The sequence below is a fragment of the Tamandua tetradactyla genome, chromosome 5 (assembly GCF_023851605.1).
Source record: "Tamandua tetradactyla isolate mTamTet1 chromosome 5, mTamTet1.pri, whole genome shotgun sequence".
NCBI lineage: Eukaryota > Metazoa > Chordata > Mammalia > Pilosa > Myrmecophagidae > Tamandua > Tamandua tetradactyla.
In genome coordinates, this window is record NC_135331.1 from 45,545,586 (window position 1) to 45,617,674 (window position 72,089).

The following is a 72,089-nucleotide window of genomic DNA, read 5'->3' on the forward strand; positions in this document are numbered from 1 at the left end:
CATGTACCTTACTAAGACGCCATCTTGGATCGCCACGATCTGCCTTTTAATGGGGTAATTGGAGGGTGAACAAGGAGAGCCTCTGAGTTCAAATATCCATTGGGAGCCATTGTTTTCCCCATGTTTAGTTCAAAGACTGCAACAAGCGTAATCAGAGGTAGCCAAAGCCTATACTCTAAAATATGCTCCTGATGGGATGAGGGGCATGGCTTGGAAAATGGTTGTACTGTGTATGGTGGGGAGTTCCCCAGTGAAATCATGAGACCTATGTGTGATTTTGTATCTGGCCTGTGCATTAATCAGAGTTTTTCAGAGAAACAGAACAAGACACATAAATATTAAAGTTTTTTAATTTATTTATTTGTTTTTATAGGAATTGGCTTACACAATAGTGGGGAGTGGCAAATCCAAATTCTGTAGGGCAGGCTGCAAGTTGGACATTCAATGAAGGTGATTTTGAATTCCTCAGGAGGAACTGGCTAGTTGAAGAAAAGATAGAAATTCTTTTTCTGGCTGCTGATATTCTCAATTCTCCCTTTAAGGTTTCTAACTGATTGGATGGGGAGAATCCTCTCTTTGCTGAAAGCCATTTCCTTTGTTGATTTTAGACGTAATCAGCAATAGGCAGTAATCAATTTAATTGATTTAAATTCATGAAATAACCTTACAATAACAGTCAGGCCTGTGATTGCTTAAGAAAACCAAAGACACCATAATCTAGCCAAATTGGCATGTGAGATTATCCATCACAGCTGTAATGAGAGTGAGAGATATGGGATGCGCTTATGCCCAGAACATGAATAATCTAAATAGGTGGTATGGATGAACTGGTGCGTGAGGTGAACTTGTGTTTGACAGTGGTGGTGCCATTAGAAGATTACATGATGCCTAGGATTCTATAGTGTTCATAAACTCTTAAATTTTAAAGGGTATTACCACTCAGCTCTATTCCTATATGTAATACATGAGTATTTCTAGATCCTCTAATCTAATCTTGAAGGCCCCTGTGTTAGTTAGATTCAGTTGTCAACTTGGCCAGGTGAGCATACCTAGTCTTGTTGCTGCGGACATAAGCCAATGGTACGTGAACCTCATCTGTTGCCAATTACATCTGCAGTGAGCTAGGAGGCGTGTTTGACTTAATTGGCTGGTGCTTAAATGAGAGATTGCAACGTAGCACTGCTAAGCAGCTCGGCATTCCTCATCTCAGCACTTGCAGCTCAGCTCAGGCCTTTGGAGATGGAGAAAGAAATCACCCCGTGAAAGTTGTTGGAACCCAAGGGCCTGGAGAGAAGACCAGCAGAGACCATCCTGTGCCTTCCACGTAAGAAAGAGCCTCAGTGGAAAGTTAGCTGCCTTTCTTCTGAAGAACCAACAAAAATAAATCCCCTTTTATTAAAAGCCAATTAGTCTCTGGTGTGTTGCGTTCTGGCAGCTAGCAAGCTAGAACAGCCCCCTTTAGAATTGCCCCTTAGTAGGATGTCATTTATATAATGCTTATATTTAAAAGACTTTAAGGATAATTTGTCAAGGTCTTGGCAGCAGAGGTTAGGACTTTTTTTTATAGTGGCACTGAGTAAGACATGTCGACCAAGTCTTTCATATCAAAGAAATCTCCCATGCTCCTTTAGATATCTTTAATTCAGTGTTCTTAGGAATAGGAACTTGGATTGGTAGGACTTGTGCATTATGGTTGAGATAATCAATAGTTAATCAACCTTTATGAGAGAAGCTTCAAGAACTGGGTGAACGTGACTATTGTATGGGGTGATGGAAGGTATACTGTTCCCTCTGTTAGGAGATCTTGGATGACAGGCAGTCCCACAGTACGTTGTTTCAGGTGCTTTTGCATTGTGTTTACTACTGTGATTGGCAAAGCCAATTCCACAGACTCCCTTTTGGCATGGCCGCCAAAAGAACCAAATATCTGATCTTATTTTAGGCAATGCATTAAAGCATCACTACCTATAGTGAGAAAAGTAAGAGCAAAAGGATGCCACAACTAAGGGTAAATATTTAATACCAATTGTTCATAACAGATTCCGACCAGAACAGAGCCTATGAGTATTAATTGGGTCAGAAAAGAGAAAATTTCTCAAAGACTAATGGCGTGTACTTCTATTAAGATATATCTATGTATTTGTGTATATAAAGATATGGCAGGAAATATACCATCGTATAAACAGTGGTGATCTCTGCAATTTGAGATGATGATTTATTACTATTATTCCCATTTTATTTTCTGCATTTCCCAATATTCTGGAATGTACATATTCTATGTCATGGAAAAAAAGAAAACATTGTTAAAAAAAGTTTCTTTGTACTTCTTTTTTCTGGCTCCAATACATAGAGTTATATAATGTTGGCCAGATTATTTAACCTTTTTCAAACTCATTTCACTCATTTACCAAAAAGTAATCATAGTGGTTTCATAGAATTCTTGTTTGGACTTATTTAGATTACATATGTAAATCATTTAGTGTAGTACTTGGGTCAGAATTTAAATGATTAATACATGTTTAGTATGATAGCTATCATTATCATCTTTGTTTTTATATCAAAAACTATCAGGCTTAATTGTTAACCTTTCTGTGCCCTGCAAGATAATGTTAACTCTGTAAGGGCAGAGACCATGGCTATCTTGTTTCCTATGCTCTCAACACTTTTCAAAAAATGACCCTGTGTTTTCCCCTACTCTAAGAAAAGTAATTTTAGAACAAAGATTCCATATCCTAAAGATATCTTTGAATATCCATGTTAGAATTAAAGTATTCTTTATTCTGTTATTGCTCAATACATGCTTTTTTCACTGGAATAAAAGTAAGATGTGGTAGTTGACTGAACTTGACAAAGTTTCAGGTTACTCCTCAAACTTTGAGCTTTTATTAAACAGCATTATCTAGGATAGCCAATGAAATGTTAACCTGATTATGTCAATACTAAAACTAAGACAGCAAGAAGTAAGATAATATATCTGGGTGGAGCTTAACACCCAGCTATTACACAGCATTCTCACAAACCAAGCACATTCACTTTCTGTGTCTCTGAAGAAGGAACAGAGGTATTGCAGCATGGGAAGGAAATCTTTCTACCTTCTGATTTTGGGGGTCCTTGTAGCATATTATATTTACACTCCGCTTCCAGATAATATCGAGGAGCCATGGAAAATCATGTGGTTGAACACATATATGAAAACTTTTTCACATTTGGTAAGTTTGGAACTGTATGGATTCAGATGTGCATATGTAACCATTTGAACTGGAGGAGGAAGTGCTCTGTTCTGCTTTGTTTTAACAATTGACTGATTAATCTATTTAAATAAGTGTTGCCGACTTTGTCTATATACTGGTAAAATTTTGTCTTTGGCCGTTGTTGTTGTTCTTCTAAATATCAGATTCATGCTTCATGAAAAAGCAAGAGAAAGTGAGGAGGCATTTGAGTAAGTTTTCCTAAAGATGCTTTCTTCAGGTAGCAGTAATGACATCCTGTCGTGGTTTGAAATCCTGGTTTCAATTGGTTTGGTATTTAAATTTTACAAGCAAATCAGCCATCACCTAAGTGTGCGCACTGTGTTAATCACAGACCTTCATGCAGTCGTGTAGGGTTCAGGGTAAAGTCTCAGGGCATGTAGATAGTTCTGAAGGAGGCTGGTTGGCAGGAGTCCAGGGTGGACCCTGGAAGGCATCTTAGGCAGGAATGGAAGTGGGGAGCCCTGGGGTGTCACGGTGACTGCTGACCTGAAAGAACAGCCTCTGCTGCTGTTCTGCAAAGCAGGCTTGGCTCAGAATTTGGTGTGGCTACACGCCAAAGGAGCCTGGTGAATACTATTTATTACTTCTTTTGAGGATTTGACTCCTTCCTCTTTTTTTTTTCTATAACCTCTTTCTAGAATTTCCATCAGATAGACGTTGTAATTCCTAGGTTGATCTTTCATTTCTAGTAGTTAAACAATTCCAAATTTTGTGGAATTCTAGTAGGAAAAGAAGGACTAGGCCCCAACAGAGAAAACATTCTAGAGGTGGAGAAAAATGATAACTCAGAATTAAATGAATGATTGATCTCAGATTGTGAGGAGGGCCTTGAAGGAGCTAAATAGAATGAAAAGAGAATTGTGCGGCCAATGGCATGGGCAAGGCTACTGTATCTGTAGTCAGAGAAAACCTCCCTGAAGAGGAAATATCTGCTTGAAGACCTGAAGAATGAAAAGGAACCAGCCACCTTCAGTGTTGAAATAGTTCCCAGGCAGAGACAGCAGCAAGAGCAAAAGTCCCAGCTGCAAAATTTCAAGTTCAAGAAATTGAGGATGTTTGTCAGTGATGAGGAGAGTGCTGGAATTTGGTTTGGAGCAATAAGGTATACATTTGGGCAATGGTAGTGAATTTTGATGCAAAATATGTGCAATGTAAAACTATTGAGCATTCTAAAAAGGAAATAATTTTTCTCCTATTTACGTTCTCTGCTCTGTGATTTGGATGAGGGCCTTGACTATTTTTTTTCCTTGGTTGTTGCTATTGATGAATTACTTAATTTATCAAAAGGAGAGTATTTGTAAATTAGAGAATACTCCATGTCAAGACAAAAATGCTCCATTTTTCCCTGAGAAAGAGTCAACTTAAATAATAAATCCAATGAGGTTCCACAGAAAAAAATGAGCTAAACCAGAAAAGTAAGAAACAGAAAGTTTATAAGGGGGTGGAATACTAATGGACTACTGAGGAAACTAATTTTGTTCCTCCCAACATCAGCCCCAGCCTCAGTTCCTGAGAAAATCCTGGTTTTTGGGAAATCAAGGCTCAAGTTCAAAGAATAGGTAGAACCTCCAAGCAGCTGTGCCAGGTGGGAGAGGCACAGGTAACTTGGCTCACAGGTAACCTGTGGTGGGTTGAACATGTACACCCTAATTCATCTCTGTGAGTTTGGGCCCATTGTAAAAAGGACCTTTTGATGAAATTACCCCATTGAAGTCATGGCAAAGTTGAGTCAGGTTAGGTCTTAATCCTATTGCTGGAGGTTTTATCAGCAGAATGAAATGCAGACACTAGAGAGAAAACCCTGGAGAGAAGCAGGAAATCAATGGAGTCCAGAAGAGGAGCCAAGAGAGATCACCATGTGCACTGCCAGGTGAGAGAAAGGCCAAGGCCAAGGACAATGGACACCATAGGTTTTGGGAAAGCATCACCTTGCTGACACCTCAGTTTTGGACTTCTATCCTCAAATCTGTGAGCCAATAACTTCCTGTTGTTTAAGCCAATCCATTGCACAATATCTGTTTTAACAGCAAAGAAATGAAGACACTTACTTAGGCATGTGTGAGCAATTTCAACATGCACAGATGACTTAGCTCTTATTTTAGTCATGTAATGCTGTAAGGTTGCCTTTCCTTTAGACACATGTAATTTATTCAATGCATTTGTATCATTTTTTGAGATATTCCTTTTCTCTGGTAGCCTTTTATTTCATTTATGAATGTAATATATTTTCAGAGCTCTTAAATGGTACAAATTAAAAATAAAATTAAAAAAAAATTTTCTCATTTATGAATTGTTGAGGTTTTAAATCTCTATCTGTTCACATATTTTATTGAAGTAATATGGTATGAATTAAACCAAGAATCAAACTGCTAGTGTTAGAATGCAGGTAACTATCATTAGCTATGTTTTTTCTAGCTGATTTATTTTCATCAGCTCTAGAATGAATATGACAATAGTACTTAGCTCAAATGTTAAACAACTAGTTAATATTCAGATAAATATTTGTAAAATGCACAGAATTTTGACTTTAAAAGGGTGAAAGAACAGAAAACTGGCAGGTAAGCTGATCCTTTTTTACCCTTTTAAGCACTCCTTAGCCCTCCTTAAAGCCCACAGACACATATAGCCAGACCCTGCAGTTCCCAGGTTTCAAGAACCTCTCCATCTCTAAGCTAAACCACTTCCTCCACCTAGAAGTTTTTCTTCCTTTCATTATTTGAATGACCAAATCCGAAGAAAAGTTCTACTTTTAAGCATTAGAGAAAATTGTACGTCCCGTTTGAAAACTCTTTTCTAGTTTGTTACTCCCAGGTACCTACCTTTTGTAATCACCTACCATCTGCCCCTAAAGTACCTTGTGCAAAGACCTAGAATAGCCTTTATTTTGCTTTGTAAATATCCTATCGGTCCTTCCTATTTAACTTTGAGACTCTTGAGAAGAGCATTTTTCTTGTTCGTCTGTGTAACCCTAATGCTTAGAGGGAAACTTAGAAATTTTGTGGAATAAGGATTACATGAATCTTCCTCTTAGTAATCTCTGTCGACATAGCCTCTGAGCTCTCATTCTTCCAAAAGACCAAAAAGGATTCAGTTGGAATTATTCTCATTCATTTCATTTGAGCATATTAAAAGTTAATGTGTACTTATGTGTTTACAGGTCTCCTTGACATTTGGAACTTGAATTCTAGAACTGTGTGAATTTTGTTTTTAGGCTACAGTTGTGGAGCTGCTGGGATTTAACAATTTTATGGATTCCTTTTCATTCTTCATGAGCTTGGATGAAGTCCCCCCAACCTCAGATGAAACTCTCACTGTGACTGAGACAACGTTCAACAACATTCCTGTCCGTGTATATGTGCCAAAGCGGAAATCAGAAGCACTAAGAAGGGCTATATTTTACATCCATGGCGGTGGCTGGTGTCTAGGAAGTGCTGGTAAGGGAATGCTTTAAAAAATCATGGTCATTGAGTTGACAAAGTATCTATCACAAAGGAAAATACTGCCTTTGATAGGTATATAATGGCTTCTACTCAGTGATTACTATCTGCTTTGTTCGTCTGAAAAATTTTACCCTTCCTTGGAGGTCCCAATCACTCTATTCCATATGTGTTTTTCTCATCAACCCTGGTAGAGTTGAGAAGACTAAATTTCTCTGATTTTCTGCAACTATTCTAAGAGAGCATAACTTGGTATTTTCTCTTTCTCTTCAGTTGATGTTGCAGGATGATGTATAATGTTCATTCATTTCTTCACGTAATAATTTTGTGTCAGCCAACAGTGTAGGAAATTTGGATATATCTTCAAACAGACAAAATCCTGCTTTCTATTTTTCTTAAAACCATTTTATTAGTATGCATTCCCATTCCATAAATCCATCCAAAGTGTACAATTAGTAGCCTAGTATAATAAATAGTTGTGCATTCATCACCACAATGAATTTTAGCTTTTTTATTGCATAATTATAACATGTTTATTAACCAGAGAAATAAAAATCAGTAGTTTTCAAATCATTCTTCAACAAGTGGTTACAGGACAGATATCATAGTTTGTCATGGGTTACCATATGATCCTTCATATTTTTCCTTTTTGCTGCTTCAGAATACAGGAGGCCAAAGGACTTAAGTACTTTTTTATCATCACAATCAACTTTTTTTCCTTCTTTTTTTGGTGAACAATAAGATATATACAAAAGTTATAAATTTCAACGCACAGCACCACAAATAGTTATAGAACATATTTCAGAGTTTGACATGGGTTACATTTCCACAATTTTAGGTTTTACTTCTAGCTGCTCTAAAACACTGGAGACTAAAAGAGATGTCAATTTAATGATTCAGCATTCACATTCATTTGTTAAGTCCTATCTTCTACATATAATTCACTATCAACTTTGTTCTTTCCACACCTCTCTTTGGGCTTGTTTGAGCTATGACCACTCTAAATTCTTGATATTGGAAGTCTGTCTATCATATGGGGTAGGAAGTTGGAACTATGTGATGTTCTGGTGAGACTGGGCTAGGTTTCAGGACTTATCTTGACCGGGGACCCATCTGGAGGTTGTAAGCTTCTGGAAAGTTACTCTAATGCATGGAACCCTTGTGGAATCTTACATATTGCCCTAGGTTTTTTTTAGGATTGGCTGGAATGGTCCTGACTGAGGGTTGGCAGGTTATGATAGGTAGCAAGGTTTACCGAAACCTTGCATTACAGCAACATCCAGAGTAGCCTCTCGACTCCATTTGAACTCTCTCTGCCACTAATACTTTATTATTTACACTTTTTTCCCCCTTTTGGTGAGGATGGAATTGTTGATCCCATGGTGTCAGGTCTGAATACATCTCTGGGAGTCATCTCTCACATCACTAGGGAAACGTTCACCCCTGCATGTCATGTCCCATGTAGTGCAGAGAGCAACGAGTTCATTTGCAGAGTTGGACTTAGAGACACTGAGGCCACATCTGAGCAACACACCACCATCAATTTTAGAACATTTAAGAAGTACTCCATATACCTTAGCAGTCACCCCTCAATTCCTCTCTCCTTCCCCAGCCCTACATAACCACTAATCTTATTCTAGTTCTATAAATTTAGGTATATTTGCATTTTATACAATGTATTCATACCATATGCATTATTTTGGGTCTGGTTTCCTTCACTTAGCATGTGTTGTTTTGTTTTTTAAATTATTGTTCTTTTATCTTTTAATTTGAGTGGTCATACCTTTACATAAAAGTCAATACAAACAATAGTGTTCCCATATACTCACCTATTGCTGATGCTTTTCAGTGGTGTAGTACCTTTGTTATAAGTGAGGAAAGAATATTAAAAGATTACTGTTAAGCATCATCCAGTTTGCACTAATGCATTTTCCCACCTGCCACCCTATCATTAGCACCTTGCAATAGTGATGCAGGTTTATTTTAATTCATGAAAGAACATTCTCATATTTGTACTGTACCCACAGTCATCATCCACAATACGGGTCCGCTGTATTACACAGTCCCATGTTTTATCCTCTAACTTTCCTTCTAGCAGCAAACAGGACACCAAACTTCCCTTTTCAACCACATGCATAAATCCAGCAGCATTAGGTACACCGACAACAATGTACTACCGTCAGCACTATCCATTTCCAAACCTTTACAACCATGTAAATAGAAATCTGCACAAATAAAGCATCAGCTCCCTATTATCTAGCCCCTTTCTATCTCTAGCTAACTTGTATTCTATATTCTAACTCTATGAGTTTGCTTATTGTAATTAGTTCACATCAGTGAGGCCACACAACACTGGTCCTTCTGAGTCTGGCTTATTTCACACAACATAATGACCTCTAGGTTCCTCACTGTTGTCACACACATTGAGATTTCTTTCCTTTCTACAGCTGGCTAAATATTCCATCTTGTACATACACTACCTTTTGATCAACACTTGGGTTGTTGTTGGACTTTTGGGTTGTTTCCATCTTTTGGCAATTGTAAATAATGCAGTTATGAACATCAATGAGAAAAGGTCTGTTTCAGACTCTGTTTTAGTTCTTCTGCATACGTAGCTAGTATCAGGATTGCTGGATCATATGGCAATTTTATAGTCAGCTGCCTGAGGAACTGCCAAACTGTTTTCCACAGAGGATGCACCTTTTTACATTCCCACCAGCAGTGAAGGAGTGTTACTATTTCTCCATATATTCTCCAATACCTGCAGTTTTCTGATTTTTTTAATAGTGGCCATTCTAGTAGGTATGAAATGATACATCAGTTTGGTTTCAATTTTCATTTTCCTAATAGGTGGTGATGTTTTGATCACCTTTTTCATATGTTTCTGGCCATTTGAATTTTCTCTTTGGATAAATGTCTATTCAAGTCTTTTGCCCATTTTTAAATTGTTTTTCTTTTGTCTTTTTATTGTTAAGTTGTAGATTCTTTTATATATTCTGGATATTGGATATGTGGCTTCCAAATATTTTGTCCCATTAGTAGGCTACATTTTTACTTTTTTGACAAAGTACTTTGAAGCTCCAAAATATCCAATTTTGAGGAAGTCCCATTTACCCATTTTTTTCTTTTGTTGCTTGTGCTTTAGGTTTAAAGGCTAAGAAACCATTGCCTATCACAAGATCTTGAAACTGGTTCCCTACTTCTTCTTCTAGGATTTTATGTTCCTTTCTCTTATGTTTAGATCTTTGATCCATTTTGAGTAAATTTTTGTATATGGTGTGAGATAGGTGTCCTCTTCCATTCTTTTGCATATGGTTATCCAGTTCTCCCAGCACCATTTGTTGAAGAAACTTTTCAGTCCCAGTTAAGTGGACTTGGCAATCTTGTCATATATCAATGGCCATAGATGTGAGGGACTCTTTCAGAACTCTCAATTCAATGTCATTGTTTAACATATCTATCTTTATGGCCATACAATGCTCTTTTGACCACTGTAATTTTGCCAGATGCTTAAAAGTCAGGAACTGTGATATCTCCAACTTCATTCTTCTTTTTCAAGATGTTATTAATTATTTGGGGTCCCCTTAGTTTTCCAAATAATGTTGATAATTAGCATTTCCATTTCTGCAATAAGGCTTTTGGAATTTTTATTGAGATTGTGTGGAATATGTAAATCAGTTTTGGTAGAATTGACATCTTAGTGATATTTAGTCTTCCAATCCATGAACACAGAATGTCTTTCCTTTTATTTAGGTCTTTTTTAAAATTTCTTTTAGCAATGTTTTCTATCTTTCTGTGTTCAACCCCTTTACATCTGTGGTTAAATTTATTTCTAAATATTTGGTTGTTTTAATCACTATTGTAAATAGAAGTTTTTTCCTTGATTTTCAACTCAGATTGCTCATTACTAGCATACAAGAACACTACTGATTTTTGCATTTTGAAGTTGTATCCCACCACTACTCTGGACTCATTTATTATCTAGTCCATTATGTTGATTGTTTGATACTATATGTATACAATCATGTTATCTGCAATAGTGAAATTATACTTCTTCCTTTCTCATTTGAATTTCTTTTATTTTTTTTCTTAACTAACTGGTCTAGCTAGAAGTTCTAGCACAATGTTGTGTAACCATACAGTGGGCATCCTTGTCTGGTCCCACATCGTAGAGGGAAGGCTTTCTGTTTTGGTATTGAGCACAGTGTTAGTCATGAATTTTTCATATATACCCTTTATCATGTTGAGGAAGTCTCCTTGTGTTCCTAACATTGAATTATTTTTGTCAAGAAATGATTTGTATTTTGTCAAATTACCTTAATGCATCAAGTGAGATGATTATGTTTATTTACCTCTTCTATTTGTTAATGTGTATTACACTAATAGATTTCTTGACCCACCCTTACATACCTAGAATTAAACCCACTTAATCACGGTGTGCATTTTTTAAATGTGCTGTTGGATTTATTTTGTTTGGGATTTTTTACACCTATATTCATTAGAGAAATAGGTCTGTAATATACTTTCCTTGTAGTATCTTTATCTGGCTTTTGTATTAGGGTGATGTTCACTTCATGGAATGATTCAAGTAGTGTTCCCTTCTCTTCCATTTTTGGAAGAGTTTGATTCACCTTGGAGGGCTGGGAATTTTTCCTGGAATGATTGATAGAATTCCCCTGTGAAGCCATCTGGTCATGACTCCCAGGGGTGAAAATCTCTCTGGCACTGGGGGACCTAACTCCAGAGGATGAGCCAGGATGAAGTATCATCAAATGAGAAAGCCTTCTTGACCAAAAGAGGGAAGAGAGAAATGAAACAAAATAAAGTCTTTCTTTGATGAGAGTTTTTTGATGGGTGATTCCATCTCTTCCCTTGCAATGGTCTGTGGAGTCCTTCTGTTTCTTCTAGAATCAGTGTAGCTTGTTCATATGTTTCAAGTAATTTCTAAGTCATCTAAGTTGTCTAATTTCTTGGCATATAATTGTTTATAGTATCCTCCTTTGATCCTTTTTATTTCAATGAGGTTAGTCACAATGCACCCCTCTCATTTATGATTTTATTTGTACCTTCTTGCTTTTCTTATTTGTCAGTTTGGCTAAGGGTTTGTCAATTTTACTGATCTTCTGAAAGAACCAAGTTACAGTTTTGTTGATTCTGTCTATTGTTTATTTTATTTTCAATTTCTTTTATTTCTGCTCTAATTGTTATTATTTCTTTCCTTCTGTTTGCTTTGATAATTGTTTGCATTCATTTTTCTGGTTTGTTTAGGTGTGTAGTGAGCATTTTATTTTACCTATTTCCTTATTTTAATGTAGTTTTTAGGGCTATAAATTTGCCTTTTAGCACTACTTTTGCTACCTCCCATAAATGTTGATATGTTGTAATATCATTTTATTTTTCTCAAGATATTTAATGATTACACTTGCACTTTTCTCTTTGATCCTCTGTTTGTGTTATCCTTACCCTATGAAGCTTAGTCATGCATAGGAAAATCTAAGCCTACTGATAATTATCCCTAAGAGTCACCCTCAGAGAACCTCTTTTGTTGCTCAGTTGTGACCTCTCTCTCTAAGCCAACTTGGCAGGTGACATCACTGCCTTTCTCCTAGGTGGGACATGGCTTCTTTGGGTGCAAATCTCCCTGACTCTGTGGGATTTAACTCCTGGGGATGAGCTAGGATCTGCATCATGGGAATGAGAAAGACTTCTTGACCAAAAGAGGGAATAGAGAAATGAGACAAAATAAACTTACAGTGGCTGAGGGAGTTCAAACAGACTTGAGAGATTATCCTATGTTCTTATGCAGTATATAGATATGCCTTTTGAGTTTATGGTGTATTGGAGTGGCTAGAGGGAAGTACCTGAAACTATTGAACTGTGTCCCAGTAGCCATGATACTTGATGAAGACTGTATAGATATATAGATTTTATAATGTGACTGTGAAAATCTTGTGATTGATGTTCCTTTTATCCAGGATATGGACACAGGAGAAATTAAATAAGGATAAAAAATAAATAAGTAATAAGGGGGGTATAAAGTGTAAAAATTGGGTTGATTGAAGTATTGTTAGTCAATCCGAGGAAGAGCTAAGGGGAATGGAATGTATGAGTCCCTTTTTTTCCTTTTAATTTCTTTTTTCTGGAGTGATTTGAATGCTGTAAAAATGATCATGGTGAAGAATACACAACTATGTGATGATATTGTGAGCCATTGGTTGTATAATAATGCCAGACTGTATGTGTGTGGATAGTCCTCAGAATATATATTTTTTAAAAAGAGTGTTTTATTTAGCTTCCATATATTTTGAATATTCTGATTTTCCTCCTGTTGTTGATTTCCAGCTTTATTCCATTATCATCAGAAAAAGTGCTTTGTATCATTTCAGTCATTTTAAATTTATTGAGACTTGTTTTGTCACCCAATATGTTGTCTATCCTGGAATGTGATCCATGAGAAGATTCTTCTGGAAAAGAAAGTGTAAAGATTTATGATGATATTTCTGCTTGGTGGTTTGCACCTTTTATTAATATATAGTGTTCTCCTTTGTCTCATGTAACTGTTTTGCTTTTAAAGTCTATTTTGTCTGATATTCTAATATTAGAAATATTAGTATTTCATTCCTGCTTGTGTGGAATATCTTTTACCCAACATTTCACATTAAAATTATTTGTGCTCATGGGTTTAATGTGGGCCTTTGTAAATAACATATAGAAAATCATATTTTTTTGTACGTTCTCTCCTTGTGTGCCTTTCGATTACGGAGTTTAATCCACGAACTTTCATTGGTTTACTATACAGGAGAGACTTCTTTCAACCATTTTAACCTTAGGTTGTTATCTTGCATATCTTATTTTTGTCTCTTTTTACCTTTGTAGTTACCCTTTCTGAAAATCCTTCATTGCTGCATTCTCTTTCAATCCTCCTTCTCCTCTTTCTTTGCTTCAGCATACAGAACCCCATTTTGTATTTCTTATAAGGCTAGTTTCCTGTTGAAGAACTCTCTCAGATTCTGTTTATCTGTGAATACTTTAAACTCTCCTTCACTTTTGAAGAACAGTTTTTCTGGATAAAGAATTATTGTCTGGCAGTTTTTTTTTCTCAGTACCTTAAATATATCACACCAGTGTACTCTCACCTTCCTGTTTTCTGTTGAGATTGGCACATATTCTAACTGAAGATCCCTTGTATGTGATGAATCACTTTTCTCTTGTGCTCTCAGAATTATCTCTTTATTTTTTGGATCTGGGATTCTGACTAGTGTGTGTCATGGAGTATATCTATTAGGATTTCTTTTGTTTGAGTTATGTTGCAATTCTTGGACACATATATTTATGCCTTCCATAACAGTTGGGGAATTTTCAACCATTATTTCTTCAAATTTTCTTTCTGTCCCCTTTCCATTTTCTTCTCCATCTGGAACAGCCATAAGTACTTCATACTGTCTCTTAAATCTCTGCGACCCTACTCAATGTTTCCCATTAATTTCTCTATCTGTTCTTCTGTCTGTAAGTTCTAAAATATCCTGTTTTCTATTTCAGTGATTCCTTCTTTTGCCTGTTCAAATTTACTGTTGTATGCCTTTAGTGTATTTTTAATCTCTTCTGTTGAGCCTTCCATTCCTATAATTTATGTTTCTTTTCATACTTCCTAATTCTTCTTTATGTTCACCCAGGGTCTTTTTAATATACTTTCTCTCTTTAGCCATATTTTCCTTCATCTCCTTGAATCAATTTTGGAGATTTCCTTGAATATCTTTCACTTGTTGTTTCAGATTCTATATCTCTCCAAAATTTTAATTTGTTCCTTTGACTGGGCCATATATTTCTGTCTGTAGTATGAATAGTTACTTTTGGCTGATGTCTAGGCATCTGATTCTGTAGATGAATTTGCTCTGAAGCTTAGTTTCTCTATCTCCTGGCTAGGGTTTTATTGTTGAATGGCTTTGTGTTAAGGCTCTTTTTTTGGCACTTGTTTCAACTTAATCTAGACAATTAGTATTGTCTGACTTTCACTGATCAGATTGTTTTAGCTCTTCATCATCCGATTCTTGTCCTGGCAATAAGTACAATTCCTAAAATGGCATAGTATTTGCCATATTTCATCCCCAGCAGAAAGGTTCTTATCCTCTTTTTTCTTCTCTGAGATTCTTGATCTATTCTGTTTGTTTTTGTTTTGTGTCCATGGTATTTCCCCCCCCTCTTCTTTCTTTGCCTCTAGCTATAGAAGGTTCACAGCAGTAGAATCAAAGCATCATTTCCTAGCCAATTGACTCCGGAATATAACTAACAAAATAGTGAGTAAAGGTGGTCCAGGTTTTGAGTCACCCATACATTAACTCTAATCCACTTATTTTTGGAAGTTTTTTCTATTTCTCTCATTCAGCCATAGGTGGTCATTCTGTATTGTCACAGTTCCTTCTATACCTCCTTGACTCACACATCTAGGCTTGACACTGATTAAATCAAGAACTTGTTTTTTTCACCTTTGTGGTCCCCATTTCCCAACAAAGAGACAAATCAATATTTCCTCCAGTATGGGAGTTGAGTTAGCTTGTAAAAAGTAAGGCTTGTTTCGAAGAGCAAATGAGGAAATTCACAGAAAAAAAGACAGAAGGAAAGAAGGACAATCAGAAGGTTCACTGAGCAACTCAAATTCTGTTGAATTGCAGTTGGGTATTTACTCATGGATAAATGTTAAATTTGTTTCTTTCATATTTTTAATGTGGAGCAGGTGGAGAATTGCAGAAATATATAACACATACAGCAGAATTTCTGTGAAGGGAAAATATATCTCTTCATTTGTCCTTTCTGACTAATGTTCTGCTTTTCTTTCAGCTCTAAATATCTATGACCAGATGTCAAGATGTACAGCAGACAGACTTGATGCTATTGTCATATCAACCAAGTAAGAGCTGTGTTGTTTTGTTTTCAAGCCTGATGCCTTACATACAGTGAGTCTTTCCACTCTCTTGGCTTATATGTGTTTCTAAGAAAAAAGCTTTCCTGATAACACTGACTAGGCAATGGAAAGCAAAATCTCAGGCTGGATTGGTTGGAATCAAAGCATAAATCTTCTGTGTATGTATTTGTTTAAGTGTGTGTGTGTATGTGTGTGTGTGTGTGTGTGGTTGAGGAATGAAGAGATAAAAGAAAATTTTTTTCCTCATAAATTTAAACAATATCCATGGACATAACTATTTTTGCTGGATTTCATGTCCATTCTTCATTTACATTATCTTTAAGAATGAATGCCCTGGAGTCAGAGGATCCTCTATTAAAGTGAATCATAAATAATTCCTACCTCAGGGGCTGGTGAAGATTAAGTGGTATCATTTCTAAACAGTCTTATCCTAAAGTTTGTCATTTGATAAGTCTGAAATATTAATGTTCATTACCAAATTAAACAATAGGCAAAGCCAATATGTTAGTTTCAAATAATGAATAAGAGAGTGTTAGGAAAGAATGCTTAGGTAGAGAATCACAATAGAAGGGGGTTGCTAGGTAGATGAGCTTGAGAGTTGCAGGCTCAGACTCACACTTCAGAAAATGAAGGAAAAGTTACAAAAAAAACATTGTTAGGACCATTTGTCAAGTAAATCATTGCTATAAAGTAGTAGCAAAGTCATGCTCAAGATTTCATTGTAAGTGATGAATAATAAATAAAATTAGACAGAATAACATTGAAAAAGGTAAGCAGAAAACCTACCCTTATGCTATTTTTCATTCCAGCCTTAATTTTTATGTAGTTATTTACATTTTGTGCATGGGCAGGCACCAGAAACCAACTTTGTTTTTTAAAGATGGTTATTCTGAGGATGGCAAATCAAATGGCATTGTATGACATAAACCTGTGTTTGCGTCATCAAAATGACAAACCACATGTAAATAAATGATAAATATGCTTTAAAATTTGTATGCAAGCACATGCCTTGCCTGTGAATATGCATTTATTTACTTATATTAATGATAAATTATTGAACTCCATAAAAATATGGATAATTTTGACAATATTAAAATTAAGATGGCAAACAAGCATGTGAGAATATGCTCAACATCATTAATCATTAGGAAAATGCAACTCAAAACCACAATGAGATTTCTTCACACCCACTAAGATATCCATAATGAAAAAACAGCTAATAGCAAGTGTATATGAGGATGTGGAGACATTGGAATACTCCATACTGCTGGTGAGAATGTAAAATGTTGCTCTCACTATAAAAACAGTTTGGCACATCCTCAAAAAGTTAAACATAGAGTAACTCTCTAACCCAAACATTCAACTCCAAGGTTTACATCCAAAAGAAATGAAAACATATGTCCATATAAAAAAGCATGTACACAATTGTTCATAATAGCATTTTTGTAATAACCTAAAAGCTGTAACAGCTAAAATGTTCATTAGGTAATGAATGGATAATTCAATGCAATGAAATAATAGTTCTCAATGAAAAGCAGTATTACATAAGAATAAACCTTGGAAATATCATGCTAAGTGAAAGAAGTCAATCACAATATACCACTACGGTATGATTCCATTTATATGAATGTCCAGAATAGACAAATCTGTGGAGGCAAAGAGTAGATTAGTGGTTAATTAGGCTAGAGAAGGTCAGGGATGTACCCCTCTTTGGAGGCCACTGATCTTTTTCTTTTAAAAAAAGAAACATTGCAGGACTTCTTTTTGGGGGTGATGAAAATGTATTAAAATTTATTGTGGTGATGGTTGCACAACTCTGAAACCACTGATTTAGATACTTTAAATGAATGCCTTATATCATATGTGAATGATATAGGTGAACGCATTGAAAAAACAACTCCTGAAAAGGAATAACCTAATGGCCCATAAGCACAAAAAGTTACTTTACATCAAGAAACCATAAATTAAAACCATTAATAAAAATCTCTGTATTCAATTTCATAGCTAAAATGAAAAGATATTAAGCACCAAGTGTTGATGAGGATTTGTGACACATTCTTAGAAAGTGCATACGCTGTAAGTTTAAGAATAAATTTGGTATTTTGAAAAAAATTTTGGAAATATTCACTAGAGCTAAAGTTTTGGAAATATTCACTAAAGCTAAACATATATAACTCTGTGTCCAGTAATAGCACTTACAGATCTATGTCAGCAGAAATGCATATATAGGCTCATCAAAAGCGCATGCACGAGAATATTCATGGCAGCTCTGCTTGTGAAAGTCCAGGACTGCAAACATCATCATTCTAATCAATAGAAGAACTGCGATGTTTTGACACAATGGAGTACCTTACAGAAATAGTCATACATGCAGCAATGTGGATAAGAATCAGTAAGATAATGCTGAGCAAACAAAGGGCCACAAAGGAGCACATGCTGTATGATTCTATTTAATTCAAGGACAAAAATTTTCAATATTCATCTATGCGTTGTAAGTAAAGTCAGTGGACACTTCATGGTTTGGGGGAGCTGCTGGATGGAAGGGTCAAGGAGGTTTCTAGGGTGCTGACAATACTCTGCTGATGATCTGGGCGCTGGTGATATGCCTGTGTTCAGTTTTAAAATTAACACAGTTGTACACTTGTGATATGTGCTCTTCCAGGATGTGTCTATGATTTGGAAAAGTAAAAAAAAAAAGTAAGTGACAAAAAAAAATGTTTTCTCTCCACAGTTACAGACTAGCACCTAAGTATCATTTCCCAGTTCAGTTTGAAGATGTATATAATTCCCTAAAGTGGTTCTTACGCAAAAAAGTTCTTGCAAAATATGGTGTGAATCCTGAGAGAATAGGTGTCTCCGGAGACAGTGCTGGGGGGAATTTAGCTGCAGCAGTGGTGCAACAGGTATGATGCTTGTCATTTGTGTGTGTGTGCTTTTTAAATCATCTACTTAAAAACTGATTCAATACATATATTAATATATAAATGTAAATTTAAGTATAGGGTCTATTTTTGTAAATACTAAAGAGAATATTGAAAAGAATGTTTTAAATATTAAAATGACCCAATCCTGTCATGGTTTATTGTTTCTATCTTAATGAAATGATAATTCTCTGCATAGAATAGATTCAAATTGATCTAAATCTATTCTTTCAAAATTATATATACATCAATTAAATAATTTTAAAATTATATATATGTCACTAAAATACTAATGCGCTGAATGAGAGATTATATGAGCTCAGACAATAACCTCATCAGTCTAATAGAGGACCAGATAGATTCAATAATGTTCAATGGAGCATTCTGAGCATTCTATAAATTCTTCTATTACTGGAATAATATTCTAACTTTAGAAAACTTATCAACAAATTCCAATATTTCTATGTTACTTGCAAAGTCTACCAGGAGAAAGAAATACAAAGTGTTCAAAGATTTCCTTTTTCTTTTTTGCCCAGGTAAAATCAGATGTTTTTAATCTGCTATTTTCATAATGGCAGTATTAGAATAATAACATACAGCACTTTTCAGCTCAGATTATATGTAAAATGGGTTTTATTTTTTTAGGAATGGAAACACTGATTGTTTAAAATCTAGAAATTTTACCCATGGGTAGAGGGAGCCAGGGTTACACTACCATGAACCATTGCCACAGGTACAGAAGTTTGGATTTTATTAGTGGAGTCTAATTATACACCAAAGATTTAAAGCAAGTTCTTTTTTAATTGGAGTCATTTATTTGTTGGTTATATTTATTTATGCATCTTTTTCACACCAAAAAATATTTTTGGTCTCAAGTCTTAGGATAATATTCTCAAGACGAAATGGTATTGTTGGGCTTTGTGCCAATCATGGCATAGAACATATTTTTGAACCTTCTCTGATGTGGGATTCTTAGCATTGCTATGAATCCTATGATGTAGCTGGAAGTGCACTTGATTAAACACTAGGACACCTGCAGTTTCTTGAAATGAAGTAATTTCTAGATGTGATGATATTGGCTGGGACACTAAATCTTTGTAACCATCAATTGTCTCAGGTAAGAGGTAAACAAACCCTTTCAACTTTACAGAGTTGTTGTGAGGGTCAGAAAACTTCTTTTGTATAAAAACACCAGGTAGACTTTTATGATCTTTACAAGTAATCTCCAAAATGTCCAAAGTGGTCTATTTTGACCTCTGAAGTTAAATATGTGAAGAAAATGCCACTATTTGTAAAGTATTTGGAATTATACTCTATAGTATCTCTATTTTTCAGTGAAAGTAAATACATCTTTAACTGTATATTATACACTTTGAAATATATGCAAAGCTGCTCTTTAAAGTATTGTACATGCTTGCAAAAATTGAAGTATTTTTTAATATTTCTTTTCAATTGATAGATCATTATTTTTGTCCACTTTGGTGTTTTTGTATCTCTCTTTGCAGATACTGATCTTTATAATATTAGCACATTAGGTCTGATACAGGTAAGGATGATGCTAACAGAATGCTTTACACAGAGAGCCTGTCCAAATTGCTGAAAATCAAATGTCACTTTATCTTCAATGTCAAGTCAGAGACTCTATGAGTGATCCTTTCTTGCGAAGGCACAGCATATTAGCATATTAGGATATTTAAAGAAATTTTTATATGAAGTAAAGAGAGGGGGGAAAATGCTCAAATTTATGGACTTCTAGGTATGATTTCTTGGTAGAGAGGGTAGGACCATAATTTTCTAAGAATTTTTTAGATTCCTTTGAAGTATTGGAAGAGAAGAACAATAAAGCCATTTTGCCTTAAATTAAAAGTATCTTTTAATTATGAAGAATATAATTCTAGAAGCCCATTTTAAATTTTTAGAAGTTTTTAGAGATGTTATACTTCTGTTACTAGATTCTTTTTGAGATTATGAATTTATGTATAGATGATCTCGTTACAGTAATTTATTGCTTTGAAAAGAAAATAATTTATAAAAGTTATCTTAATTATTTTTCAGCTCTCAGATGACCCAGATATCAAGATCAAACTCAAGATTCAGTGTTTAATTTATCCTGCCCTTCAGCCTCTTGATCTAGCTTCACCATCATATCAAGAAAATTCACATTTTCCAATCCTGCCTAAATCACTCATGGTTAGGTCCTGGAGTGAATATTTTACTACAGACAGATCCCTTGAAAAAGCCATGCATTCCAACCAACATGTACCTGTGGAATCAAGTCATTTGCTCCAGTTTGCTAATTGGAGCTCCTTGCTCCCCGAGAGGTTTAAGAAAGGATATGTTTATAAGAATCCAAGTTATGGTAGTACTGAGCTGGCTAAAAAATATCCAGGATTCCTAGATGTGAGAGCTGCACCCCTTCTTGCTGAGGACAACAAATTAAGTGGTTTACCCCCGACCTATGTCATGACTTGTCAATATGACGTTTTAAGAGATGATGGACTCATGTATGTCACCCGGCTTCAGAATGCTGGAGTTCAGGTGACCCTTAACCACGTTGAGGATGGATTCCATGGAGTACTTGCCTTTCTGACATTTAAAATTGGCAAAAGGGAGTTTAATCAGTACATTAGTTGGCTAAATGAAAATCTGTAGTAAAAAGTTTATCAAGTACATATCTTAAAAATAAACAAAACTCAAAACATCACAAAAACCAGAAGTTAAAAATTGATTTCGGTTGGAAATGGTCTACTTAAGGTCAACATATGCATAATAATTCTTATCGTGAATATATGCTTTTGTGTTTTTATTTCGTGCTTTGATGGATTTCATTCCATTCTGCTATTTCATTATATTTTTAATCTCAAATCATTCATCTTACAATTATTGATGTCTTATTTTCTTGTATACACTCTCCTGTGTGTTGGCCACTGTTTGCAATGATAAGAGGATCAATTTCAGCAAATATCACCTGCCTGGGTATTGGTAAGGTTTTCATCAATGTACCTTTACGGTCTGAAACACTCCTAATCAATAATATGAGTTAAATGGCAACTCTTTTCAAAAAGTTACCTCAGGGCAATGCCATTTCATTAGCACATGTCATCTTCTGTGCATCTCCTCTAGAATTCAGGTCCCAAGTGTTAGCTATTTAATAAGAAAAATCACCATGGCACTTTGAGAAATTAGATGCTTTCAAGTGGGGGAGATGTGGGAGAAACATGCTTAGTAAAGACCAGAAGGGTCACTGGATGAACAATGACTTAGAAACAGCCAATAATTACAAATGAGGTTCTCTTACCAAGGATAGAAAAAATTCCCAGATGAATTTAATCTGTGAGGAGTCCATACTGGCATTACAGAGAAGAAGGTATATTGTCAGGGTTCAGCAGCGAAACAAAACTGACAATAAAATATAAATATGAATATGAATATAAATATATGTGTAAATATTAAGACTCATTATCGGAATTATATCATATGACCATGAGGATTGGCAAATCCAAATCCTACAGGGTATGCTCCAAGTTGGGAACTCCAAGGAAGGAAATCCAAGTGGAAGTTGGGCAAGTGGTGACTTGTCTGCTGCAATGAGGACATTTCATAGAATTAAATCATAATCATGTCAGCTGTATCCACAGCAGATTCCATTTGTAATCAGCCAAAGAGGTGTGTCTTCTGCAATGAGTGATACTGAATCTAATCACTGAGAGCCTGATAAGGCGGATTCAGAAGAAACAGGCTCTTCCTGTTTCGGCTGGTGAGCGTCTCCTGTGCAGTTCATCCAGACCCTCCATCGGAATCATTAGCTTTACATCCTACTCTGTGGATTTTGGACTCTGCGTTCCCACCTTCACATGAGACATTTTTATAAATTTTATATTTGCGAATGTTCCCTGTTGATACTGTTTTTCTAGAGAACCCTAACTAATACATCTTGGTACCAGGAGTGGTTATTAAGAAACAGATACTTAAAAATGGGTTTTTATGAATGGTTTTCTACTCTGACTGGACTCAAAGGCACTAACAATTCTGAATTCCATAATCAGAATGACACTCCCAATCCATGGTGTGAGTTGACAAAAGAGGTAGTCAATATATCACCATTTGATTCTCCTAATGCTTCACTTGTATGAAGGCAGGCTCAGGGGGATAATGTTTTTGACACCTTTACAGATTTTTGTAGAAATCAGAGGTATAGAGATGTTGGTTCATTGTTGTAAGATACACTGGCTACATTAGGAGTGATAGAGATGGGCTTAAGCCCTCAAAACAGAAGCTGAAGAGCCATCTGAAAGATGTAGATGTTTCTATGAGTATCCTGAAGGAAAATCTTATTTCCTGTAGCTGTAGACTTGAGATCTCTGAAAATCAGACTCGGAATCTTATTGTTAGAGTAGCAACTTTACAACGTAAACTGAAATCTCAATCTTGCATGGTGTCTGTCTTTAAAGTGAGGGCATTGATTGGAAAGGAGTGAAAACTGAGATCGTGACATATGGATTGATAATGATGTCAGGGGTGAGGTTGAAACCCTAGATAATGCTGAGTTTTCTCTAGATAACCCTGTAATAGTTTGTCCTGAGGACATAACCACCCCACCTCCAGCCTGCTTGAGGAGTTGGCCACCCAACCTCTTCCTGAAGGGATTAGCCCTAGAGTGAGTAATCCTGTTTCACCAGATGAAACTGCAAATGAAGGCCCTGAAGCAAATAGCTTGTAAGATATTTCTAATTCTTTTCATGAACCATCCCCACCACCCTTCATTTCCTCCAGACCTATAACTAGACTAAAGTCCCAACAGACCCCTAATGGTGAGGCACAAGTATCACACATGAGGAGGTATGTTATACTCCAAAAGAACTGTGTGAGTTTTCCAATTTAAACAGACAGAAATCAGGGAATATGTGTGGCAATGGAATTTAAGAGTGTGGGATAATGGTGGGAGGAATATAAGGCTGGATCAGGCTGAATTTATTGATATGGGCCCACTAAGCAGAGATTCTGCATTCAATCTTATAGCTCGAGCAGTTGGAAAAGATGCTAACAGTTTGTTTGGGTGGTCGTTTGAAACATGGATCAAAAGGTGGACAACATTACCTGAGGTTGAATGCCAGAACTGCCCTGGTATAATGTAGATGAGGGGATCCAGAGGCTTAGAGAGATTGGAATGTTGGAGTGGATTTATCATGCAAAGCCTGCTCTTACACCCTACGAATGTCCAGAGGATGCACCTTTTACCAGAAGAGTGAGAAATAAATGATGTGCCATCATTCCTGAAGAGCTCTGTAGTTGCACTTCTCTGTAGGTCAGATATTATTGTAGGAACTGCTGTCACTGAGTTGGAATCCCTAAATGCAGTGGGGATGACTGGATCCTGAGTTGACAAAGCCAAGTGGCAGCACTTAATCGCCAAAGACAGGGATGATGTAGCTATTATAATAAACAGCAAACTCAAAGCAGGCCTCAAAATTGTATGACCCACAGAGGTTTGTAGCATTGGCTAGTAAATCATGGTGTACCTAGAAATACAATAGAAGGGCAGTCTACTAAATTCTTGTTTGAGCTGCGTAAACACAAGAGTTCTAGATCAACTGAACAGAAGTCTACCTGAATTTAAAAAGCACAGACTTACAGCCCCTTGATCAATTTCCAGACTTGAAACATTTTACAGACCCAGAGCCCCTTAAAGGAAGGGAAGACCAGGTTCCTTTGGGGCAGAACCCTGTTACACGGCCACAAATTTATACCGTCAATTTCCTCCAAGCTTTCCCCAAGGATACTGATGGCCTTTTACTAGGGTAACTGTGCATTAGGGAAAAAGAAATGATCAGATATTTTGGGGATTATTAGACACTTGTTCCCAAGTGACGTTAATTCCAAGGGACCCAAAACATCACTCTGGTCCACCAGTCAGAGTGATCAATGGAGTTTTAGCTCAGGTCCATCTACAAGTGGGTCCAGTGGGTCCCCTGGACCCATTCTGTAGATATTTCCCCAGTTCCTGAATGTATAATTGGTATAGACATATGAGCAATTGGAAGAATCCCCACACCGGTTCTTTAACTCATGCAGTGAGGGCTATTATGGTAGGAAAGGCCAAGTGGAAGCCACTAGAACTGCCCCTACCAAAAAAAATAGTAAATCAGAAGCAATACTGGTTCCTTGAGGGATTGCAGAGATTATTGCCAATCCTAAGGACTTGAAGGATGCAGGGGTGGTGATTCCCACCACATCCTTGTTCGACTCTCCTATTTGGCATATGCAGTAAAACAGATGGTTCTTGGAGGATGACAGTGGATTATTGTAAGTTCAACCAGGTGGTAACTTCAACCGCAGCTTCTGTTCCAGATATGGTATCATTGCTTGATCAAATTAATACATCCCCTGGTAACTAGTATGCAGCTATTGATCTGGCAAATGCTTTTTTTCTCAATAGCTATTAATAAGGACCACTAGAAACAGTTTGCTTTCAGCTGGCAAGGTCAGCAATATACTTTCACTGTCCTACCTCACAGGTATATCATCTCTCCAGCCCTATGTCATAATTTTGTCCATAGGGAGCTTGATCGTTTCCCCTTCCCACGAGACACCACACTGGTCCATTATATTTATGATATCATGTTGATTGGACCTAGTGAGCAACAAGCAGCCACTACTCTAGATTTATTGGTAAAGCATTTGCAAGTCAGAGGATGGGAGATAAATCCAACAAAAATACAGGGACCTTCCACCCAGTGAAATTTCTAGGTGTCCAGTGGTGTGGGGCATATCGTGATATCCCTTCTAAGGTGAGGATAAGTTACTGCATCTGATCCCTTCTACAGCCAAAAAAGAAGCACAACACTTAGTTGGCAATTCTGGATTTTGGCAGCAGCATATTCCTCATTTGGGTGTGCTACTCCAGCCCATTTATCAAGTGACCAGAAAAGCTGCTAATTTTGAGAGGGGACCTGAACAAGAGGAGGCTCTGCGACAAGTCCAGGCTGCTGTACAAGCTGCTCTGCCACTTGGGCCGTATATTCCAGCAGATCCAATGGTGCTGGAAGTGTCAGCGGCAAATAGAGATGCTCTCTGGAGCCATTGGCAGGTCCTTATAGGAGAATCACAATGCAGAACCTTAGGATTTTGGAGCAGTGCCTTAGCATCTACTGCAGATAACTACTCTCCTTTTGAGAAACAGCTTTTGACCTGCCTCTGGGCCTTAGTAGAGACTGGACGCTTAACCATGGGCCACCAAGTTACCATGAGACCTGAGTTGCCTATCATGAGCTGGGTGTTGTCTGACCCACCAAGCCATAAAGTTGGGCATGCGCAGCAGCACTCCATTAAAAATGGAAATGATACGTATGAGATAGAGCCAAAGCAGGTCCTGAAGGCACAAGTAAGTTACATGAGTTAAGTGACCAAAATGCCCATGGTTTCCACTCCTGCCACATTACCTTCTCTTTCCCAGACCAGAGCTATAGCTTCCTGGGGAGTTCCTTACAGTGAATTGACTGAGGAAGAAAAAAACTCAGGTCTGATTTACAGATGATTCAGCACAATATGCAGGTTCCACCTGGAAATTGACAGCTGCAGCATTACAACCCCTTTCTGGGTGTCCTTGAAGGACAGTGGTGAGGGGAAATCCTCCCGGTGGACAGAACTTCAAGCAGTGCATCTGGTTGTTCATTTTGCTTGGAAGGAAAACTGGCCAGAGCTGCATTTGTATACTGACTAATGGGCTGTTGCTAATGGTTTGGCTGGGTGGTCAGGGACTTGGAAAGACCATAATTAGAAAATTGTTGACAAAGAATTATGGGGAAGAAGTATGTGGAACAACCTTTCTGAGTGGGATAAAAACATGAAGATATTTGGGTCCCATGTGAATGCACACCAGAGGGTGACTTCAGCAGAGGAAGATTTTAATAATCAAGTGGATAAGATGATCTGTTCTGTGGATACCAGTCAGCATCTTTCCCCAGAATCCTGTCATTGCCCAATAGGTTCATGAACAAAGTGGTCATGGTGGTAGGGATGGAGGTTATGCATGGGCTCAGCAACATGGACTTCCACTGATCAAGGCTGACCTGGTTACAGTCACTGCTGAGTGCCCAACCTGTCAGCAGCAGAGACCCACACTCAGTCCCTGATATGGCACCATTCCTCAAGGTGACCAACCAGCTACATGGTGGCAGGTTCATTAAATTGAACCACTCCCTTCATGGAAGGGGCAGTGATTTGTTCTAACTGGAATAGACACATACTCTGGATATGGGTTTGCTTTCTCTGCATGAAATGCTTCTGCCAAAACTACCATCCATGGACTTACAGAATGCCTTATCCATTGTCATGGTATTCCACACAGCATTGCTTCTCATCAAGTAACATACTTCACAGCAAATGAAGTATGGGAATGGGCACATGCTTATGGAATTCTCTGGTCTTACCATGTTCCACATCATCCAGAAACAGCTAGATTGATAGAACGGTGGAATGACCTTTTGAGAACTCAATTATGGTGCCAACTAGGTGGCAATATCTTTAAGGGCTGGGGTAATGTTCTCAAAGAAGCTGTATATGCTCTGAATCAGCGTCCGAGGTATGGTGTTGTTTCTCCCATAGCCAGGATCCATGGGTTCAGGAACAAAGAGGTGGAAATGGGAGTGGTACCACTCACTATTACCCCTAGTGATCCACTAGGAAAATTTTTGCTTCCTGACCCTGTGACTCTGAGCTCTTCTGGTGTATAGGTTTTAGTTCCAAAATGGGGAATGCTTCCTCCAGGAGAAACAACAATGATTTCACTGAACTGGAAGTTAAGACTGCCACGTGGTCATTTTGGGCTACTTATGCCTCTAGTTCAACAATCCAAGAAGAGGATTAAATTATTACCTGGGGTAATTGACCCTGACTATCAGGAGGAAGTGGGACTGCAACTATATAATGGAGGTAAAGAAGAGTTTTCTTGGACTATAGGGGATCCCCTAGGGTGTCTTTTAGTACTACCATGCCCTGTGAGTAAAATCAATGGAAAACTGCAACAACAGAATCCAGGAAGGACTACCAATGGCTCTGAAACTTCAGGAATGAAGGTTTGGGTCACTCCACCAGGTAAAGATCCATGACCAGCCGAAGTGCTTGCTGAGGGTAAAGGGAACATGGAATGCATAGTGGAAGAAGGTAGTGGTAAATATGAACTTCGACCATGTGATCAGTTACAGACACGAGGACTGTATTGCTGTTTTGTTCTTGTTATACTATTTAAGTTATAAGATATCCAGTTTAAGAATGAATGTTACCCAAGGATTTGCACACTATTCTGGAGATTTTTAATGTGTTTCCAGTTATATGCAGGACAGCTGAGTATTGTTAGGTGAAAGAAAAAAAATGTGTGTTTTATTGTTTTTTATTTAGAAATAAGATATGGTTTAAGGTGGCATGTGTAGTTGCCAAGTTGACAAGGTGTGGACTGTCATGGTCAGGTTCGTGTGTCAACTTGGCCAAGTTGTGGTCAGGCAAGTGCTGACTTGTCTGTTGCAATCATGGCATTTCATAGAATTAAATCATGATCATGTCAGCTGCATCCGCAGCTGATTCCATTTGTTATCAGACAAAGGGCCGTGTCTTCTGCAATGAGTGATGCTTAAACTAATCTTTGAAAGCCTTATAAGGAGGATTCATAAGAGACAGGCTCTTCCTGTTTGGCTGGTGAGACTCTCCTGTAGAATTCATCCAGACTCTCCATCGGAATCGTCTGCTTCACAGCCTACTCTGCGGATTTTGGACTCTGTGTTTCCACAGTCACGTGAGACACTTTTATAAATTTTATATTTGCAAGTGTGCCCTGTTGATTCTGTTTCTCTAGAGAACCCTAACTAATGTATCCAGCATTAGACTTCTCCCTGTATTTAATATTCTAAGATCACTGTGACATGGCCACCACTACTTACATGGAATTCTGGAAAATAGTGGTTTTGTAGTTGAGCAAATTGTATTTTCTTTGTCGAAGAAAAGAAAAGAGAAGAGATTGACAACTAGCAGAATAAGCCACAAATGTCTACAGCCTTCCCTTCTTTGGCAGAGTGGTGGGGAATATCCAAGTTACAGAAAACACAGAGAACTGTAAAATAGCTCATTACCAAGGCGACCTCATGTGTGTCTCTTTACTCAGGGGTCCTGCGATGGTCCCAAAGATACACAGCTCTATTGTAGAAAGTCTGCTATATAGAAAACCAAGAGTTAATTATGCTAACTTGTTTAGTGTTGAAACCAATCATTAACTTCATTCAGCACATATCTCTGATATACATCAACACTGTACAGAACATTTCACATTCTGCCAAAGAACTACTGTGACTTTTAGTAAGAATTCATCCTAATAGACTAGCCTCAGTCTATATATGACACTTGCCCCGTATATCTGTGTGTAGGTAGTGAGGAGGGGCAGGGGGTGTTAGAGCTGCACAAATTTCCTCTGTGCCAAGAAGGTGCTCAAGTGTATAGAAACCCACTGGTCTCCAGGACACGTGAGGCACAGAAGTTAGGAGCCAGGAGTCAGAAGAAAGGACTTAGTTTTTCTGTGTGCTATCTGCTCGTTTTTCTGTGTGCTCTCTGCTCTGAGCTCTGTGATGTGGACCTGAGCAAAATCTACCTTACCATCTATCAACATGGAGCAGTGGGGAAAACCAGGTGTTGGTGCCTAGAACTTTTTAGCGCAAAAAACACAGCAGGTGGATTCACCAAATTCCAGGATATCACCAAATCCACTTGTTTCTGCCCCATAACTTATTTCTATCCCTCAAGTTTTTAAAACTTTTCATATATTAACATACCTTCCCCCTCCCCCTGCACTGCACAGACACTGGGAATTGAACTCATGTGTCCAGCATGGTAGGGAATAATACTGCCACCGAGCCACCAACACACCACCCGCCCTCATTTCATTGTTGTTATGCTATTGGAAATATGGTCTTTTTATGTCTGAACTATTTTTTATTTGAATATATGGAGGATACTCATTTTGGAATATTAATATTTTTCTTTATAAATTCTCCTTTTAAATGATAACTCCATATATAGTTGTTCGAATGGTTGTCCAGCATTTTCCTGGTGAGCAATTGCACCGCTTGAAACTAGTGAAATCATTCTTGCCTTTTCACACTAGTTGTTTATACCTTTTGTAATTTAATCCCAGAGTATTAAAGACTTTATTCACTATATCTTTCCTTACATATTGTTTAGGTGTTTCAACGCTCCTTTCTGCCATTTAGTGGAGCACTGAATAAGTGTGATGCATGCTTTTTTTTTTCATTTTCTTAATGATAATTAGGTCATCTTTTGGCAATTTTATTAGCATGTATGTTTTTGTTGGATTTTAGTCAATCTTCACTAAAATACAGCTTGCAGTCTTATTTTTTAAAGTTATTCTTGAATTATATTTTAAAATATTACTTGGGCTCATTGTTTTGCTTTATTACTTGCATCAACAGGCATATTTATGTCCATTATATATGTATTTATTCATGAGCACACATAGTCTCTGCTTGTTTTTTTAAACTATATCTTCTTCTCTCTTAAATTTTTCAATTTCTTTGTATGTTTGTTTCTCTTTTCTTGTGTTTGTTTCAGACTTTTTATTATAAATAGTGCCTTCTGCTTCTTTTAATTTGATCTTTATTTCTGACCTTCTTTCATCTACTTTTTCTTACTCCCATTCGGAGTTCTACAAATGCCAGTTTTGAGTCACCCCTTCTTTTTGACCAGTTTTCAAATACCTGCTATCTATTGCATATACGTGAGTGTTGCTGCTTTGTAATCTTTCTTCTTGTGCTCTTTTAAAAATTCGTTTGGAGTGATGTGCAATGTGTTTTATCTGCTTTGTTGCAAACTTTCCTTGCAGGTTTTGATTTGAATATTGCTGAATATCTTGTAAATTGTACAAATGTAATGTATGCAACATTTGTTTCATTTATATTTGAATGATTCAGGTTTTCTTGGGGTAAATATTATAAGAAAATCTTGGAGGATTTGGTGGGGACAGTGTAATTCCTTTCTCAGCTTTGTGCTCAAGGATTCCTTCTTTATTGCTGCAATGAATATCTCCAGCTCTGTCTCTATGTCTATTTATATCATCTCTATCTCTATGTCTGGCTACCTATATGGGTGTGTATGTATCTATGTGTCCATCTATCTATCCACCTGTCATCTAATATCTATCATCATCTATCATATCTATGGCCATGACACATCTTTGTTGTCATGACATATCTGCTGTCATGTTGGCCATGACACATCACCTAACCCCTATGTATATTCATACCTCTTTTGTTTGACCAGTAAAAGTCTTTATTAACAAATGTAGATCTGTAAGCCTGAAATCAATTGATATTTACTGAGTTTGGCAGACATATTAATAAATCCTTATTACCACTATTTTACAGAGAGGGAAACTGAACCTTAAAATGGTTAAGTAACTTGACCAGAGTCATTCAATGAATAAATGTTGGAGCCAGGATTCAAACCAAAGCCTTTCTGGTGCTGTGATCATTTGAAGTGTTGTATACTCCAGAAAAGCCTAGTCCTTTTATCCTGATTCAATATTGTAGATAGAAACACTTTTGATTTATTATTTCCCCAAAGATGTGGCTTTCCCAGTCATGGGTGTGGCCTTTTGATGAGATTTTCTCACAAAGACGTGTCATGGCCAGTTGTGGATGTGGCATTTGAATGGATGGAGAAGTGACTCAGCCCATTCAGGGTGGGTTTTGATTAGTTTACTAGGGTCCTTTAAAAGCGGAAAAATTTTGGAGAAGACTCAGAGCAGATGCAGATGCTTGGGAATTAGTTGAGTCAGAGCAGACAAAGACATGGATGTTTGGAGATGCTTGTAGCGCCGGTAGAGAGAACAGATGCCTAGACATAGGCTGAGCCCAGCAGATGTCAATTTGTGCCTTCCTTCTGCTAAACAAGGCAGAACTCATGGTTGTCCAGGAGGAGCTAAGTGAAGGCCCACAAACACTTAGAGTGGAAACCACTGGCGTCAGAAGCTGGAAGCAAAAGAACTTGGAAAAAGGACTTGAGCCAGCCAAATGTCTTCCCATGTGACAGCTGTTGGCATTGTGTCAAGCTATGTTCTCTGGATGCCTTAGTTTGAACACTTTCATGGCTTTAGAAATGTAAACTTGCAACTTATTAAATTCCCTTGTTAAAAGTCATTCCATTTCTAGTATATTGCATTCTGACAGCTTTAGCAAACCAACTCATCTTACTCATCAAAAAAAGAAAAAGAAAACAAATGAAAAATAAAATATCAGAGACTTTTACATGATGTCAGTAGCTTTGGTCCAAATATTGCAATTTTAAAAAGCCATATGAACCTTCCCTTAGTCTAAACTTATTATTATTATTTTTATATTTGAACTTCTTTATTGTATAATAAAACATATATACAAGTCAAATGAAGAAGAAAGCAATAGTTTTCAAAGAACTCTTCAACAGCTAGCTACAAAACAGATCCAAGGGTTTGTCATGGGCTACCATAACATCATCTCAGATTTTTCTTTCTAGCTGCTCTAGAACACTGGGTGCCAAAATAAATGAACATTGTTTTTATCATCACAATTGACTTTCCTTTCTTTTTTGTGAAAAACATCACACTTACAAGAAAGCAAAAAATTTCAAAGCACATTGAAACAAGAAGTTATAGAACAGATTTCAGAGTTTGGTATGGGTTACAATTCCACAATATTAAGTTTTTACTTCTAACTCCTTTAAGATGCTGGAGACTAAAAGAAGTCAATATACTGATTCGGCAATGATACTCATTTTTAAAATCTTACTTTTTCTGTATGACTCCACCAGCATCTTTGAATATAATCCCACTCTTTAGAGATATTTGGACTATACTCATTCTAGTATTTTCATTTTGGAAGTGGTTGTCATTCATAAGGGGTAATGGAATGGAACTAGTTGATGTTCTGGAGAGGTGGCTGCCCTAGTCTTCAGGACTTATCAAGTTCAGCGATCAACCTGGAGGTTATAGATTTCTGGAAAGTTGTCTAAGTGTGTGGTATCTTTGTAGAGTCTTATAGGTTGTCCTCGGTGTCTTTAGGATAGCTTGATAGGTTTTGGTTGGGGTTTGGCAAGTTATGATACATAGCAATATTTAACTGAAGCTTGCATGAGAGTGACTTCCAGATTGGCCTCTCAACTCTAGTTGAATTCTCGCAGGCACTGATAAGTTATTTGCTCCACTTCTTTCCCCCTTTTGATCAGAATCACATTGTTGATCCCATGGTGTCAGGGCCCGACTCAGCACTGGAAGTCATCTCCCATGCCACCAGGGAGACTTTCACCACTGGATATTATGCTCCATATAGTGGGGAGGATAATGATTTCACTTGCAAAGTTGGGCTTAGCAAGAGGGAAGCCACATCTGAGCCACTAAAGAGGTCCTCCAGAAGTAACTTTTAGGCATACCTATAGATAGGTTAAGCTTCTCTGCTACATGCATAAGCTTCACAAGGGTAAGCCTAAAAATAAAGGGCTTTTCAATAAGACAGTTTTAAATAAACATATCTACCCTCTGAAAACAGGATTTTAGAGATTTGAAATGAGGGCTTTTAGGTACTGATAGCCATTACAAACCAACTCTTTTTATAAAAGTATTTACCTCAGTATAATTCCATTTTATAGAACTGTATTTCACATGGACACTCTGCCTGTTGTGATTCCTGAGAAGTCATGCTTCTTAAACCTGAACCATGGTCTGGAATGATAATCTCTACACTACTAAACTGCAGACTCAATTCTCAATCCTAACCCTACTTGACTTAGAAACAGCATTTGACCCAGTCACGCTTCTTCCTTAAAACACTTTGTCTTAGTCTGCCAGGGTTGCTTTGACAAACAGCACACACTGATTAGCATTGACTTAAAAAATAGGAATTAATCATCTCAGTTTGGGAAGCTAGGTGTCCTTCATCAAGATACTGGCTGGGTTTGCTTTCTCTGATGGTCTGTAGCATTCTGGCAGTCCTCCAAAACATGGAAATGTCTCTTACTACTTGCATCTTCTCCTCTGGTTTCCTCTGACTTCTACTGACTAAATTGGGTTCAAATTTCCTGGCTTATAAGGCCTACAGGCATATGAATCAACATCCTCTGTGATCCAATTTAGCCTCCCCTAAATAGTCTCTAGGTAGATCCTATTTACAAATGAGCCCATGCTTTCACTACTGATAACACCTTTAAATGTCCTACTTATAAATGTGTTCACACCCACAGGAATGCAAATCACCATTAACAATCTTCACTTGGCTCCTGAGTTTCCTCCTCCCTCTTGGGCCACTCATTCTCAGTCTCACTTGCTGCTTCCCTTTGTATTTCCTGATTCAGGCCTCTTCTCTATCAACATTCTCTTCTCCAGTGATGACACCTAGTGTCATGACTTTAAATGACTTATGTTGAAAACCCCAAGCTCATATGTCAAGCTTGGACCTCCTTAACTCTGTATCCGTATATATCTCACTGCTTATTTAACAATTCCGCATGGATTTAAATAGAAATCCTAAACATATTTTTGACCTTGTAAAATGTAACTTCTAAGCAGCAATTTCCTCATTTTGGTAAATAGAAACTCCATATTCTAATTTTTCAGAACAAAATTGTACAAGCAAAACACAGACTAATTCAGTAGCAAACTTTCTTTTTATATAAAGTGAGTCTAGGACACAACTATTTTTTACTTCACCTCTACTGCTAGGACCCTGGTCTAATTTTTGCTAAGATTATTCCAATGACATCCTAAACTGATCTCTTCATTTTCACCGTTCCAGTCTTCCAGACATTTTGCAACATGTCAGACAGAATAATTATTTTAAATGGAAGACAAATAATGTTACTTCTCTCCTTTAGGTCTCCCAATGGCTTTTGGGCTCTGTCAGACTATAAGCATTTCAAACATTCTAGTCCCCTTTTTGTGCTGCAAGTATATCTGGAATTCTCCATTCTTCTCCACTCGCTGTTCCTGTGCCTTTAAGGCTTCTCCCTCAGATACGCACATGGCTCACTACATTAATTCTTCAAATGCTACCTTTTTGACTCTAGAACAACCATTAAAAGCAATAAAACAGAGAGAGATCAGTTATGCCTCAAATAAGGCAAAAGAATGTCATAAAAATATGTGATTTAAGTAAGCCTGTAATCAAGAAAAATGAGAACAACAGAAATCAAGTCAAACCATTTAGATAATAATGTCAAATGAAAATGGTCTAAGCTTCTACTTGCAAGTGACAGATTGCCAGTTTATGTTAAAATGGAAGATAGTTATATAAAACCTAAGAAAAATCCTGTTGAAATTTTAAAATGAAGGTACAAAAAATGAATAAGATAGTCCATATTCTATTTAGACAAAGCAGCTTTCAAACAAAGAACAAAATCAAGGGTAAAATAAGGACATGTCAAAAATAAAGGAATCAATTCATCAAGAGGACAAAGCAATCTTTCAATGCATATACCCAATAGTACAGGTTGACAAAACAGGAAGCCAAAAGAGAGTAAGCTGAAATTTCAGAAAATTGACAATTCCCAATTACATTTGAAGATCTCAAAGTTCTTCTTTTAGTAAAGAATAGAATAAGAAAAATAACAAATTTTTAAGGATATAAAAGACTTGAATAAGGCCACTGTTCAAGTTAACCTAAATGATATGTATAGAACACTCTACCTAAAACTGGAGGGAACACATTTTTTTCAAGTATACGTGACACATTTCACCAAGACTTCATATGCTGTGCTGACCCATGAACGATATCTCTTTACCAGTTGCAGTTTTGTCTCAATATATGTTAATTGAACATAGACATCGTATATGATACCTTTCAGTATCAAAAGATTTAAAGATTTTTGTATCTAAAGAGTATCAATAATTAGTAATTTTTAAAGATCCAAAAAAATGAGAATCAGAATATTGTTGTACTAAATACATTTAATTTAGTGAATCCATAAATTTAACTTAGTGTATCATGAAACTATTAAATAACACATTTATTTTCAAATTTGAAACGAGCCTGGGCATGAGGTTCTGCAGTTGTGCACAATAATGTTTCTAAAGATATTGCAGTAGGAAAGCTTGGATATATAAATAATTATCCATTTATCAATGCATTTTCTTGTAATGAAAGGCCATTTTATATGAGCTATTTGGGTTATATTTGAGGCAAAATTCAGTATCATTTAGCAAATGAGCAGAAGCATTGTGGCACACATAAATAGGTTGCCGGGTATTAAGATTTAATGAACCATTTATGGGAAGATGGCAGAGTCGGAAGCTTCCAGAATTAGTCCTCAACAAAACCACCATTGAATGAGCATGAACTGTCTGAATCACCTGTTTTGAACTCCAGAGTTAGAAGAACCCTGTGCAGCATTGAAGGAAGAGGCTGGTAAATTAGAGTGAATACTGGTGGATTTCCCCTCCATGCAACAAGCTCCATTCTCCAGCTCCCAGTCTCATTGGCAGTGACAGTGGGAACTGCACCTCGGGCTTCTGGTGCAGCTGCTGGTGAAAGGGTAGAACGTGAAGACCTACTCCTCAACTCCGGTCAGGATAGGGAGGCTGTTATGTCTGATCATTGCTTTTTATCAGTTCATTTGCAAGCTGCCGGGATGTGATATACCCGAGAATTGGAACGCCTTCTAAAATGGGGAATTTTGTAAGTTAAAAGGTTACAGAGCTAAGCCCATAAAAATGTCCAAATTAAGGCACCAGCAAGAGGTTACCTTCACTTAAGTAGGACCGACTGATCTGGAACACCTCTGTCACCTGGGAAGTCGCATGGCTGGCTTCTGTTTGCCCCTTCCCTCTGGGCTGTTTTGCCTTCAGTGTCTGTCCATGTGGAAGTTCCTCATTTTGCTTCTCTGGGACTAGTTCTCATCCACTGGCTTCCTTTGGCTCTCAGCAGGCCCTGGCTTGCTTAGCATCTCATGGCAATGTCTGCTGGGCTCTAGGCATCTTCAAACATCTGTGACTCTGTTCTCCATGTGTCTGCATCTGTGTCAGCTCTGCTGGGAAGTTTCTGTCAGCTCTGAGGCATCTGTCACTTCTCTAGGATCAGTCATTTCTGATGCTTCAAAATGTTTCCTATTTTAAAGGATTCCAGTAAATTTATCCAGACCCACCTGCAATAGGTGGAGTCACATCTCCATCTAATCAAAACTTAATACCCATGATTGGGTGTGTCACATCACCATCAAGTTAATCTAATGAAAATTTTCCAAACTACATTAATGAACTTGGATTAAATGAAACAGCTGCCTCCACAAGATTGCATTAGAATGAAAACATGGATTTTCTGGAGTACGTAACATTTTGAAAACAGCACAATTAGCTACTTCACATCACTGGGGGGTGGCACTGAGGATGACTGTTGTTCCAACCTTCCTCAGGCAAAAGTGACTGAAGAATCTTTAAAACCAGTAAACTTCCTAAAAACTATGGAAAAACAATTAAATTGCTGTATTAACTGAGCAAGTTCTAAGTAAACACAGTTGAAAAGCCATAGAAGAAGCTCCTGGTGACTGTGTTAGCCCTTCCCCAAATCGCTACAATGTGGGTTGGAGTCAGTTTGTTCCAAAGGGTGCAAAGTAATTTCTGTGTGCATATGGGGTTTCTGTATGTCAGTCCAATCTATTGAGAGGAAGTCTAAAAATCTGATCTAGGAAATTTGTCTTGAGCTTGCCCTTCCAGAATTTTTCTTGAAGAAAAACAAGTGTACTTGTAGACATTAAAGCAGTGTATGAAACATTTATGTCAAAGTGACCTTGGACAAAGAACATTGTGCATTAAGTCACACAAGAGAACATCCTGGAGAGCATGAAAATATGCATCAAAGAGAGTAGAGTGGCCTTCACTTGAACTCCTGTGTAATGTAAACAGGGGAATTCTTAAGGTCACTAATAAGCACTAGACCAGGAAAAGAAGCACCTTTGTGGCAACACCCAGACTTAGATAACAAAGAGATGACTCTTTCCTTCTTAATAAACTCTGGCTGTTCTTCTTAATAGTAGGCTAAGCACTGAAGGAGACAGACTACCAGGCAAAGTGGAGGTAATTTGCAAATATTGTGAAAGGTGCTTTATCCTTGGTTTGTTTGTTGTGATTATCTCCTGGCTTTCAAGAAAATCCCTGTCATATCACTTTCTGGATACAAACTTAAGTAACAGACAGTCAAAGGACTAAAATCCCACGTTTACACGTTGAAATATTGAAACATACAGTATGCAACAAAAAATTACAAGGCAAAGAGGGAAATAGGAAATGATAATTCATCCTAAAGAACAAGATACCAATCCATAAAACATTAATGAAGAGGAACAGACTTTGGACTTACCAGACAAAGTCTTCGAAAAAGATTCTCAATATGCTCAAAGAAATGAAGTAAAACATGGTGAAAAAAACTATAGGATATGAAGGAAACAGTGAATGAACAATATGTGAATATAGTTAAGATCCCCAATTGACCAAACAGGAATACCAGAGTTTAAGAGAATAATAACTGAAATTAAAAATTCTCTAAAGTATTTCAACACCAGACTGGTGAAGGCAGAGGAGAGAATAACTAATCTCAAAAGGAGCAGAAAGAATAAAAGAAATTTGAAAGAGTGAAATGAGCCTAAGAGACCTGTGGGACACCATCAATTGTACCAGTAACTACATTATTGTAGTTCCAGAAATAGAAGAAGGAAAGATGGAGCAGAATGAATATCCAAAAAAACTTATGGCAGAAAACTTCCCAAATTTAATGAAAGATTAATATGCACATTCAGGTATCCCATAGAATCCCAAACCTATGAACTCAAAGTAATCAAGCCAGACCCAGAGTAATCAAATTGGCAGAGAGTCCTGAAAGCTGCCAGAGAAAAGACATGATTTATATACAAGGGAATCCCAGTAATATTTAAGATTAAGGGCCAATTTCTCATCAGAAACCATGGAGACAAGAAGGCAGTGGCACAGGGTTTTAAAGCCCTCTAGGAATATATTTGCCAATCAAGAATTTTAAATCTAGCAAAGTTTCTTTCAAAAATGAGGGAGATATCAAGGCACTTGCAGATAACCAAAGCTGAGGGAGTGTATCATCACCAAACTTGCACTACAAGTAATGTTAAGGGGCTAAAGAGATTATTTATAATGAAAGGAAAAGACATTAGATAGCAATCAGAGAAACAGAAAGAAAGACCTTCAGAAAAAAAACCATATCAGCAATTATAAATGCTACAACTATAACATTATATATTTTTAATGTAACTACTTCTTGCAGGAGCTAAAATGCAAATTTATAAAAAGTAATGATAAATCTATGGTTTTGGACTTAGTATATACAAAAATATAATTGGTAACATGTACAGAAAAGATGGAGGTGGCAGGGTATAGGAACAGTGCTGTACGTATGAGACACAAACTAATTTGGCATCAAATCACAAATGATAATTATTGACTGTATTTAATTTAACTTCATGATAACCAAAAAGTAAACATGTGATAAATATATTCAGAAAAAAATGAGAGACTCAGAATGGTACAATACAAAATTTCAAATAATTATGAAAGTAGACATTAATGAAAGAGTCAAAAAAGTGTAACTTAAAAAGATAAAACTGCAAAAAAGCAGTGGAATTTAAATGCTAAATGGACTACCCTGTCCAGTCAAAAGAGGAAGATTGGCAGAAAGGAAAAATGTATGGACCAATTTTATGCTGTCTACAAGAGACTCACCTTAAATTCAATGTCTTAACTGGGCTGACACTGAAAGGATGAAAAAGATGTTCCATGGAAGTAATAAGCAAAAGAAAACTGTGGTAACTGCACTATTATCAGATCAAATATATTTTAAATGTACACATCTGGGGAAGCACAAATGAAATGAAGGAGAAGGAAATAATAGAACTGGCTAAATATTGAAAGTGCTTCCCAAACCAGACATAGATTGACAGCAAAGAGTGAAAGCTTTAAGGCTTAATGTTTTTGAAAAAAACCTGTCCCCAAATCACAGGTAGACCATTAAATTATTTACACACAGGAGAGATCCTTTGGAGACCAAGATAAAATTAAAGTTAGAATATAAAATTTAAATATATCTTAGCTGAGTCTTCATAGGCTGCACTCCACAGGTAGAAAGAATATGCAGTTTAAGTGAAGACAAGCTACAAAAAAATAATCCACGTAAAAATTACAAAGAAATTGATACCATGTTGATACCATGTTTTATTCAAAATGTCCAGTTTTGACGAAAATGTAAAATATACAAGAATAAGAAAGTATGGCTGTACCCAGGATAAATTGTGGTCAGTGGACTCTAATTCTGAGTTAGCACACAGGTTGGATTTATTGGACAAAGAGTCTAAAGAAACTAATATTAATATATGTTAAAAATCAAAGAAAATGTTATTTTTGTAACTAAAGAAAATCTTGATGTTAATTTCTCAACAAATAGTAAACCACAAGAGAGAAATAGGAATCCCAAGAGGAAGAAGCACATGGAAATTCAAGGCTTGAAATTAAAATAAGCAAAATGATAAATTCACTAAATGGCCTTGACATCACATCTGAGTTAAAAGAAAAACCAATCACTGAATGTGAAGATATGCCAAGTATCCCAGCATATGTGTACTGGGAGTTTAAGAAGGAGAGGTTAGATAGAAATTGTAGGAAAAAAACATACTTGGGGGAAATTATAGCTGAAATCTTCCAAATTTGATGAGAAAATTTAATACATAGCTCTTAGAAATTCAATGATCCCCAGATAAATAATCTTAATAATAAGATCCATGTTTCAACATATCATAATTAAAGAGCTGAAAACCATTCATGAAGAGAAAATCTCTGTGATTCTAAGAGATAAACATTTCATCAATACTGGGGAGTAACAGTTTAAGTAATGGCTGAATTCACCTCAAAAATACAGGAGAAAAGTGAATGGAGTGACACAATCAAACTATTGAAAGAACTGAAAGGTCACCCAAGAATTCTATACGCAAGAAAGCTATTACTAAAATATGAAGGTAGAATAGCAATAGCACATAAACAAAAATTGGAGTGTATGTTGCTAACATATCATTCTTATGTCCTTAAGACTAAATGGAGGTGACAGGAAACAGTAATTTTAATATAAAGGAAATAATGAAGAGCTACAGAAATTGTAAAAATGCAAGTCAATATCAAAGAGTGTTTTTGTGTGTAATTATTCTTTTAAACCACCTTATTATTTTAAAAATGTAAGAGAAAATGAGAGAATATGTATATTTATATTTCTACTAGCACATATTTTCTCAAATTTAGGAAAACGGTAAGGTGGCTTATGGCAACAACTGTAACTCTTAGTTGTTCAATTCATCACATATAGGACGAATACATGCATGGCTGAATATATATTATATATATTTGAGAATAAGTCTAAAAAGTGGTTGGAGTAAATTGAGTGATACTGTACAAAAGTTGGTATATTTCACACAGAAACACACAGATTGGGAGATTTTCTCTTCTATTCAAGGTGGAGTAACAGAATAACATTTACTGGGCACACTATAAACAGCATAACACAAATAAGAATAACATTTTTTTTTTTTTTTTTTTTTTTTAAAGGAAAGACAGAGAGAAGGAAGGAAGGATAGAAGGAAGGAAGGAAGGAAGAAAGGGAAACATCTTTTAAACATTTTCTTGTTTTATTGTATTCTGTTTCTCCGTTTTTGTTACATGGGCTGGGGCCGGGAATCGAACCGAGGTCCTCCGGCATAGCAGGCAAGCACTTTGCCCGCTGAGCCACCACGGCCCGCCTAAGAATAACATTTTGAAATGTGTTCACAGGTGCAAGATGGGAAGTCTTACACATTTCAAGCCTGGATGAAAGTTTTCAAAATCTGAGTGAAAGTCTGAATATGAGAAGTCAAGAATTTGTCTCACTAACAGGCTTCTTTGTCAGTGTTATCCCAGCATAGTTGTATATAGTGCTCTGGTGTAGCATTATTTTAATTTCCTTTGATAATCTTCAAAAGACAGATCCATGTAAGGGCAGATGTCCTTCTACTGGTCAGCAGCATTCTTTCCTAACATATTCCCGCTACCCTACTAATGCTGCTTCTCTATATTCCATATTTGCTCATAGGTAAGGAAAAGACATTTTCCATCAGCTCCCTCTGTGTGTCCTGACGTGTTTGAATCTTGTATAGTGTGCACTATTGAAAAGAGAGTGTGTGGTCCAGGTGGACAATGAGAGACATGTCTTCATATATGTGTGAAAGCAGCAGGTCCTTTAAATGCGTAGAATTCCACTTAGAGTGACTGCCTGATGCATTATCTCTTTTATTCCTCTTTTTGAAGGGTGACTGTTCCATAAGCAGTCAAGGAAGCAAGTGCTTTGACTCTCACTGGTCATTACACCTTTGTGTTATGACACTTCCTGTACTGTACAATCTGGGCCTTTCCTATGCTGTCAGCAAACTTGCAGGAACAGTTCTCAGGGTCCAATCATTAAATTTGCTGCACTTCTTACAGCAGTTTATGCAGCACCATGGGACAAATTTATATACATGTAAAAAAAATGAGGGGACGGAGGTGGAGTTAAGTCAGATCCATTTGGGCATGAATCTTGATTGTGTGTCTCTCTCACTGAATTGATATTATGAATAATATAAAATATGTCAATAATAGTAACCATAATATTCACATTTGTTGACAACCTCCTATATGACAAAAGTTGTGCTTAGCTCTTTATTTTGATTGCTCATTGAATCTAAACAACAACACAAATAGATATGGGTTAGTATGCATCAAAATAATCTGACAACCTCCCCTTTAATTCTACAACTTGTAATTGTGTAAGTTTCAGTTACCTTATCTTTAAAATGGTAAACTTACTATCATAGTACAGACTTATTATGGAGCTGTGGAGTGTCTTTTAAAAATAAAATCTCTTATCACATGGGCTGTAATTGAACAGAAGAGGGTATATTTACCTTATGTACCTTGATCTTACTCAGAGGTAGTTCCACCTACTTTGACCTCTATTGCATAAAAAACTCTTGATTATACTGGAGTTGGACTAGCTTCAAATAATGAATGCTAGAGTTTGCCCTGTTTGAAATGCTGGAAATGCATTCTTTCAGCATAGTGCTTTTGAATTTACTTTCTTTAATACTTATTGAAAATTTTTTCCTCCTTGGCATCCTGTAAATGAAATATAGAGATGTTTAGATAGAATGCAGTGAAAGTCATCAGGAAGACAATCTGTTCAACATTGTAATATATTTGAAAATATATATGGAAGACATATTCTATGTGCAATATAAACATATGTACTTTTTTTCTCTTGTGGCTAGTGCTTTATGAGTCCTGCTAAGATATACTTGCCTTCTCCAAGATCAAAAACACATGCTCCCATGTTTTTAGGCTTTGTAGCTTCTCCTTTTACATTTACGTTTATGATTCATCTTAAATACATCTTGTTATACTATATTGAGTAGGGTTTGGGTTCTTTCTTGTGGTTCTTGTTGGTTTCTAGTTGTTCTAAAATGATTTCTGGAAAAGATGATCTCTTCCACATCAAATTACTTGGCATCTGTGTCAAAAATAAAATAACCCTCACAATTTGCCTAATAAAGAAAAAGAAATATACCAAATAACTATATATGTTTGGACTCTGTTTCTGGACTCTGTATTCTGTTTGTTTGACCTATTTGCACATCTTCACAATAATAGCATCATGGTTTGATAACTGTAGTTTGGGAAAAGTCTTAGAAAACATGACTGTCGATGCCTGCTTCCTGCTTGGGATGTAGAAAGATGAAAAGAGCATTGTTCACACCATCGCCAACAGAGAATAAGCTGGGAACTGGATGTTCACATAGGGCAACATTAACCTCAGAATGTATGGAGAGACAGGCACACGTGCTGAGAGATGGGGCACAAGCACTTGTGAATAGGGCAGGTGCAGGGGGATACTGGTAAGAATAATTAACAAATAGGTAAATGCTGAGTGTGGGCTGACATAAGGGTATGGACTCCAGGAGGTCACAGATAGAGGGTCCTTGTTGTAGGCTTTCTCCATGAACCCCAGTAGGGAAATACACACTCACAAGACTGGAGAGAGTCCTGAGACTGTTTTACCCTTAGGTTGAAGTCTAGGGAGGGGAAAGCTGCTCCTACAGAACTGGGCAGAAGTCACGGGGAATCTTCTCCCTGTCCTCTCCTATGAAACTCCACCATAATAAGCAGGTGAGAAGGGCACCCCAAACTGTTTTCCTTGGGTCACTGGTGAACAGACTTGTGGCTGGAAGAAGGTAACAGAAAACAACAAGTCTCCACCTCATGGGGACGGACAGCATTTGAAAGTGAGTAGTATCATTGCTCAGAAAATAGATTTATTTATAGCAAAACCATTGCTATAATTTGAAATTTCTCCCTTTATACAACCCACCCTCCACGTAACAATTTCCTTGACAATACAGATGGTTATCCATATTTTTTCTCTGCTTATCTTCAGAGAAGAGCTGTCCAAAAGAAAGAAGAAATTTTATATAAAGTCAATAGAATCAGCTTAAGGAAGCACATACGACCTCAATTCTGATATGATTCTGTGCAGTTACTCAAACAGCATAGCAACTGAGGTTATTTATTAACCAAGATTGAATTTGTAATAGCAAGAATGATATGGTAGATTGAGAAACTCACTTTAAAAATTGAGTTTGCAAAGTCTACTTCAGTACCTTTTATCTTATAAGATTGTTTATCATTGTCCAGTCACCATACAATCAGCCTTGCAAGGCTACCATTTATATTTATTCCCTTCAAACCATTTCAGTCACTGCATAGCACTTAAGATATTCATTTTTCACATAAATTTTTATATTTACTTTACTTCATTAGAAATGTATCATGAGTTTTTTATGAATCGCTTTGCCTTTCGCTTTCTTAGAGTGCATGTGCTGCTTTGATATTTGGAATGAGCTCTCAAAATAATATACTTGTCTCCAAATTGGTTCTCCATAAATATTTGCCTAGTGACTAGCAGAAGACACAGTAATGCTAGATTTGTCAGAAGATGCCAGAAGGTGAGTTCTGCACTCTTTTTCATAGTGCATACTAGAACTTTTGCTTTTATCAGCAACTATTTCTCAGTAGTTATAATAGGACAAGGTATTTGTTAATGAAATTCTGTGGCATGGAAGTTAGATAATTGTTTTGGGTGGAGCTTTCCCAAGGTCCATTTGGTATCAGGCATTGAAATAAAGTTTGATGCCATTCAGCTGAAGAAACAGAAAATTAGAGCACTGGAATAAATCCCTTTACTTTGTGAAATTACCTTTACTTTGTTTTATGCTCCTTGCATATTATATTTATCCACCCCTCCCAGAACTTGGAGTATGATGCTGTTTAATGCAATAAGAAAATGGGGTCATATTGGGCAAGTGAAAAATTTTATTAAGCAAAAGGAGCAAGTTTGACCAGACTCTTTGTTTTGTTTTGTTTTCTTTTGTTTTCACTTTTACTTTATATTTTATGGGTTTCCCATTCTTAAATTCTACTAGTATCGTTATGTGTTTCATTTTATATTTCTGAATAATGTCAAAACAGACTACTAAAAAGATGAATAACAAAGACCTATTCATATTATACTTCTGAAATGACTCATTTAAACATCAATGTCAAAAGAGGTGATTTTTTTTCACTTTTTCATCTTAGATGTCTTTTTTTTAAATTTCATATAATGTTCCAAGGTCATGTTTGAGCTGCTCTGTAATAAACTATGGCATTAATCATGAATTTGATTGGTGGTATATACTCCAGACATGTAAGTAGATTCCCATTAAAATATACAACAGACTGACTGTCTGACAAATGCCTAATCAGAAACAGAAGGTTTGGAGTGCACACTGATGGTGGTATCTTTTCCAGTATTCAAAATCAACAGGCTGAAGATTCGTAGTTTTGAGTATCTTCATCCCAAGGGCATGCAATTAAAGGAAAGGATTATTTTATCAGGATTTCATTATCTTCAAGGTTTTAATTAGTTCCTGAAAACAGGTTAGCACATTTCCCTTTATAAAGCAGGGCTCATATATGCCAAATATGGGTCTCCCTGTTATAATCTTAATGGAAATAATTTATGTTTACCAACATGGGTGACTTTTTAATTCAATAAAGTTATAGCCAAGTATGGATGGGAGTACACACAAGTCATTATTAAGACGTATAACTTTGGGATGGGGTAGTTGAATAAAGTCCAATTGCCAAATTTCAAAAGTTCCAGTTGGTTAGGAAACATGTCCTTGAGAAATATGAAACAGTTTCCCTGTATTATGTTAGGGACAAATCATACAATTGTAAATATATTTTCATAGCTATTGTAAGCAATTGCTTTCCCCAGCTGTTTTGGTTTGGTAAAGCTGACAGAATGCAATATACTAGAAATGGACTGGCTTTTAATAATGGTGAATTATTAGCTTACAAATATACAATTGTAAGGTCATGAAAATGTCCAAACTAAAGTATCAATAGGATAGCTTCTCTGAAGACTAGTTATAGGTGAGCTTAGACTCCTCCGCCAGACAGCAAGGCACATGACAATGTCTACTGTTCCTTCTCCCTTGGTTTTCATTGCTTCTAGCTCCTGGCTTCAGTGGCTTCTCTGGGGCTTTTCTTGTGAGCTTCTCCATTTCATTTTTCTGTGTCTTTTATCCTCATATAGGGTACTCCAGTGAGAGGATTAAGACCCACCTAGGGGTACTCAGCAACTGAAATATCCTAATCTAAACTTCCCACCTACAATAGGTCTTACCCATAGGAAGATTAAATTTAAGAATATATGTTACAGAGGTCCATTCCGTAAAATGGCTATGAAAGTATAATACAGTTGTTTGATTTGTCCCAAGTATAATCCAGGGAAACTTTTCCATAGCTCTAAAATAGGTGTCTCATTCAGGTCACTTTGTTTTAGAGCCTCTATTTCTTGTTGAGCAGGCAAATACACCAATCTAGGAACACTGACAGATTCTCATTGTGGCCATAAGAATTCAAGATTTTACCTAGTGTGTGAGGCCCAGTGGGATAAGATTTTATATGGAGTGGGACCATATTTTTTGTATATGAAACTAGTGGCTGTTCTAGATGGCAGTGCACCGTCAGGGCTCATAGGAATTGAAACCTATCCTTTTAGTCACTATGATTTGGAGCAATCCTAAAGCCTAAGCTGGGAGAAATTGTCTGGGTTTTGGAGAATTGTGATGTGTTTCAGTGTGCCTAGTTTCAGAAAAATTGTGTTGAGGGTGTCAGGTGATCTTGTGTCAATCTTGCCCATCTATGACCACCTTATTCTTTCATGGAAGTCTTGGCCTTCAGAAGTTGAGGCTTCTCATCAAAAGGTGGTGTGTGCCCTAGTAACATTTACGACCAATCCCATGCTCGTCGATATAGTTATTTGGTTGCTCACAGTCAGAACAGAGGTTAAATTGATAGTTAGGATGTTGTCCTTACACTAAAAAGAGCTCAATACAAAGTGGGTATTTTTAAAGTCCCGTTGGAGTATTCACCATACAGGAAAGTTTCATTGCCCTACCAAAAAGAGCAAACACACAAGGACTTTGTTGCCAGCCCAAACCAAAAGAACCAAAGTTCAAAATTACCTTTACAAAAGACATCCAAAGGAAGGCTAGAACCTCAACCAAAAATGGGGAGGTTTGGAGCCAAGAGGACTCATTGACAAGAATGTGAGGCCATTGGAGATATGACAGAGCTCAAGGGGCTCTTGCTGGTACCATATTCGAATCTATGGGCAGCTCTGGAGTCAGTTCACAAGGTTACTTTGGATCTTGTTTCTGGCACCACGTAAATATCAACCAAAGAATAACACACTCAGCTACAAGCTAAGAAAACCATTGATTTGAGGTCTCAGAATTGCAGTTTGGGAAGTACTGATTGAGGTAGCAACACAAATAGTATTGTAGTTCTTAAACATCATTTGCTGGCAAGGTTTTTTTTTTAAGGAAATGACTAGGCAAGTTCTTTGTGGTTGGTGGATATTTGGGGTATTCCAATTGTCCTTCCGGTTGAATAGCTGAGTTCCACATCTTGTGGCTTGTTTTATGGTGTCCAGATGCCCTTTGGATTTGGAGGAACATTGATGTTGAGGCTTTGCACACTTTGGCAGTTTGTAATATCTGGCTGATATTTGTCTAAGAGTGATCTCCAGAATGATGGCCCAAGTCTATTTTAAACCTCTTAACCATGGCAACTTTATTTTCTTGTATTTCTTTTTTACCAGATAATCAGGGGTACGTATAGAACACTGAGCCTGCCTCTTGGTGGGTAATACAGGATCATCTTACCTAGAAAAGATTTATTTTCTCAGTACTTTTATAAACTGGATTGAAGGCAGCTCGAATATTAAGCAAGAGCAATTCAGGTTTGATCCTGCCAGCTTCAGGTGCAGTGCTCTGAAGCATGGGATTTGGAACCGTAGAGGGCTGAGTGAAGGTGTACACACGTAAACAGTCTATGGACACTTCATGCAGTAGAGGATCCCTGTGGTTACACCTTATAGTGTAACCTGCATAGCATCCCCACTAGGGCCTGTAGCTATACTTTCTATCTTCTATAAAGAATAGAGGGAGCTAGAAGTTAATATCCCACCCTCATGTCTGATATATACTGGTAAGATTTCCAAAGTTGGGAACTTTCACTCAGGGTAATTATGTCTAAATATGAGCTCCTCCAGCGGTCCTTTTGGGCTGTCTACTATCGAGAGATCCCATTTATTCCCCACCTCCAATGGGTTGCTACCCTGTGTATAGTGGTGTGGGAATTGAGAAAGCATAACGAAAGAGGGATATATTATTTATTTCTTTGATGACAAGGTACTCATCTTGAGCGCAAAAGCAGGCTGGACTTCCCTTAAGGATTCACACGCACATTTCATGAAGCATTTTAGAGGATTTTTATGAGGTTGTTTGTGGAGGACATATGAAGTCACATTTGTCCGGAACTGAATAGCAGTAAACTTGGGCTAAGTTTACACCCTTTAACATTCATTTGCCTTTAGATAGTTTAAGAAAGAGCTCTTTGAAAAAAGTCATTCTAGGGTTTTTCTATAAGTCATGATGCATAGGGCTGATGGGGCAAGTGAAAAATTTAAATGATTCTTTGTTTGAGAGTGCATTGTTGAATGGAAGAGGAAGTGAAGTGGGTTCCCTGGTCTGAGTCAATTATGTGAGGAGGCGCAAGAAGAACAAGGATAAAATTGGTGAGACTGTGAATTATTGCAAATCCCATTGCATATCACATGAGGAAGGCAACATGAGACCAGAATGAGTCAATTACAGTCAACACGCCTGATGCCGCCAGGGGTGATGGGAAGTGGTCCTATGTTGCCAGGATTTCCTGGGGAGCAAGGAATAAGAAGGGGTGCCACACAGGACTAAGAAACGACAGACACAAGAAGTTAGTAAAGGGGGTCACAGAACTCAAGTTCATCAGTAGAAAGAGTGTCAAATAATTTTATTGTGGTTTTACACAGGAACTCCTTTAGAGAGTATAATAAGAGCAAGACTATTTTTTAATGTGTCATGCCTGCAAAGCTACAAAGTTAAGTTCATGGTTCCTGTCCCAAGAACAGCTTATTACTTATCAGGATGCTTTCTCTACAGCACTCTTTGGGCTCTAGCATCAGCACCCTTGAGAGCAGAGCAAACGTTAGCTAACCTGCCTGAAACTGCAGAGGCAGAACTTTCCCTCACTCAGGCCGGATTAGATAAACTGCATCCCCGGCTGGACCTCATTCCACAGGAGAACAAGGTATCGTGCCTCCAGCATTATTCTGACGTGGACTTGCCATCAGTCAGAGGCCTGCGTCTGGGCCCCAACACTATGTCGTCAAGATACCAGTGCGAGAAGGGTTTACTTCCCCCACCTGTGGAATGTGGCCTGTCTATGGGATTCCAATGTCTGGTTTTCAAGCTCAAGTTATAACCTACACTAACTACTCTGGTCAGTGATGGGTCTGGAGAGAATCCCTTAGTATGTGTCCATTCCCCTACATTGGAGAAGTCTCTGTACTTTGAGGCTTTATGGGTCCAGAGACAAATTGCCAGTTGCTAGGGATCGCTTGAAGTCCTGAATGGGTTTGAGGTACCCACCAGACATGCTGTGCAGGAACGAATTTTAGACAATTTATTGGGCATTGTCCTTGAAGAGTTTCTCCAGTGTGTTAAGCTGAGTTTGTGTGGAAACACGTGATATTTTTATAGGCATGGGTGAGACTAAACTGTTTCAAAATGTGGAAAGGTTCACATTTTGCATGAGAAAATTATCCTGTTTCAGTTTTCCTAATCACACTGTAAGCCATTTGGCCTCTGCCCAAGAATCAGTGAAAACTTGGAGAGTAGGCAACTGGTGGCTCAGAGCATCCTGGAGGGCTAATTGATCTACTTTTAGCTCTGTTAACTTTGCAGATTCCAATCAGCCATGTCAGGCAAATGACATATTTGAGGCTGGGTGGTATGTCATGGCCCTTCAAAGACCTCGATCACATACAACAATTGCACTGGTGTCAAGGAGATCTATTGAGTCTCTTTCCATGTCAGATATTTGGTTCTAAAGAACTCCCTACTTGGCTAATGAAGGTGCCAAAGAGGACACCCTTACCAGTGTCTCAAGATCTATGGGCAAGTGGCTGAGGATGGGAAAAGTAATCTTCCTGTAATTTGAAAAGGAAACAGTAATCTTCCTGTAATTTGAAAAAGCCCTGTTTGTCAACTTGAGCCACCTTCTGAGGTATCATTTCCATATTACCAATGAGGATTAAGCGGCCATGCGGAACTTCTGCTGCAAATGCTCTCTCACCCATGGCATTACAGGAATCTGCATGCACAAACTGACATATTATGACCCTGTGAGCACCTCTGTTTGTAGAAGAGTCCAATAAGTAGTGACGATCTGCCTTTTAATGGGGTAATTGGAGGGTGACCAAGGAGAGCCTGTGAGTTCAAATATCCATTGGGAGCCATTGTTTTCCAGAAGTTTAGTTCAAAGACTGCAACAAGCGTAATCAGAGGTAGCCAAAGCCTATACTCTAAAATGTGCTCCTGATGGGACGAGGGGCATGGCTTGGAAAATGGTTGTACTGTGTATGGTGGGGAGTTCCCCAGTGAAATCATGAGACCTATGTATGATTTGTATCTGGCCTGTGCATTAATCAGAGGTTTTCAGAGAAACGGAACAAGACACATAAATATTAAAGTTTTTTAATTTATTTATTTGTTTTTATAGGAATTGGCTTACACAACAGTGGGGATTGGCAAATCCAAATTCTGTAGGGCAGACTGCAAGTTGGACATTCAATGAAGGTGATTTTTAATTCCTCAGGAGAAACTGGCTAGTTGAAGAAAAGATAGAAATTCTTTTCTGGCTGCTGATATTCTCAATTCTCCCTTTAAGGTTTCTAACTGATTGGATGGGGAGAATCCTCTCTTTGCTGAAAGCCATTTCCTTTACTGATTTTAGACGTAATCAGCAATAGACAGTAATCAATTTAATTGATTTAAATTCATGAAATAACCTTACAATAACAGTCACGACTGTGATTGCTAAAGAAAACCAAAGACACCATAATCTAGCCAAATTGGCATGTGAGATTATCTATCACAGCTGTAATGAGAGTGAGAGATATGGGATGTGCTTATGCCCAGAACATGAATAATCTAAATAGGTGGTATGGATGAATTGGTGTGTGAGGTGGACTTGTGTTTGACAGTGGTGGTGCCATTAGAAGATTACATGATGCCTAGGATTCTATAGTGTTCACAAACTCTTAAATTTTAAAGGGTATTACCACTCAGCTCTATTCCTATATGTAATACATGAGTATTTCTAGATCCTCTAATCTAATCTTGAAGGCCCCCTTTAGAATTGCCCCTTAGTAGGATGTCATTTATATAATGCTTATATTTAAAAGACTTAATGATAATTTGTCAAGGTCTTGACAGCAGAGTTAAGGATTTTTTTTTTATAGTGGCACTGAGTAAGACATGTTGACCAAGTCTTTCATATCAAAGAAATCTCCCATGCTCCTTTAGATATCTTTTTTTCAGTGTTCTTAGTAATAGGAGCTTGGATTGGTAGGACTTGTGCATTATGGTTGATACAATCAATAGTTAATCAACCTTTATGAGAGAAGCTTCAAGAACTGGGTGAACGTGACTATTGTGTGGGGTGATGGAAGGTATACTGTTCCCTCTGTTAGGAGATCTTGGATGACAGGCATCAGTCCCACAGTACGTTGTTTCAGGTGCTATTACATTGTGTTTACTACTGTGATTGGCAAAGCCAATTCCACAGACTCTCTTTTAGCATGGCCACCAAAAGAACCAAATATCTGATCTTATTTCAGACAATGCATTAAAACATCACTACCTATAGTGAGAAAAGTAAGAGCAAAAGAATGCCACAACTAAGGGTAAATATTTAATACCAATTGTTCATAACAGATTCCGTCCAGAACAGAGCCTATGACCATTAATTAGTCAGAAAAGAGAAAATTTCTCAAAAACTAATGGCGTGTACTTCTATTAAGATGTATCTATGTATTTGTGTACATAAAGATATGGCAGGAAATATACCATCGTATAAACAGTGGTGATCTCTGCAATTTGAGATGATGATTTATTACTATTATTCCCATTTTATTTTCTGCATTTCCAAATATTCTGGAATGTACGTATTCTATGTCATGGAAAAAAAGAAAACATTGTTAAAAAAAGTTTCTTTGTACTTCTTTTTTCTGGCTCCAATACTTAGAGTTATATAATGTTGGCCAGATTATTTAACCTTTTTCAATCTCATTTCACTCATTTACAAAAAAAACTAATCATAATGGTTTCATAGAATTCTTGTTTGGACTTATTTGGATTATATATGTAAATCATTTAGTGTAGTACTTGGGTCAGAATTTAAATGATTAATACATGTTTAGTATGATAGCTATCATTATCATCTTTGTTTTTATATCAAAAACTATCAGGCTTAATTGTTAGCCTTTCTGTGCCCTGCAAGATAATGTCAACTCTGTAAGGGCAGAGACCATGGTTATCTTGTTTCCTATGCTCTCAACACTTTTCAAAAAATGACCCTGTGTTTTCCCCTACTCTAAGAAGAGTAATTTTAGAACAAAAATTCCATATCCTGAATAGTTTCTTTGAATATCCATGTTAGAATTAAAGTATTCTTTATTCTGTTATTGCTCAATACATGCTTTTTTCACCAGAATAAAAGTCAGATGTGGTAGTTAACTGAGCTTGACAAAGTTTCAGGTTACTCCTTAAACTTTGAGCTTTTATTAAACAGGATTATCTAGGATAGCCAATGAAATGTTAACGTGATTATGTCAATACTAAAACTAAGACAGCAAGAAGTAAGATAATATCTCTGGGTGGAGCTTAACACCCAGCTATTACACAGCATTCTCACAAACCAAGCACATTCACTTTCTGTGTCTCTGAAGAAGGAACAGAGGTATTGCAGCATGGGAAGGAAATCTTTCTACCTTCTGATTTTGGGGGTCCTTGTAGCATATTATATTTACACTCCACTTCCAGATAATATCGAGGAGCCATGGAAAATCATGTGGTTGAACACATATATGAAAACTTTTTCACATTTGGTAAGTTTGGAACTGTATGGATTCAGATGTGCATATGTAACCATCTGATCTGGAGGAGGAAGTGTTCTGTTCTGCTTTGTTTTAACAATTGACTGATTAATCTACTTAAATAAGTGTTGCCGACTTTGTCTATATACCGGTAAAATTTTGTCTTTGGCCATTGTTGTTGCTCTTCTAAATATCAGATTCATGCTTCATGAAAAAGCAAGAGAAAGTGAGGAGGCATTTGAGTAAGTTTTCCTAAAGATGCTTTCTTCAGGTAGCATTAATGTCATCGTGAGGTGGTTTGAAATCCTGGTTTCTATGTGGTTTGGTATTTAAATTTTACAAGCAAATCAGCCATCACCTAAGTGTGCGCACTGTGTTAGTCACAGACCTTCATGCAGTCGTGTAGGGTTCAGGGTAAAGTCTCAGGGCATGTAGAGAGTTCTGAAGGAGGTTGGTTGGCATGAGTCCAGGGTGGACCCTGGAAGGCATGGTAGGCAGGAATGGAAGTGGGGAGTCCTGGGGTTTCACGGTGACTGGTGACCTGAAAGAACAGCCTCTGGTGCTGTTCTGCAAAACAGGCTGGGCTCAGTATTTGGTGTGGCTACATGCCAAAGAGCCTGGTGAATACTATTTATTACTTCTTTTGAGGATTTGACTCCTTCCTCTTTTTTTTTTCTATAATCTCTTTCTAGAATTTCCATCAGATAGATGTTGTAATTCCTAAGTTGATCTTTCATTTCCAATAATTCAACAATTCCAAATTTTGTTGAATTCTAGTTGGAAAAGAAGGACTAGGCCCCAACAGAGAAAACATTCTAGAGGTGGGGAAAAATGATAAATCAGAATTAAATGAATGATTGATCTCAGATTGTGAGGAAAGCCTTGAAGGAGCTAAATAGAATGAAAAGAGAATTATGCGGCCAATGGCAGGGGCAAGGCTACTGTATTTGTAGTCAGAGAAAACCTCCCTGAAGAGGAAATATCTGCTTGAAGACCTGAAGAATGAAAAGGAACCAGCCGCCTTCAGTGTTGAAAAAGTTCCCAGGCAGAGACAGCAGCAAGAGCAAAAGTCCCAGCTGCAAAATATCAAGTTCACGAAATTGTAGATGTTTGTCAGTGTTGAGGAGAGTGCTAGAATTTGGTTTGGAGTAATAAGTTATACATTTGGGCAATGGTAGTGAATTTTGTTGCAAAGTATGTGCAATGTAAAACTATTAAGGGTTCTAAAAAGAAAATAATTTTTCTCCTATTTACGTTCTCTGCTCTGTGATTTGGATGAGGGCCTTGACTATTTTTTTCCTTGGTTGTTGCTATTGATGAATTACTTAATTTATCAAAAGGAGAGAATTTGTAAATTAGAGAATACTCCATGCCAAGACAAAAATGCTCCATTTTTCCCTGAGAAAGAGGCAACTTAAATAATAAATCCAATGAGGTTCCACAGAAAAAATGAGCTAAACCAGAAAAGTAAGAAACAGAAAGTTTATAAGGGGGTGGAATGCTAATGGACTACTGAGGAAACTAATTTTGTTCCTCCCAACATCAGCCCCTGCCTCAGTTCCTGAGAAAATCCTGGTTTTTGGGAAATCAAGGCTCAAGTTCAAAGAATAGTTAGAACATCCAAGCAGCTGTGCCAGGTGGGAGAGGCACAGATAACTTGACTCACAGGTAACCTGTGGTGGGTTGAACATGTACACCCTAATCCATCTCTGTGAGTTTGGGCCCATTGTAAAAAGGACCTTTTGAGGAAATTACTCCATTGAAGTCATGGCCAAGTTGAATCAGGTTAGGTCTTAATCTTATTGCCGGAGGCTTTTATCAGCAGAATGAAATGCAGACACATAGACAGAAAGCCCTGGAGAGAAGCAGGAAGTCAATGGAATCCAGAAGAGGAGCCAGGAGAGGTCACCATGTGCACTGCCAGGTGAGAGAAAGGCCAAGGACCAAGAACAATGGATACCACAGGTTTTGGGAAAGCATCACCTTAGTTTTGGACTACTCTTAGCCTCAAATCTGCGAGCCAATAAAGTCCTGTCATTTAAACCAATCCATTGCATAATATCTGTTTTAACAGCAAAGGCATGAAGACACTTGCTTAGACATGTGTGGGCAATTTCAACATGCACAGATGACTTAGCTTTTATTTTAGTCATGTAATGCTGTAAGGTGGCCTTTCCTTTAGACACATGTAATTTATTCAATGCATTTGTATCATTTTTTTAGATATTCCTTTTCTCTGGTAGCCTTTTATTACATTTATGAATGTAATATATTTTCAGAGCTCTTAAATGGTACAAATTAAAAATAAAATTTTTAATATTTTTTTCTCATTCATGAATTGTCTAGGTTCTAAATCTCTGACTATCTATTTACAGATTTTATTGAAGTAGTATGGTATGAACGTTGAACCAAAAATCAAACTGCTAGGGTTAGAATCCACGTAAATATCACTAGCTGTGTATTTTCTAGCTGATTTATTTTCATCAGCTCTAGAATGAATATGACAATAGTACTTACCTCAAATGTTGACAACTAGTTAATATTCAGATAAATATTTGTAAAATGCACATATTTTCACTTTAAAAGGGTGAAAGAATAGGAAACTGGCAGGTAAGCTCATCCTTTTTTATCCTTTTATGCATTTCTTACCCCTCCTTCAAGCCCCCAGACACAAATAGCCAGACCCTGCGGTTCCCAGGTTTCAAGAACCTCTCCATCTCTAAGCTAAACCACTTCCTCCACCTAGAAGTTTTTTTTCCTTTCATTATTTGAATGACCAAATCCGAAGAAAAGTTCTACTTTTAAGCATTAGAGAAAATTGTACGTCCCGTTTGAAAACTCTTTTCTAGTTTGTTACTCCCAGGTACCTACCTTTTGTAATCACCTACCATCTGCCCCTAAAGTACCTTGTGCAAAGACCTAGAATAGCCTTTATTTTGCTTTGTAAATATCCTATCGGTCCTTCCTATTTAACTTTGAGACTCTTGAGAAGAGCATTTTTCTTGTTCGTCTGTGTAACCCTAGTGCTTAGAGGGAAACTTAGAAATTTTGTGGAATAAGGACTACGTGAATCTTCCTCTTAGTAATCTCTGTAGACATAGCCTGTGTGCTCTCATTCTTCCAAAAAGACCAGAGAGGATTCAGTTGGAATTATTCTCATTCATTTCATTTGAGCATATTAAAAGTTAATGTGTACTTATGTGTTTACAGGTCTCCTTGACATTTGGAACGTGAATTCTAGAACTGTGTGAATTTTGTTTTTAGGCTACAGTTGTGGAGCTGCTGGGATTTAACCATTTTATGGATTCCTTTTCATTATTCACGAGCTTGAATGAAGTCCCCCCAACCTCAGATGAAACTGTCACTGTGACTGAGACGACATTCAACAACATTCCTGTCCGTGTATATGTGCCAAAGCGGAAATCAGAAGCTCTAAGAAGGGCTATATTTTATATCCATGGCGGTGGCTGGTGTCTAGGCAGTGCTGGTAAGGGAATGCTTTAAAAATTCACGGTCATTGAGATAGTGTACAAAGTATCTATCACAAAGGAAAATACTGCCTTTGATAGGTATATAATGGCTTCTACTCAGTGATTGCTATCTGCTTTGTTTTCTGAAAAATTTTGCTCTTCCTTAGAGGTCCCAATCACTCTATTCCATATGTGTTTTTCTCATCAACCCTGGTAGAGTTGAGAAGACTAAATTTTTCTGATTTTTTGCAACTACTCTAAGAGAGTTTAACTTAGTATTTTTGCTTTCTCTTCAGTTGATGTTGCAGGATGATGTATAATGTTCATTCATTTCTTCACGTAATTATTTTGTGTCAGCCAACAGTGTAGGAAATTTGGATATGTCTTCAAACAGACAAAATCCTGCTTTCTATTTTTCTTAAAACTGTTTTATTAGTATGCATTCCCATATGATAAATCCATCCAAAGTGTGCAATTAGTAGCCTAGTATAACAAATAGTTGTGCATTCATCACCACAATCAATTTTAATTTTTTATTGCATAATTATAACATGTTTATGAACCAGAGAAATAAAAATCAGTGGTTTTCAAATCATTCTTCAACAAGTGGTTACAGGACAGATATCGTAGTTTGTCATGGGCTACCATACGATCCTTCATATTTTTCCTTCTAGCTGCTTCAGAATACAGGAGGCCAAAGAACTTAACTACTTTTTTATCATCACAATCAACTTTTTTTCCTTCTTTTTTTGTGAACAATAAGATATATACAAAAGCTATAAATTTCAAAGCACAGCACCACAAACAGTTGTAGAACATATTTCAGAGTTTGACATGGATTACAATTTCACAATTTTAGGTTTAACTTCTAGCTGCTCTAAAACACTGGAGACTAAAAAAGATATCAATTTAATGATTCAGCATTCATATTCATTTGTTAAGTCTTATCTTCTATGCATAATTCCACTATCAACTTTGTTCTTTCCACACCTCTCTTTGGGCTTGTTTGAGCTATGGCCATTCTAAATTCTTGATATTGGAAGTCTGCCTATTATATGGGGTAGGAAGTTGGAACTATGTGATGTTCTGCCGAGCCTGGGCTAGGTTTCAGGACTTATCTTGACCGGGGACCAATCTGGAGGTTGTAGGTTTCTGGAAAGTTACTGTAGTGCCTGGAACCCTTGTGGAATCTTACATATTGCCCTAGGTTTTCTTTAGGATTGGCTGGAATGGTCCTGACTGGGGGTTGGCAGGTTATGATAGGTAGCAAGGTCTACCGAAACCTTGCATAAGAGCAACCTCCAAAGTAGCCTCTCGACTTCATTTGAACTCTCTCTGCCACTAATACCTTATTAATTACACTTTTTCCCCCTTTTGGTCAGGATGGAATTGTTGATCCCATGGTGTCAGGTCTGAATACATCCCTGGGAGTCATCTCTCACGTCACTAGGGAAACGTTCACCCCTGCACGTCATGTCCCATGTACTGCAGAGAGCAATGAGTTCACTTGCAGAGTTGGACTTAGAGACACTGAGGCCACATCTGAGCAACACACCATGATCAATTTTAGAACATTTAAGAAGTACTCCATATACCTTAGCAGTCACCTCTCAATTCCTCTCTCCTTCCCCAGCCCTACATAACCACTAATCTTATTCTAGTTCTATAGATTTATGTATATTTGCATTTTATACAATGTATTCATACCATATGCATTATTTTGGGTCTAGTTTCCTTCACTTAGCATGTGTTGTTTTGTTTTTTAAATTATTGTTCTTTTATCTTTTAATTTGAGTGGTCATACCTTTACATAAAAGTCAATACAAAAAATAGTGTTCCCATATACTCACCTATTGCTGATGCTTTTCAGTGGTGTAGTACCTTTGTTGTAAGTGAGGAAAGAATATTAAAAGATTACTGTTAAGCATCATCCAGTTTGCACTAATGCATTTTCCCACCTGCCACCCTATCATTAGCACCTTGCAATAGTGATGCAGGTTTATTTTAATTCATGAAAGAACATTCTCGTATTTGTACTGTACCCACAGTCATCATCCACAATACAGGTCCACTGTATTACACAGTCCCATGTTTTATCCTCTAACTTTCCTTCTAGCAGCAAACAGGACACCAAACTTCCCTTTTCAACCACATGCATAAATCCAGCAGCATTAGGTACACCAACAACAATGTACTACCATCAGCACTATCCATTTCCAAACCTTTACAACCATGTAAATACAAATCTGCACAAATAAAGCATCAGCTCCCCATTATCTAGCCCCTTTCTATCTCTAGCTAACTTGTATTCTATATTCTAACTCTATGAGTTTGCTTATTGTAATTAGTTCATATCAGTGAGGCCACACAACATTGGTCCTTCTGAGTCTGGCTTATTTCACACAATATAATGACCTCAAGGTTCCTCAGTGTTGTCACACGCATTGAGATTTCTTTTCTTTCTACAGTTGGCTAAATATTCCATCATATATATATATATTACCTTTTGATCAACACTTGGGTTGTTTCCATCTTTTGGTAATTGTAAATAATGCAGTTATGAACATCAATGAGAAAAGGTCTGTTTCAGACTCTGCTTTCAGTTCTTCTGGGTATATAGCTAGTAGCAAGATTATTGATTCATATAGCAATTCTATAGTCAGCTGCCTGAGGAACTACTAAGCTGTTTTCCACAGAGGCTGCACCATTTTATATTCCCACCAGCAGTGAAGGAGTGTTCCTATTTCGCCATATATTCTCCAATACCTGTAGTTTTCTGATTTTTTTAATGGTGGCCATTCTAGAAGGGATGAAATGATACAACCTTTTGGTTTTGATTTGCATTTTCCTAATAGCTGGTGATGTTTTGATCACCTTTTTCATATGCTTTCTGGCCATTTGAATTTCCTCTTTGGATAAATGTCTATTCAAGTCTTTTGTCCATTTTTTAATTGGTTTTTTGCGTTTTTATTCTTAAGTTGTAGATTCCTTCATATGTTCTGGATATTGGATATGTGGTTTCCAAATATTTTGTCCCATTGAGTAGGCTACACTTTTACTTTTTTGACAAAGTACTTTGAAGCTCCAAAATATCTAATTTTGAGGAGGTCCCATTTACTGATTTTTTTCTTTTGTTGTTTGTGCTTTAGGTGTAAAGTCTAAGAAATCATTGCCTATCACAAGATCTTGAAAATGCTTCCCTACTTCTTCTTCTAGGATTTTATGTTCCTTTCTCTTATATTTAGATCTTTGATCTATTTTGAGTAAATTTTTGTATATGGTGTGAAATAGGAGTCCTCTTCAATTCTTTTGCATGTGAATATCCAGTTCTCCCAGCACCATTTGTTGAAGAAACTGTTTAGTCCCAGTTAAGTGGACTTGGCAGTCTTGTCATGTATCAATGGCCATAGATGTCAGGGTCTATTTCAGAACTCTCAATTCAATTCCATTGTTTAACATATCTATCTTTATGCCCATACCGTGTTCTTTTAACCACTGTATTTTTGTCATAGGCTTAAATGTAAGGACCTGTGATTCCTCTGACTTCACTCTTCTTTTTCAAGATGTTATTGGCTATTTGGGGTCCCCTTTTCCAAATAATGGTGATAATTAGCATTTCTATTTCTGCAATAAGGCTTTTGGAATTTTTATTGTGATTTTTTATTGTGTGGAATATGTAAATTAGTTTTGGTAGAATTGACATCTTAGTGATATTTAGTCTTCCAATCCATGAACACAGAATGTTTTTCCTTTTATTTAGGTCTTTTTTATTTCTTTTAGCAACTTTTTTATCTTGCTGTGTTCAACCCCTTTACCTTTGTGGTCAAATTTATTTCCTAATATTTGATTGTTTTAATCCCCATTGTAAATAGAAGTTTTTTCTTGATTTTCAACTCAGATTGCTCCTTATTAGCATATAAAAACACTACTGATTTTAGCATATTGAAGTTGTATCCCACCACTTTGCTGGATTCATCAATTATGTAGTACCATTATGTTGATTGTTTGCTACTATATATATAGGATCATGTTATCTGCAATAGCAAAATTATACTTCTTCCTTTCTCATTTGAATTTCTTTTATTTCTTTGCTTACCTAACTGTTCTAGCTAGAAGTTCTAGCACAATGTGGAATAATAGTGGTGACAGTGGGCATCCTTGTCTGGTCCCACATCTTAGAGGGAAGGCTTTCTGTTTTTGCTATTGAGCACAGTGTTAGTCATTAATTTTTCATATATGCCCTTTATCATGTTGAGGAAGTCTCTTTGTGCTCCTAACGTTGAATTATTTTGGTCAAGGAAGAATTTGTATTTTGTCAGATTACCTTACTGCCTCCAGTGAGATGATCATGTTTTTTCCCCTATTCTATTTGTTAATGTGTATTACACTAATAGATTTCTTGACCCACCCTTGCATACCTAGAATTAAATCCACTTAATCATGGTGTGCATTTTTTTTTAATGTGCTGTTGAGTTTGACCTCCAAGTGTTTTGTTTGGGATTTTTGCACCTATATTCATTAGAGAAATAGGTCTGTAATTTTTTTTCCTTGTAGTATCTTTATCTGGGTTTGGTATTAAGGTGGCGTTCACTTAATGGAATGGGTCAGGTAGTGTTCCCTCCTCTTCCATTTTCAGAAGAGTTTGATTCTTCTTGGAGGGTTGGGAATTTTTCCTGGAATGATTGATAGAATTCCCCTGTGAAGCCATCTGGTCATGACTCCCAGGGGTGCAAATCTCTGGCACTGTGGGACCTAACTCCAGGGGATGAGCCAGGATGAAGTATCATCGAATGAGAAAGCCTTCTTGACCAAAAGAGGGAAGAGAGAAATGAAATAAAATAAAGTCTTTCTTTGTTGAGAATTTTTTGATGGGTGATTCCATCTCTTCCTTGGCAATTGGTCTATGGAGGTCATCTGTTTCTTCTAGAATCAGTGTAGGTTGTTCCTATGTTTCAAGCAATTCTAAGTCATCTAAGTTGTCTAATTTCTTGGCATATAATTGTTCAGGGTATCCTACTTTGAGCCTTTTTATTTCAGTGAGGTCACTCGCAATGCACCCTTCTAATTTATGATTTTATTTGTACCTGCTTGCTTTATTTATTTGTCAGTCCAGCTAAGGGTTTGTCAAATTTACTGATCTTCTGAAAGAACCAAGTTGCAGTTTTGTCGATTCTGTCTATTGTTTATTTTATTTTTGATTTCATTTATTTCTGCTCTAATTTTTATTATTTCTTTCCTTCTGTTTGCTTTGAGAATAGTTTGCATTCATTTGTCTGGTTTGTCTAGGTGTGTGGTTAGCATTTTATTTTACCTATTTCCTTACTTTTAATGTAGCCTTTAGGGCTATAAATTTGCCTCTCAGCACTGCTTTTGCTACATCTCATAAATTTTGATATGTTGTAATCTCATTTTATTTTTCTCAAAATATTTAGTGATTACACTTGCAGATTTCTCTTCGACCCTCTGTGTCATCCTTACCTTGTGAAGCTTATTCATGCAAAGGAGAACCTAAGCCTACTGATAATTACACCTTAAATCACCCCCAGAGAACCTCTTTTGTTGCTCAGTTCTGACCTCTCTCTCTAAGCCAACTTGGCAGGTTGAAGTCACTGCCTTCCTCCTAAGAAGGACATGGCTTCTTGGGCTATAAACCTCCCTGACCATGTGGGACATGTTTCCTGGGGAAGAGGCAGGATTTGCATCATGGGAATGAGAAAGCCTTCTTGACAAAAAGAGGGAAAGAGAAATGAAAGAAAATAAAGTTACAGTGGCTTATAGAGTTCAAAAAACTTGAGAGATTATCCTGGAGGTTATTCTTATGCATTACATAGATATCCCTTTTGAGTTTATGGTGTATTGGAGTGGCTAGAGGGAAGTACCTGAAACTATTGAACTGTGTCCCAGTAGCCATGATACCTGATGAAGACTGTATAACTATTTAGCTTTCATAATGTGACTGTGTGATTGGGAAAACCTTGTGTTTGATGCACCTTTTATCCAGGATATAGACACATGAGAAATTAAATAAGGATAAAAATAAATAAATAATAAGGGGGGATAAAGGGTAAAAATGGGTAGATTGAAGTATTGGTAGTCAATCAGAGGAAGAGCTAAGGGGATTGGGATGTATGAGTCCCTTTTTTTCCTTTTAATTTCATTTTTCTGGAGTGATGTGAAGGCTGTAAAAATGATCATGGTGAAGAATTCAAAATTATGTAATGATATTTTGAAGCACTGATTGTATAATAATGTCAGAATGTATGTGTGGCTAGTTCTCAATATATATATATATATATATATATATATATATATATATATATATATATATATATTTAGAGAAGGGTGTTTTGTTTAGCTTCCATATATTTTTGAATGTTCTGATTCTCCTCCTGTTGTTGATTTCCAGCTTTATTCCATTATGTTCAGGAAACATGCTTTGTATAATTTCAGTCATTTTAAATTTATTGAGACTTGTTTTGTCACCCAATATGTTGTCTATCCTGGAATATGATCCATGAGAAGATTCTACTGGAGAAGAAAGTATAAAGTTTTATGATGATATTTCTGCTTGGGGTTTGCCCCTTTTACTGACATATAGTGTCCTCTTTTGTCTCATGTAACAGTTTTGCATTTAAAGTCTATTTTGTCTGATATTCTAATATGCTAATATTGAAAATGTTACTATTTTGTTACTGTTTGTGTGGAATATCTTTTATCTAACATTTCACTTTAAACTTGTTTGGGCCCATGGGTTTAATATGGGTCTTTGTAGACAGCATATCGATGAATCATATTTTTTTATACATTCTGTCCATGTGTGCGTTTTGATTAGGAAGTGTAATCCTTGAATTTTCATTGGTATACTGTGCAGGAAATCCTCATTTCAACCATTTTAACCTCAGGTTGTTATCTGTCATATGTTATTTTTGTCTCTTTTTACCTTTTTAGTTAGTCTTTCTGAAAATCTTCATTTCCACATTCTCTTTCGAGCCTCCTTCTCCTCTTTGTTTCAGTATGCAGAACCCCATTTTGTATCTCTTATAAGGCTAGTTTTGCTGTTGAAGAACGCTCTCAGTTTCTGTTTATCTGTGAATACTTTAAACTCTCCTTCAGTTTTGAAGGACAGTTTTTATCTGGATAAAGAATTATTGTCTTGCAGTTTTTCTTTCTCAGTACCTTAAATATATCACACCAGTGTATTCTCACCTCTGGTTTTCTGTTGAGAAATTGGCACATAGTCTAATTGAGGATCCGTTGTATGTGATGAATCACTTTTCTCTTGTGCTGTCAGAATTCTCTATTTTTTGCATGTGGGATTCTGATTAGTGTGTGTCACAGAGTATATCTATTAAGATTTATTGTGTTTGAGGTATGTGGCAATTCTTGGACACATATATTTATGCCCTTCAGAAGAGTTGGGTAATTTTCAGCCATTATTTCTTCAAATATTCTTCCTGTCCCCTCTCCATTTTCTTCTCCTTATGGGATACCCATGAGTACTTGGTACTGTCTCTTAAATCTCTGAGACCCTACTCAACGTTTCCCATTACTTTCTCTATCTGTTCTTCTGTCTGTAAGATTTTAAATATTCTATTTTCTATGTCAGTGATTCCTTCTTTTGCCTGTTCAAATTTACTGTTGTATGCCTTTAGTGTATTTTTAATCTCTTCTGTTGAGCCTTTAATTCCTATGATTTATGTTATGGTTCTTTTCATACTTTCTAATTCTTCTTTATGCTCACCCAGGGTCTTCTTAATATACTTTATCTCTTTAGCCATATTTTCCTTCATCTCATTGAATTGATTTTAGAGATTTAATTGAATATCTTTCATTAGTTGTTTCAAATTCTATGTCTCTCCAAAGTTTTAATATGTTCCTTTGACTGGGTCATTCTTTCAGTCTGTTAGTGTGGATTGTTATTTCTGCTGATGTCTAGGCATCTAAATATGTCGATGAAATTACTCTGAAGGTTAGTTTCTCTCTCTCTTGGCTAGGGTTTTATTGTTGAATGGTTTTGTGTTAAGGCTCTTTTTTTGGCACTTGGTTCAACTTAATCTAGATCATTAGTATTGTCCAACTTTCAAGGGTTAGATTGTTTCAGCTCTTCTTTATCTGATTCTTGCCCTGGGAATGAGTACAATTCCTAGAATTCTTAGTATACACCATATTTCATCCCCAGCAGAAAGCTTCTTCATCCTCTTTTTTCTTCTCTGAGATTCTTGATCTATTCTGTTTGTTTTTGCTTGGAGTCCATGGTATTTTTCCCCCCTCTGCTTTCTTTACCTCTAGCTAATTCTACCTGGAGTTCAAATTCTGGGAGGAGTATCACCCCAGAGAGGAACTTTCCAATTCAATGTTTCTCAGCCAGGAAAGGGTCAGAGAACAAAAAGGAAGAGTGGACAGTTTCAAAGAGCCTGGGTGAGAGACCCAGGAAAGTTATCAAAAGCCTTTTTGATGGCCCTTCATAGCATGCTCTCTTGGCCTGCTCAGCAGATGGTGCCCATCAACATACTGTTCCCTGCAGACCTAGGGATGCCCTGCGTCCTTGAACCTTCACTGCCTTTGCCCCTTTCAGTGGCAGTGTTGAAGGGAAGGCTGCTGTAGTCCCTGTCTCAGGTGGCCTAAAACAGTAGTTCAGGGCCTGGATAGATTGATCTCAATTTGCCAATCAAATGCTGTAATCATTACTAGGGATTCCCCAGCTCAGAACTGTTCTTGCATAAGAGGGCTTTCACATCCCTCTCTTTCCATAGTAGCCAGACTGAAACTGAACCTGAGGCAGCTCACCCTGATTGTGGGGGATGGGAGCCAGCCACTGCCATGGAGTTCTCACAGTTCTTTACTGCAGTTTCTCAACCTCTTTGTGTCACTTTTCCCTGGATGCTGTACAGTACTCCCTTGACTTCCAAAGCTCTGGACCTGTCATTTCAGACAGTTTCAGCCTGATCATTAGCTGTTTTGGAGGAGAGTGAGTTCTAGTACTCCTTATTCCTCCACCTTCAAATCCTGCCTTATTGGAGCTTATATTCTAATAGAAGATATCACTAGTCCAGCAATCAATCAAACAGTGTGTTACAAAGTGTCAAGTATAGAAAATAATAGATTAGAGTTATCAGGATCAGGAGTGCAAGTTGCAGACTTTTTTCTTTATTTTCTTGTGGTCACAGAGGAAGGAGCCCTGAGTGGTAGATGTTTTGAAGTATAGAATTACAGTAGAAATAGGAAGTGGAAGGACTGTGATAAAGGTTCAGTTATATGACTCTGAGAAAATTATCTAAACCTTTTGGCTCCCAGAATCCTGATAATTCAGTTGTCTACCTCAGGTGAATGGAATATTGATTGACTGAGGTTATAGATTTTGGATTGGGGATTATGATAAGAACACTGAACTTCAGAGAGAAATAATGAATTAGTCTAGACAAGAAATGTTACAGACTTGAAACTAAGCAAAAGTTTCCAAATGAATGGAAAGTTAGGGGATATTGAGAAAGAGAGAAGTGGGAGGCAGAGAGGGAGAGAAAAAAAATCAAAGGTGATTGTCTTATCTCCTTCAAGATGACTAACAAGGTGATGCCTTATCCTTGAGGAACACAGAAATGAGTTAAATGGACAAATAAGCTACCAGCAAAGCACTGAGAAGAAACACTTAAAGGGATAATAAAATGAAAAGAAATTCAAAGAACATGATAGTCTCAAGAAGGGGTAACAATTAAAATTACTGTTTGGCATGGAGATGCTAGTTTAGATAAGGCTGGAAATTGCCTCTTGAATGTTGAGATTCAATAGAATTTTTCATATAGAAACACAATTCAGCTAACAAAAAGTGAGAAGTGTAGTAAATGGAAAGAATGATTTTTGGCTTTAAAGTGTCTTAATGGTGAAGAACAAGCAAAAAAATTGACAGATTGAAAGGAGAGTAAATTAAGAGCATATTATTTTATTTTATTATATAGGAGAGACATGGACAAATTGGTAGACTGAAGGATACGAAGGCAATAAATAGATATATGTTAGAGAAATGGACGGATTGGGAGTGTTGACTGATAGAGTAAATTTCCAAAAGAAAGAGGAGGGAAGAAGATTCAGAGCATTGGTTATGAATAGAAAGGTCAGAATTGAATGAGAAGAATTTCACATCTTCATCCTAGAGAAGAGAAGAAGAGGTAAGGACCTCTCTCAGCTAAATATATTTTTACAACGGTAGTTGCGATAAGAGTTTGTTCTTGTTTGCTAGCTGGCAGAATGCAACTTTTCGGAGACTTATTGGCTTTTAATAAAAGGGATTTATTTTATTGTTTCTTCAGAGGAATAGCAGCAAACTTTCAACTCAGGCTCTTTCTTATGTGGGAAGGCACAGGGTGATTTCTGCTGGCCTTCTCTCCAGGCCTCTGGGTTCCAACAACTTTCCCGGGTGTGATTTTTTTCTGCATCTCCAAAGGCCTGGGCTGAGCTGCAAGAGCTGAGAAGAGGTATGCTGAGCTGCTTGGGCTATGCTAAATTGAGTCTCCCATTAATCCCCAACCAATTAAATCAAACATCATTCGCTGCAGCAGGCACACCTCCTAGTGGACTGCAGATGTAATCAGCAACAGATGATGTCCACATGCCATTGACTCATGTTCACAGCAATAGAACCAAAGCATCTTTTCCTAGTCAAGTTGATGCCAGAATCTAACTACCACAAGTAGTAAGTAAAGGTGGTCCAGCTTTTGTGTCCTCCATACATTAAGGAAGCATAATTCTAACCCATTTATTTTTGGAAGATTTTTTTATTTCTCTCATGCAGCCATAGGTGGTCATTCTGGATTGTCACAGTTCCTTCTATAACTTCTTGGCTCACCCATCTAGACTTGACACTGGTCAAATCCAAAACTTCGTTTTTCACCTTTGTGATCCCCATTTCCCAACAAAGAGACAAATCAATATTTCCTCCACTATGGGAGTTGAGTTGGCCTGTAAAAAGTGAGGCTTTTTAGAACGGCAAATGAGGAAATGTTCACAAGAAAAGAAAGAAGGAAGGAAAAAAGGACAATCAGAAGGTTCACTGAGCAACTCAAATTCTGTTGAATTGCAGTTGGGTATTTACTCATGGATAAATGTTAAATTTGGGCAGGCCACGGTGGCTCAGCAGGCAAGAATGGTTGCCCCCATGCCAGAGGACCCGGGTTCGATTCCCAGTGCCTGCCCATGTTAAAAAAAAAAAAAGATGTTAAATTTGTCTCTTTCACATTTTTAATGTGGAACATGTGGAGAATGGCAGAAATATATAACACATACAGCAGAATTTCTGTGAAGGAAAAATATATCTCTTCGTTTGTCCTTTCTCATTAATATCCTGTTTTTCTTTCAGCTTTAAATATCTGTGACCAGCAGTCAAGATGTGCAGCAGACAGACTTGATGCTGTTGTCATATCAACCAAGTAAGAGCTGTGTAGTTTTGCTTTCAAACCTGATGCCTTACATGCAATGAGTCTTTCCACTTTCTTGGCTTATATGTGTTTGTAAGAAAAAAGGTTTCCTGATAACACTGACTCGGCAATGGAAAGCAAAGTCTCAGGTTGGATTTCTTGGAGTTAAAGAATAAAACCTCCGTGTATGTATATGTTTAAGTGTGTGTGTGTGTGTGTGTGTGTGTGTGTCTGTGTGTGTGGTTGAAGCATGAAGAGATAAAAGAAAAAAATTTTTCCACATAAATTTAAATGGTATCATCCATGGACATTATTTTTACTGGAATTCATCTCCTCTCTTCATTTACATTATCTTTAAGAATGAATGCTCTGGAGTGAGAAGATCCTCTATTAAAGTGAATTATAAATAATTCCTACTTCAGGACTGGTGAAGATTAAGTGGTAGCATTTCTGAAATGGTCTTATCCTAAAGTTTGTCATTTGATAAGTCTGAAATATTAATGTTTATTACCAAATTAAACAAATAGGCAAGGCCAATATGTTAGTTTCAAATAGCGAATAAGAGAGTGTTAGGAAAGAACGCTTAGGTAGAAAATCACAATAGAAGGGGGTTGCTAGGTAGGTACACTTGAGAGTTGCAGGCTCATACTTACACTTCAGAAAACGTAGGAAAAGTTTCAAAAAGACATTGATAGGACCATTTTTCAGGTAAATCATTACTATAAAGTTGTAGCAAAGTCATGCTCAAGATTTGATTGTAAGTGATGAATAATAAATATAAAATTAGACAGAATAACATTGAAAAAGGTAAGCAGAAAACCTACACTTATGCTATTTTGCATTCCAACTTAAGTTTTTATTTATTTATTTACTTTTTGTGCATGAGCAGGCACCAGAGACCAACTTTATTTTTTAAAGATGGTTTTTCTGAAGATGGCAAGTCAAATGACATTATACGACATAAACCTGTATTTAGATCATCAAAATGACTAATAAATCACATGTAAATAAACAATAAATATACTTTAAAATTTGCATGCAGGCACATTCCTTGCCAGTGAATATGCTTTTATTTACTTACATTAATGATAAATTTTTGAACTCCATAAAAATGTGGATAATTTTAACAATATTAAAATTAAAATGGCCAACAAACACATGGAAATATGCTCAACATCATTAATCATTAGGAAAATGCAACTCAAAACCACAATGAGATTTATTCACACCCACTAATATATCCATAATGAAAAACAGCTAATAACAAGTGTAGACGAGAACATAGAGAAGTTGGAATACTTCATACTGCCGGTGAGAATGTAAAATGTTGCTATCACTATAAAAACAGTTTGACACATCCTCAAAAACTTAAACATAGAGTAACTCTTTAATCGAGCCATTCAACTCCAAGGTTTACATCCAAAAGAAATGAAAACATATGTCCATATAAAAAAACATGTAGACAATTGTTCATAGCAGCATTTTTGTAATACCACAAAAGCAGTAACAACTAAAATGTCCATTAGCTAGTGAATGGATAATTCTATGCAATCAAATATTCATCAATGAAAAGGAATGCTGTATAAGAATAAACCTTGGAAATATCATGCCAAGTGAAAGAAGTTAATTACAAAAGACCACTACAGTATGATTCCATTTATCTGAATGTCCAGAATAGACAAATCGATGGAGGCAAAATGTAGATTAGTGGTTGATTAGGCTAGGGAGGGGCAGGGATGTAACCCTTTTTGGATGCCACCAATCTTTTTCTTTTAAAAAAAGAAACATTACAGGATTTCTTTCTGGTGTTGATGAAAATGTTCTAAAATTGATTGTGGTGATGGTTGCACAAGTCTGGATATATATGCAAAACCACTGATTTAGACACTTTAAATGAATACCTTGTATCTTATGTGAATGACATAGGTGAATGCATTGAAAAAACAACTCATAGAAAATGGTCCATGAACATAAAAAGTTACTTTACATCAAGAAAACATAAATTAAAATGAATAGGAGAAAACTCTGTATTCAATATCATAGCTGAAATAAAAGACATCAAGCACCAAGTGTTGGTGAGAATTTGTAGCACTTTCCTAGAAAGTGCATATGCTGTAAGTTTAAGAACAAATATGGTATTTTGAAAAACTCTTTGGAAATATTCACTAAAGCTAAGCATATATGCATAATTCTGTGTCCAGCAATAGCACTTACAGATCTATGTCAGCAGAAATGCATACACAGGTTCATGAAAAGTGCATGCACGAGAATATTCATGGGAGCTCTGCTTGTGAAAGTCCAGGACTGCAAACACCAGCATTTTAATCAATAGATGAACTGTGATGTTTTGACACAATGGAGCCCTACAGAAATAGGTGTACATGCAGCAATGTGGATGAGAATCAGAAAGATAATGTTGAGCAAACAAAGGGCCACAAAGAGCACATGGTGTATGATTGCATTTATTTAAAGGACAAAACATTCAAGATTCAACTATGTGTTATAAGTAAAGTTAGTGGATACTTCATGGTTTGGGGAGCTACTGGATGGGAGGATGAAGGAGGTTTCTAGGGTGCTGATAATAATCTATTGATGATCTGGGTGCTGGTGATATGCCTGTGTTCAGTTGTAAAATTAATACAGTTGTACACTTGTGATATGTACTCTTCCAAGATGTGTCTATGCTTTAGAAAAGTAAAAAAAAAAAGAAAGTAAATGACAAAAAAACGTGTTTTCTCTCCACAGTTACAGACTAGCACCTAAGTATCATTTTCCAGTTCAGTTTGAAGATGTATATAATTCCCTAAAGTGGTTCTTACGCAAAAAAGTTCTTGCAGAATATGGTGTGAATCCTGAGAGAATAGGTGTTTCTGGGGAGAGTGCTGGGGGGAATTTAGCTGCAGCAGTGGTGCAACAGGTATGATGCTTGCCATTTGTTTGTGTTTTTTTTTTAAATAATTTACTTAAAAACTTATTCATTACATATATTAAAATATTGATGTAAATTTAAGTATAGTGACTATTTTTGTAAATACTAAAGAGAATATTGAAAAGAATCTTTTAAATATTAAAATGACCCAATCCTGTCATTGTTTATTGTTTCTATCTTAATGAAATGCTGTCTCTATATAGAATAGGTTCAAAGTGATCTAAATCTATTTGTTAAAAATTGTATATAGTCATTTAAAAATATTAAAATTATATATATGGCAGTGAAATACTAATCAGCTGAATGAGAGAATATATGAACTCAGACAATAACCTCATCAGTTTAATAGAGGACCAGATAGATTCAATAATCTTCAATCAAGCATTGTGAACATTCCATAAATTATTCTACTACATGAATAATATTCTAATTTTAGAAAACTTATCAACAAATTCAAATATTTCTATGTTACTTGCAAAGTCTACCAGGAGGAACAAATGCAAAGTGTTCAAAGAGTTCCTTTTTCTTTTTTGCCCAAGTACAATCAGATGTTTTTAAATGCTATTTTCATAATGGCGGTACTAGAATAATAACAAACAGCACTTTTCATCTCAGATTATATGTAAAATGGGTTTTATTTTTTTAGGAACAAAAACACTGATTGTTTAAGACCTAGAAAGTTTAGCCATAGGTAGAGGGACCCAGGGTTACGCTACCCTGAACCATAGCCACAGGTACGGAAGTTTGGAATTTATTTGTTGAGACTAATCATTCACCAAGGATTTAGAGCAAGTTCTTTTTTTAATTGGAGTGATTTATTTCTTGGTTATATTTATTTATACATTTTTTGTTAACACCAAAAAATACTTTGGTCTCTAAAGTCTTTGGACAATATTCTCAAGACGAAATGGAATTGTTGGGCTTTGTTCCAATCATGGCATAGAACATATTTTTGAACCTTCTCTGATGTGGGATTCTTAGCATTGCTATGAATCCTATGATGTAGCTGGAAGTGCACTTGATTAAACACTAGGACACCTGCAGTTTCTTGAAATGAAGTAATTTCTAGATGTGATG

General features: G+C 36.8%; 2 protein-coding genes across 2 annotated transcripts in view; both read left to right on the plus strand.

Moving 5' to 3' along the window:
- The first annotated feature begins 3,004 nt into the window (after window positions 1-3,004).
- Window positions 3,005-21,964, plus strand: LOC143684109 (arylacetamide deacetylase-like). The gene is made up of 5 exons (XM_077160799.1): window positions 3,005-3,209; window positions 6,463-6,685; window positions 15,524-15,593; window positions 18,340-18,511; window positions 20,585-21,964. Exons 1-5 carry the CDS (start codon window positions 3,072-3,074, stop codon window positions 21,179-21,181), a joined length of 1,200 nt encoding a protein of 399 aa, XP_077016914.1. The 5' UTR covers window positions 3,005-3,071; the 3' UTR covers window positions 21,182-21,964.
- A 31,034-nt stretch (window positions 21,965-52,998) lies between these two features.
- LOC143684110 (arylacetamide deacetylase-like) overlaps window positions 52,999-72,089 on the plus strand; it is a 20,798-nt gene continuing 1,707 nt past the window's right edge. Inside the window, exons 1-4 of the mRNA XM_077160800.1 lie at window positions 52,999-53,217; window positions 56,470-56,692; window positions 68,026-68,095; window positions 70,829-71,000. Coding sequence (XP_077016915.1) covers window positions 53,080-53,217; window positions 56,470-56,692; window positions 68,026-68,095; window positions 70,829-71,000 — 603 coding nt within the window. The 5' untranslated portion in view covers window positions 52,999-53,079. The remainder of the gene's footprint in view (window positions 53,218-56,469; window positions 56,693-68,025; window positions 68,096-70,828; window positions 71,001-72,089) is intronic.

Bases quoted from the DNA above. Each gene is read 5' to 3' on its own strand.
- LOC143684109 (XM_077160799.1), top strand. From the start codon at position 3,072: ATGGGAAGGAAATCTTTCTACCTTCTGATTTTGGGGGTCCTTGTAGCA. The intron at 3,210-6,462 runs GTAAGTTTGGAA...TTTTGTTTTTAG, and splicing joins TGAAAACTTTTTCACATTTG to GCTACAGTTGTGGAGCTGCT. The intron at 15,594-18,339 runs GTAAGAGCTGTG...TTCTCTCCACAG, and splicing joins GCTATTGTCATATCAACCAA to TTACAGACTAGCACCTAAGT.